The 72,089-nt window shown below is 31.9% G+C and overlaps 6 protein-coding genes across 15 annotated transcripts; 2 read left to right on the top strand and 4 right to left on the bottom strand.

Moving 5' to 3' along the window:
• Window positions 1-8,176: 8,176 nt before the first annotated feature.
• On the bottom strand, window positions 8,177-11,811 carry LOC133682308 (uncharacterized). Of its 2 annotated transcripts, none has more exons than XM_062105593.1 (2): window positions 11,456-11,811; window positions 8,177-10,771 (listed from the first exon to the last, which is right to left on the bottom strand). In XM_062105593.1, exon 2 carries the CDS (start codon window positions 10,645-10,647, stop codon window positions 8,539-8,541), a length of 2,109 nt encoding a protein of 702 aa, XP_061961577.1. In that variant the 5' UTR covers window positions 10,648-10,771; window positions 11,456-11,811; the 3' UTR covers window positions 8,177-8,538. The 2 variants fall into 2 exon arrangements, with proteins under 2 accessions (XP_061961577.1, XP_061961576.1); XM_062105592.1 differs by having other exon boundaries at window positions 8,177-10,759.
• An 8,129-nt stretch (window positions 11,812-19,940) lies between these two features.
• On the bottom strand, window positions 19,941-20,929 carry LOC133681390 (F-box protein SNE). Its single transcript, XM_062104429.1, has one exon. The coding sequence runs from the start codon at window positions 20,645-20,647 to the stop codon at window positions 20,186-20,188; it is 462 nt and encodes a 153-aa protein (XP_061960413.1). The 5' UTR covers window positions 20,648-20,929; the 3' UTR covers window positions 19,941-20,185.
• A 17,424-nt stretch (window positions 20,930-38,353) lies between these two features.
• Window positions 38,354-42,987, top strand: LOC133681521 (pentatricopeptide repeat-containing protein At4g26680, mitochondrial). 6 transcript variants are annotated; one of them, XM_062104579.1, is made up of 3 exons: window positions 38,354-39,926; window positions 40,027-40,109; window positions 42,569-42,987. In XM_062104579.1, the coding sequence occupies exons 1-2, from the start codon at window positions 38,441-38,443 to the stop codon at window positions 40,029-40,031; spliced, it is 1,491 nt and encodes a 496-aa protein (XP_061960563.1). In that variant the 5' UTR covers window positions 38,354-38,440; the 3' UTR covers window positions 40,032-40,109; window positions 42,569-42,987. The 6 variants fall into 6 exon arrangements, with proteins under 6 accessions (XP_061960563.1, XP_061960565.1, XP_061960560.1 ...); XM_062104581.1 differs by lacking the exon at window positions 42,569-42,987 and adding an exon at window positions 40,739-41,876; XM_062104576.1 differs by having other exon boundaries at window positions 38,354-40,109.
• Window positions 42,988-43,391: 404 nt separating this feature from the next.
• LOC133682684 (uncharacterized) lies at window positions 43,392-46,199 on the bottom strand. Its single transcript, XM_062106156.1, has 8 exons — window positions 45,984-46,199; window positions 45,599-45,726; window positions 45,442-45,498; window positions 45,213-45,305; window positions 44,687-44,765; window positions 44,417-44,541; window positions 43,892-44,035; window positions 43,392-43,805 (listed from the first exon to the last, which is right to left on the bottom strand). Exons 2-8 carry the CDS (start codon window positions 45,722-45,724, stop codon window positions 43,566-43,568), a joined length of 864 nt encoding a protein of 287 aa, XP_061962140.1. The 5' UTR covers window positions 45,725-45,726; window positions 45,984-46,199; the 3' UTR covers window positions 43,392-43,565.
• Window positions 46,200-46,480: 281 nt separating this feature from the next.
• LOC133682682 (transcriptional adapter ADA2a) lies at window positions 46,481-51,760 on the top strand. 4 transcript variants are annotated; one of them, XM_062106154.1, is made up of 13 exons: window positions 46,481-46,634; window positions 46,892-46,956; window positions 47,029-47,210; window positions 47,640-47,705; window positions 47,857-47,982; window positions 48,069-48,144; window positions 48,524-48,584; window positions 48,667-48,722; window positions 48,831-48,932; window positions 49,500-49,722; window positions 50,127-50,337; window positions 50,794-51,099; window positions 51,315-51,760. In XM_062106154.1, exons 1-13 carry the CDS (start codon window positions 46,558-46,560, stop codon window positions 51,504-51,506), a joined length of 1,743 nt encoding a protein of 580 aa, XP_061962138.1. In that variant the 5' UTR covers window positions 46,481-46,557; the 3' UTR covers window positions 51,507-51,760. The 4 variants fall into 4 exon arrangements, with proteins under 4 accessions (XP_061962138.1, XP_061962136.1, XP_061962137.1 ...); XM_062106152.1 differs by having other exon boundaries at window positions 48,664-48,722; XM_062106153.1 differs by having other exon boundaries at window positions 46,486-46,634; window positions 46,895-46,956; window positions 48,664-48,722.
• A 1,172-nt stretch (window positions 51,761-52,932) lies between these two features.
• LOC133681429 (transcriptional regulator STERILE APETALA) lies at window positions 52,933-57,733 on the bottom strand. Its single transcript, XM_062104473.1, has 2 exons — window positions 57,418-57,733; window positions 52,933-54,069 (listed from the first exon to the last, which is right to left on the bottom strand). The coding sequence occupies exons 1-2, from the start codon at window positions 57,655-57,657 to the stop codon at window positions 52,933-52,935; spliced, it is 1,377 nt and encodes a 458-aa protein (XP_061960457.1). The 5' UTR covers window positions 57,658-57,733.
• Window positions 57,734-72,089: the final 14,356 nt, after the last annotated feature.

Raw genomic sequence — 72,089 nt, 5'->3', positions numbered from 1 at the left:
ATATATATATGTATATAATGGTTTTTTTCATATTTTTTCTGTAAGAAAAAAAATTAAAATATGTGTTTTTGGAGTGCAAAGAGATCTTGATTTTACAGTCATCAAGCTAGTTGCACAAGTAAAAAAATATTGTAGAAAGATAACATTATATTTGCTACTTAAAAAAAAAACTCGAGTGCACGAGTCTTTTTTAATTCCAAGCTTGCCTCGGCTTTATAAATTTTGGCTAGGTGCACAAACCATTCTTTTCAACCCAAGAACACCTAGTCTTTTCTTAAATGGCTCTATTTTTTATATATATAAATAATTACAAAACATCTCTTATTGTTTGATCATGTTTTCACTTTCTCGTTGTGCTTTGAGAAATTATGTTTTACATCATGGGGTTTATATGTTAAATAACAATTTATATCCTTAACCCCGTATGCTAAAAAAAAAGTAAAAAGAGTATTTAGATATTTATAGATTTATCATTATATTCAATTTAATTTATAAAGAGCTTCTAGATCCTCGGAATAACATATTGTGGTGCTTAAAATAAGCATTTTAACAATCATGTTGTATGCATGCTTTAAAAGAAGCATTTTGACATTAAATTGATTGGGTTTTCAACCACACCTTTCATACACTTGTTTTATAATAAATTTCATGTTTTAATATCACTTTCAAAAAAAATATTCATGAATAGTTCATAGATTTCTCATCCAAAAACAAAATAGCTTTATCAAATTATTTTTACAAGCATATCATTTATATTGTTAGCATTACTTAACAAACTACACTACTTGTCTAAAAACCATCTTTGGTTGTTGCTAAAAACATAAATGTAACTAAGATTCTGTTGTACGGTTTCCTCTATTTCTCTATCTTTTCAATAGCTCATGGGTGGATTTTAAACTACATGGGTTACATTCAAGGTGACCATCCTATGATACGAACCACACTTTAGTGTTGAACACAACTAACAATACTAATTTCTTTAAGCAAACTTCATCTATCCAATCCAGTTTTTGAACTCAAAAATTGAGTAGAAAGACATTTAATATCCATTCAACAACCATTTGGAAGTTTCTGTATATAATAAATACCTTTGGAATTGTTGCCTAGCATTTCATTCTCACAAAAACCCCGACTGGTAGAGGAAACTTTAGAGATGGTAAAACAGTGGGGTTTGTTTGGAGGCCTTGATCGTTGCCTTTTATCTGGCAACATCACGACCTTAGTGATGATGTCCTAAAATATCCAGGTGGCTCAGAACCAAGGCTTCTGTGCTGAATAATTGGTTAGTTTTTTAGTTCTAGCAATCTAATCCATTCTTTCTAGTTAATAGGGCTAGTAGTTGGTGCCCAATACTTGGTAAGCCAAGATAGTTAGTAGCTGATACATGTAAAAGGTTTTTTTTAGTAGATATTGGGACTTTTAGATACTTAAGTAAGTATATTTGCAAAGAGAAAAAAATGCAATAATATTTGTTGCTACCTGATTTTTTATCTTTTTTTTTAATTCTTCCAAAAAAAACCTAATAAGTAGAAAAAACAACAAAAACCTAAAAAACATGTTTTTGATATATTTTCATCATTTTTAGCGTCTTTTCCAAAGAATATAAAATTAAAAAAACTACTTTCAACGCATTCAGTTGTTAACACACCTTTTGAATTAACGTTGATATTACCCTTTTTTTTAAGAAAACAATTCAAAATACAAAAAAAAAAGAAAAAGAAAAATCAAATTATAATAAATGGACAAAGGGACCATAAGTGAAAAGGAAGAAAATAAGAGGACCGAAGAAAAATTAAATTACTAGGGAACCAAGCAATTGAGGGGAAGAAGACAGGTTATTATATATAAATAGGTGATTATAATACACAAAAAAGAGGGAATGTTTAGGAGAGAGAATAAAAAGACTAACACATTTTTCAAATTCCCCACTCAAAAACCCTAGCCCCCATTATACCTAAACCTAGCCACCAGCCAACATTAGCCAGTTGACCTCCTTCTTCCTAACACCACAGTCCAACCTCCCTACCAACAACCCCTTCTTTGGTTGAACCATTGTTCAACAACTCCTAACAAAACCAAGCTCAATAACCTTTCCTCTTATTTATTCCAACTGTGATAACACCTCTTTCACCGAACTGACACAACTTCTCTCCCTTCACCTACTACCGACAACTCCATCACATCTCAACAACAACATGCCATTTCTTTTCCAACGTACAAGTGCATTTAGTCTTTATTAAAGCCATGAGCAATAGTAGCAACAACAGCAATCCAAGATCCAACAGCTTTGCATCTTGTTATATCTAACTGAGAGCAACAAAGGAGCATAACTTACAACAACATGTTTCCCTTTCAGCACCCAAGAGTCTTTGGACTCCATTGAAGTCATGAACAGTAACAGCAATCCAAGATCTAGCAGCCTTGCATCTCATTTCCTAACCAGGCACAACAAAAAAAAAGTAACACATTCCTTCACCAGCAGGCACCAGCTCCTCAACATCACAACAACCTTTGTCAACAACAGATTTGACAATGCCAGCTCCAGCAACATTACCATTGTAAATACCACCGCCAATGACTTTTTCTCTCTTTCTAGCCGTGAACTGATGACCCATCAACAGCCACCGAACTAGCCCTCCCCACACACAATGCTCCACATATGGTAGTAGTGGTGATGACTATTTAAAGAAAAAATAGTGAGAGATAACCAGATCTATAAAAGGGAAAATAAAGAAAAATAACTGGAGTTTGTTGTGTTTGTTTTGTTCTTTTACAAGTTTCCCCTTGTTACACCATCAATATAAGAGTGAAGAGGAGATGAAGAATTGCCTGATCCACACCGTCACGCACCTCTCAAGACAACAAATCATCACCTGCACGCGCCGCCAGTGGTGGCGGCGCGTGAGACCCACGCGTTGCCACTATTTCAATTATCTTAGAATCTTTTAGTATGCTTATTGAGTTTCCAACAATCTCTCTAATTTTTTTTTCAATTGTTGGGAAGAACATTTTGCCAACTTTTGAATTTTTAGTATGTGTTTTAAATTACTGTTAGAATTTGAATTTTTGGTGGTTTGAAAACATGTGTAGTTTTAGGTGTGTGAGTAATTAGTGAAAAAAGGTGTGTGTGCGTTTGCATTTTATTTTAATTTATGTTAAATAATTGTTAAAAAAAGGGGAAAATAAAAAATTATTTAATCCAATATTTTAATTGCATATGACACAAAAAATGATTTCTGCTTGTTGTATATTGCCTGATCCTTACAAAAAGTGCAATTTATTTATAAAAAAGAGAAAAATGTTTTAGCAATGTTTTAGAATTTGTTTTGTATTTCTTTGTGGAATTTACAACAAGTTTATAAAATTCCTAAAGGATTTGGCCAATATTTTAATAACCCTAAGTTTTCTTCTTTTTTTTCTTTGAAAATTAATGGTCAATATTTTGGTATAAATATTGGACTTACAAGTAAGCTGTTATTTAAATATTAGGGGTTGACTAGAAAATTCTCAGAATTTTTTAATATTCACCAATTTTAATTGGAAGTATTTTTCACCATAATATACGAGTGGGAAACACTTTCGTCTTTCAGGATAGGTGAACCATGTTAGGAAACCTATATGAATTCTTTCTATAAGAATTCATCTGGGCATACAAGCCCATAATAATTCAAGATGTTAGATTTATTCATGAGAGTAAATTTATATTCCCACTCGAAAACCCTGGTCAAAATTACACTAAGTAAGTGAAATGAATATTTAACTCGGGGGGGTGATGATAGATGAGAGAAATTAAAATAAAATTTTTATTTATGGGTTTTTTAAAAAATAAATTACAAAAAATAGGTGAAAAATAAAAAAGTACAGAATGTGAATAAAAACCAAATGAAAGTAATATATCAGGAATATCAGGTTATGGGATAAATTTTAATGAATTTTGATATCGCCCATTCAAAAAATGGCATAAACAGGCTTTTCGAGCAGTTAAAATTTACTTGAGAACATGAAAAGGTATAAAGGTGGGATGTAATAGGAATTAACCAACTTATTATCTACATATGCACGCGCGTGTGTGTGTTGACTGACCATCAAAGGAGGAGGAAGAGAGGGTGATTTTTCTTGAATGTTTTAAAGAAATGGAGAGAAAAACTTAGGAAAAAAAAAAGAACATGAGGTAAGAGTAGATTTGAGAGGAGATATGGAGAGTTTGTAAAGTTCAATCCATCTAAACATCAAAATAAGAAAGAAACAAGTGAGAGGGGGTGAAAATCAAGGGAGGAAATTAGGCCAAGTAAGGAAAAAGAATGGGGAAATCCTTGAAATTTGTTTAGAGGGCATTTAAAGCTTGAACAATAGTTTGGAAAAGTGTTTTATATCGATTTTTGAGATTTATATATATTTTAGTTGAAAATTTTTAATTTCTAGGTAGGGATTGTTGTTGATGAATTAGGGCTCTTAACAGATTTATTATAATTAGATTGTATTTGGTTGACAAACTTGTGAACTTATAAAGAAATTTGAAAGAAATCATTGTGTTACTGTAAGGGTAGTGGCCGACCATGATAGAAGAAAATATTAGGGGTGATTTGATATAGTGTTTACATGTGAGAATATATAGAGGATGTTAAATTAAGAAGAATTGAAGAAAGGATCATGGTGATTTGTAGGGAGGAAAGGCCAACCATGGTAGGTGATAAGTAGAAAAGTTTGATATAATTATATGATGGAGATGTCATATGCAATCGATACTAAGAGATATACTTATAATAGAGAAAGGGAAAAAATAACTTAAATAAGGTGAAAATGAGAAAAGAAACTTGTGTTGTTAATTGAGAAGTGTAGGTTAACAAGGGGAATATAAATAAGGAATTGTGAAATTTCATGAATAAATACAAGTTGTATGTAATTAATGCATATAAAATATTGATGATGATGAGATGAATTTAAATGGGATTTTTGGTATGTTGTGTGAGAATAAAGAAATTGTGTGTGATTAGAATTTAAGCACCCTGGATCTTATGGATATGAATTAATGTGGAAAAATCGTATTACTTCAGGGGAGATCACAAGAGCAGGATCTTAGACAGGTGGAGAAAGATCCTCTCGATTAATAGGTAGTTGTTCTTTACTACACTTAGATTTATTTTAATGATTAATTTCAATATTTTAGTTATTAGTTTTGTTATAATTGATGTGAAAGAAGGAACAAAATAAATGATAATGATGTGTATTATTAGTAATTGGAAAAGTTTATTGGATTTATTAACATCCGTGAGAGGATTGTCAGATTGTTGACAATCAGAAGAGTTATTGAATTTATTAGAATTCGTGAGAGGATAGTCAGATTGTTGGCAATTAGAAGGATTGTTAAATTTATTGGCATTCGTAAGGGGATAGCTGGATTGTTAACAATCAAAAGGATTATCAAGTTTATTGGTTTGCGTAAGGGGATAACCGAATTGATGACGATTAAATGAGTTATTGGAGTTATGATGATCATGAGGGGTTGCCATTGTGATGTGATAATTTAGTGTTGGATTGCTGAAAACATGAATGATATTTTAAAAAATTAAAGGTGTAATGTTGGTGTTAAATTAAATGTAGGAATAAATTATGAACAATAAGATTCATGGTTTAAATAGTATTTAAGTTTTTATAGTTGTTGTGATAAAACAATATAGTATTATCAAATGATAGATTTTTGTTAAATGAGAATGTAAATAGATCGGTAGTTAAAATATGAACAATTATATAACTTTATTTTGGATATTGTAAAAACTAAAAGTATTATCAATAAAACTAATATTGTAGATGTTATGTTAATAGAGATTTTAATAGAAAGTGTTAAATAGATTTTTGTATAAATACTTGTTGGTTACATATTCTTGAATTGATTATAAGTTGGTAGCTATTATATTTTAAGTTCTTTAAATGTTTACATGTATGGTTGTTTAAATGTATGAATGAGTATGATGTGAATTTGAAAAGTATGAATGGTCTTGAATGAGATATGATCCAGGATGGTTGGATCATGATTGAAATTTTTGGAAATTGCATTGTGATTAGAAGTAAAAATATCAATAACTTGGTATGTCAAGATATAGGTGAAACTCTGCCAGATTTTTGGTAGAATCATTAATCATATTTAACAAGATTACAAATAAGTCATTAAGAATTATGGGTCATGGAATCGATTTATAAAAATAAAATTCCTTGTTCTTTCCATGCATTTATGAAGATCATAAAATGATTTGATCCTTAAAGTTGAGGATATTACAAGACAATTTTTTTGATCAATAATCAATAATGACAAACTTATCACAATACTAACATGTATTGTTGATGATTGATTATAAATACAATCATTATTATAAGACAAGATTGAGCCTAATTCATCATAAAAATAGGCTAATCACATTATACAATGATCGATTTGTTAATTGATTTGAGTATAAATAGTAGGTTAACATTCCTTTATTTATAAATAAAAAAATATGAGGAGTATTGTTTATACTAAAAATAAACAAACATGTGTATTTTAATGGAATTAATCATCAACCAGTAAAGATAGCTGATATCGACCATCGACCAAGAAAATTATAATTCATATTAAGCGATTGATTTATAAAATCTATTTAAAATAGGAGCCTTTAGTAGTTAGACAGGTACATACAATAGTATAGCAATAACACATATAATTGCTAGAAGGATATGGATAAATAAGGAGTACAAGTTGTACTACGATATAAATTATAAAGTTCTTATGTTATAGATAGTTTTCACGGCAATAGGATTTCAAATATATGTGAAATTTTATCTCTATAATATTACAAATAAATCATCCAATGGCTAAAAATGATGACTATCCTTATATACACAATTTCTTTATGTAATTTTCCTTTTGCAATTTATCTTTCTTTTCCTCAACAACTTTTATCTCTCTTCTATTTCTTTTATTTTTTTATTTGTATGGATTAGTCTACCCATATTATTTCTAATGTGTTAAAGTCAAGCAGAAATCCTACACTTCATTTGAATTACGAAGCTATAATCCTTCTATGCCAAGGACTTAGTTTTTAATTATAGTTTCTAAAAATAGTTAGCAAAATTAATCTAGAATTATTTGATTGATCAACAATTAAATTTTAAAGATGATTTTTGAATGACTTTTTAAGAAAGCATGTGATATTTAATAGTCAAAATGGACAAAATATGATGGAAGAGGTGTCAATTAAAATACTTTATAGTTTAAGGGTGAAAATCAGGGGGAGGGGGTGTCCTTCAAATTTCAAAATGGTCTCTCTCAAGGATATGTGTATGGTTGCGTCAAAACTCAAAAATTGCAGGTGTTAAAATTTTACGAAGCCCGTCCATGATGACCTGAGACCTGTTCTTTGTATATCTTTGGAATAGCAAAAATTGCATGCTGCGAGAGCCCACGTATTCCTCATAGTTTCAGCCCTTCGTGAAGGGGACATCTTGGGTCCGGGCTGGGCACATTATATTGTTGATGTGCTGAACACGAAGTCTTAGAGGAGGCTTGTTCCTTAATGAGCAGCCTGTCTTAGCCTTCACTATGTCTGGCTCAGTTTATCTGAAGCTACCATACCTGGTTTTTTTCTTTTAACGTTCAGGGCCCCCTTTTGGTGTATCATTGTCGAGGCCCATTATCATAAATCATCCCTTTTTTGTTGACAAATCTGTAATCCATGCATGAAAAATGCACATGTTCAGTTCCATTTATTGTCGCCTGTCGATACCTTGTTTCTTCTCAGTTCAATAATTACTAATTGGCAGTAAAATATTCACTTTTCATTCATCAACCCAGATTAGTTTATGAACATGAGATTCAGACAATTGTGTGTGTACCCACCCTGATGGAAATTTTCAAGGAGACTGTTTACGAGGAACATAATTTACAGTCAAGTCAGCACGGAAGCAGTGATTAATTTTGACTACTCGAAACGGGGCATATGAAGATGAACATGAAGAGACAAGCGAAAAAGAACAGTATAAATCGAAGTTCATTTTTGTGCTCGGCAAAACTATCACGATCATGAACCCAAAAATAAGTAAAAATCACGATCCAGTCAGTTGGCCTACAATCAGCTTGTCCTACTGGGTACTGCCATGAATTTAAAAAGGAGAAACCGTGTAGCAGACTCAAGAGTCTCTCAGATGGCTAAGAAGTTCAAGTATATTGAATCTTTCGATTTCTGGCATCAAATCTTTGCCGAGATACAGATACTACATTTCTTTTGAGTTCTCAATCAGTTCTGACCACTTAATTAATGTTACAACAACCCGCATAGAACACCAGAAGTACAATTCTGTCTACAAGCAGTCATTAGACTCAGAATTCCAGATACAACAGTTCTCCGTAAACATCAAGTTGTCTAAAATCATATGGAGTTAATGTTGCAATGGCTTTGAACCAAGTGTGAAATATGGTACAGTCAACCTAAAATTTTTCTATAAGAATGGTAAATTGAACTCCAAACAAACATTGCTTTCCCGCTTGACTCTGGTACTCTGGCTATGCTAAGCCTTCGCTTCTGTTGCAGCATGAAGTAGCTCGTCTGGGGTAGCGGCGGGGTCCAGATCCCAACACTTTCCTGGCAAATTACTAGCTTCTCCTTCAAGTGACCAAGAAGGCACCTGGTGAGAAAAGCGTACCATCTCTCTTCTTGGAATCCATCTCATGGCATCCTTGCCTGCGTTCCTTTGGTATACTGTTTTGAAACCAGCTAGCTTGTTCAGAGGAGCAACACAAACTCCAAGCTCTTTAGAGTAATTATCAAGGACCTCTACCATCTCATACTGGTGCCTCACATCATCTGGGGTTGATATGTTCCAATCAGGTGACCAGTTTCGATAAACAGCCCAAACATCTCCACTTTTGGGGTATATCCGAACACAGCCACCTCTACCAGCCTTTTCACCTTTCAAAACATGAGAGAAAATGTTCACTTGATCAACAACATCAGAATTCTGAGCTCTGAAGTGTCCACAAGATTTAGTAAACCCAGAATCTATCCAATTCACTGCCCCAAATTCACCATCAGTTTTAGAGTTCAAGTAAGTGATGAGAATCTTAAAGGGTTTAACTGAGACCACCTGGCGAATCAAACAGTATAAGCGAGGCATGCCATCATCTTCATCATACAAAGCCCATATTTGTTTTGGCTTGAAGCATTCCTCAGCTCTATCTTTGTCAAAATCATGGAAATCAGGATCAGGGACTGTTATTGAGATTGGCCCTATTTTGTTTGGCTTTGTTTGATGGCCAGCAACATCTGAATTTGCTTGTTTAGGAGCCTCTCCTGCCTCTGTGGATTGATCTTCCATGTTCTCTTTAACTGCTGCAGCTGCAGCTGAAGCTAATCTCATCTCCTCCAATTTCTTCCTGATGTCAGTCCTCGCCTTGTCAATCAACAACTTTCTAGCATCAAAAGCCGGAGCAATCGAGCTGTGTCTTGTTGGAACTTCAATTGGACTGGAAAGCTTGGCATCATGCTCAACCTTTGTATATCCATTAGCTAATCCAACTTCAGAACCGGACTTAGGTTCTTTTTCTTCACACCCATTTCTAAAACCGGATCCAACAATAACCTTCCTTTTCTTATCAGGTCTACCAGTCTTGGAGCCCGAAGACTCGTTACAGCTTGCAGATACATCAGAGTTTATCTTTGCTGTGGCAGTTTTCATGGATCGCCTTCCATTGGCTGCTGGTTTAACCTTCGCTGCACTGGCACTTCCATTAGCCTGATAAACAGTATCGGCAGATAATGCACATGATCCATTGGGACCAACAACACTCCCTGGAGTTCCAGAAAATGAGCTCCATTGAAATGATAAATTCGAAACATACTCGTACCCATGTCCAGTATGCAATCCTGAGACCCCATTTCCTGAGTACAAGGTAGAGGTGGTTGGGACATATGCAACCCCATCATATCCATGACTTCTATGCCCATTACCAGGGACATATGACCAAGGACAGTACGGGAAAGAACCACTGACTGGAGCTGCCCCAGTTTCCACAGCAATAAAAGTACCCCGGCAGTTCTTACAAGAAAGTCTCTTATTCACATACTTCCGTAGATACTCATACTGAACTTTGCAAGAGGTGCAAACTGTCCAGAAAGTATCAAGTCCATGAGCAGTTGGTGAATTGGAACAATGGCTGTATCCTGTAACCCCAGCAGCATGAACTGAAGATAGGTTTGTCTGAACAACACAAGATGCCATCTTTTTGTTTCTCTTTACATCATAAGAGTTTTTCTTAAGACTATCTGACAACATAGTCCATGCTTCAGATACTAGTTTAAATGCTCCATCAGCTCCCACAGTTTTATTCTTATCAGGATGGAGCAACACAGCCATCTTTCGATACTGCCTTTTCACTGCATCTTTATCTGCAGAAGGCTTCAATCCAAGAACAGAGAAATAGTCAATTTCACCATTGCATTTCGCCTGAGATGCAATATAAACTTCAAAAGTGGCCACCATCTGAGATATACCCTCTAATCCAGGACACAAAGTTTTTGCCTTCAAAGCATAATTCTTTGCACCAGTAAAATCTCTTTCAGCAAATCGCTTCTCAGCAATCTCTTTTGCCATAACAGCCTCCTCTGTGTTTGGTTCCATCTGGAGCTTCCAATCAAACACAAAGCCAAAATCTTGAAGCAAAAGCTATGACCGACCCAATATGCCAAAAAACACAAGACACGCGATTCTCATGCATAACCACATCAGCTATCTGCACAAATTACTGTCAGAAACATTTAGCTCTTTATTATAGGTGTCAAGCTTCAAGGGAATGCCAAGTAATACCTCAAACAGACCACGTAATATATGAATCCAAAGGATTGATTCTCAGGATCATTATAGATGCAGACACGATTTGTTGAAATTTCAATTCTCAGAAGATTCAATTCTCAAGAAATGAAAGGAAAGGAAAGGAAAGGAAAAAAAGATGTAAGTCATAACCTAAAACGTCCAACATTCGAGCTCACTTAAATTAAAAAATTTATAATCTAAATCAAAAGGTTCAAAGAAATGATATTTACTCGTTCTCTTCACTCTTTCCGCAATGAAACAAAAAGAAAGAAAGAAAGAAACTTTGCATTAAATTTCTTCAATTTTCTCACTAACCAAACAGTCCCAGTTCCAAAATCGAAACCCATTTCATTACACAGCTCCCAAACCAAAATCCCAGTTCAAAACCAAAAGCTAGAAGCAGAAACTTTAGCTCAAATTCCCCAAATCAAACCCCAAGTTCCACTACTTAATATCTGAAACAAATGCACATAGATCGAACCTCAATTAACCTCAGAATATCAATAATCAACTCTAAATCCTTAATTAATAACAAAATTAAAAACTCAGTTACACATAATTTAAAGTAAATAAACAAATGAAAAAAATATATATATATAAAAAAAAGAAACTCAACTGAGATTTAAGCAAGGAATGGGAAATGAAGCAAGAGCCAGATCGACACGTGTATTTGAGAGCTCGAGCAAATCAAGATAGTGACCTGATTTTTTTGAGAATTTCAGTGTACTATTAGGATTACCTCTCGCACACAAAAGCACAGAGTTACTGACTAAGGATTATTTATTTATTATTTTTGGAAGCTAACAAGTACAAAATGGTAAGAGATTTAGGGTTTTTAAGGGATTTGTGAAATTGGGTGAACAATTCAGGTCGGATTTGGGTGAGTCGGCGGCGAGGAGAAGGGAGGTTCCCGCTGATCGCCGATCAGAAATGAGAGAAAATTAATAAATAAAAGGAAAATGATAATTTTCAGTGGAAGTAAAAGGTTAATACTATTTAATGGTGGATATTGCTATAGTGCGCATGAATGCGTATTGTACGTATTGCCTTTTTTTTTTTGGAATATACCAAAATGGTGTTTACCACTACAAATTTTTTATCAAAATTTTTTTTAACATGTAAAAATATATTTAGATGACAGTAATGTTTTGAAAGAAATAAGATAAATAAAAAATAGGATAAATCTCTATTAATTTAATGATATGATAAAAAAACAATAATAACTAAAATAAATAAATAAATAATATTAAGTTAGATCAGGTTAAATTAACATACAAAACATGTAACCTAACACATGATATGTAAAAAAACATAGTCTAATCATTCAAACTCGTGACTCGAAAGGTTAATAAAATACTGATAAGTAAAATGACGAGGGATAAACTTGAAGAAAAAAAGTTTCACTAAAAAATAATAATAAATAAAACAAATAATAAAAAAAAAATAACGACTAAATCTAATATAAAATAAAATGAACTAAAATATTGAAGAATGCAATTAAAAAAAATAATTCAATTAAAAAAATGAAATAAAATATTATAGGATGTAATTGAAAATATAATTTAATTAAAAGAATTATTAAAAAAAACATCTTAATAATCAAAACAATTTTTGTTGAAATTTTACCGTGCGGATGAAATGAAAAAAATTGAAAATACCCCTGCCGGCCAACTAACTCATTTTTTTTCTAAGGATATGTAAGTTATTTTATTGCGCACAGAATAACAAAAAGATCATTTTACCTCTACTCTCAAGGCTATTCATGTTTTGTTGTCAAAAATAAAATTATAATTTTATTTTTCAATCCACAATAATTACAAGTCTACTGCAACAATAAAAACAATACCATAAATGTTCTACACTTTTAATTTCTTTTAATTTTTTTTTTGTTAGGGTAGGGTTTGGTGATGGGTATATATTGAATTAGGTAATGGTTTCATTCTACTTTTGCTTTTAAAATATTCCTGTAATTTACTTTATTTGATTGTGGAGTAAAAAGGCAAATTACACTTTTCTTTCTTTTCTTGCTTCACATGAGATAATCAAAATAAAATCATGACTTGGAAATTTTTTTAATCTTTTCAATTTAATCCTTACTCATTTTCTCTAAAAAAGAGGAAAAATAATCAAGGAATGTCCTAATGTGAAATTTGTAGTGATCCATATATTATGTTAGTGGTTATTAAATATAGTATATTATATGGAATTTTAGGTATTAAAAGTATTTTATTAGTAGTTATTAAATATAGTATATTATCTTAAAAAAAAATTTCCAAATTGCAAAAACACCTACATCATACAAGGAAAGGATTGATTTTTGTTTTCTTACGTGACATTTAGCCTCTTGTATAAATAATATTGTACCACTATATTTATTAGGGGTGATAATTTTTTATTTGATTTGGTTTTTATAAAAAAAAAAAAGTAACCAAACCAAATTATTTTTAAAAAAAATTGAAACCGGTTCAAACCGATCGGTTTCAGTTCTGTTCGGTTTTTTGGACAAACACCGGTTCAAACCGTTTTGACTCAGTTTTTTCCTGTTTGGCTTGGTTTTTTCTGTTTCGGCTCGGTTTTTTCGGTTTTGGCTCAGTTTTTTTTTCAATTTGGATTCGGTTCGGTTTGATTTTTTCGATTTTTTTATTTCATGCTCATAAAATCGAAACCGAACCGGTCGGTTTTTTCAAAATTTTAATCAGTTTTTTTCACAATTCAGTTTTTTTGGTTATTTAATTTTTAATTTTCTCGATTTAATTAGTTTTTTCAGTTATTTTGCTCACCTCTATAGTTGAAAAATAACTCTAGTACTTTAAGAGTACTAACCATTTTGTATTCCATTCACTTAAATTAAGCCGTGTATGCTAATTAATAATCACAATAAAATTGACATGATTTTAATTAATTTATGAAAATATAAACAATATACAAATTTTGAAACAAATATTATATCTATTGATATGATTTTAAATATTTTAGGAAAATAAAAAACAATATATAAAAATAAAAATCATATCAATTTTAATTTGATATATTATATATTACTTTAGAAAAATTTCCAGCATGCAAAAAAGATCTACTTCGTAAAGGAAAGGATTTATTTATTTGTATATTTGTATATGACATAGCCTTACTATCTTTTTTATACTAATTATTATAACATAGCATCAAGTAAATTCAACTTTATATCTAAGTTCTAATCAAGAAATAGACTCAAACATTTTGTCTCTCTTATTGCAATATTTCTAAATCATTCCTAACAGTGAGTTATTAACACTTTATTTTGAATATCAAAACTCTATCAATACTTTAAAATAGGCCATTAAAAACCAATAATATTAAAATTAAAAAAATAAATGAAAAATTATCAAATTATTAAATTGAGTCCTTGATTTTATATTTATATAAGAGATCGTTGATTATTTATTGTCTTATTTTATTTTTAACTTCTTTATACAAAAACAATTCATAATTTGTTGTTATTTCTTTTCGCAATGCTACTAATATTTTAAAAGTTGTATTTAATCAAAATAATTTGTAATGATATAGAGAATATAAAATTATTATTAAGATATCATCTAATAGTTTAATTTTTAAAATTAAAATAATTTTTTTGATTAAAATTAAATATAAAATGGTGGTATGATTATTCAAACATTAGCCAAAATAGTTTTTATTTAAAGAAATATGTTATAATGTTGATATAAAAAAAATACTTTTAGTTTCCTTCAATGACTTAACTTTTTGGGTTGAAATTATTATTTAACATTAAAAGATTTTATTCATGACCATATTTTGACTTTTTTTTTAATTCACCTACATATAATTAAAATTCAAAAGTTAATAAAATTATATAAAAATTAAAAAATTGCTAAATTAGATTTTTTGTTTCCTTTTTCAAGGGTCACTTGGTTATTATACTATGTTACCTTTGACTCATTTTGATAAAATAATTTATACCTTTCAATTATTTTTAAAAAAACTCAATGATGTTAAACAATCAAAAGTTAGCATTCATATTTTATACCAATCTCACATATAATTAAATGAGCTTTTCAAAATAAAATAAAAATGTAAAAACTGTATAGATGAGTTAGAGTCACTTTAAACCCGTATTATAGTACGTGGATCTGAAAGATATAAAACTGTTCATCATTTAGATTAAAACAATCGATATGTAACCATCTAATAGGTAGTTTAATGATAAAAATTTAGGATTAAAGAGTTTGCTTCCCCTATAATTTTAGGTTCGAGTCATGTGGCTGCTAATATGATGGTCATTGAAGGTTTACATGGTCGATAATTTTAGGGCCCGTATGATTAATCGAGGTGCACGCAACTTGACCCGAACACTCATGCCAATAAAAAAAAGCAATCAATATTTTTGTTTGCAATGCTATTGTAATTTTTAGTTGGTGTAAATTATTTTTAGTTAAAGTATATTATAGTTTTATGTGACTAAAATATATTGCACCAGTACTTTATACAATTGTCCTTATCAATATTTAATTAGGAATTCTCATAACTAAGTTATTTGGAAAATATTAATTATTAGTGTAAACAATAATATCCTCGTATCGTGAAATTAGAAAATTTAATTAAAAAAAAACAATTGTTGAATTGATTGAAACCCCTTTAGATTTAAGAAAATACTGCAAGAAATCCTTAATACCCAAAATGCCCTTCTACGTATTTTCAATAGTATTATTTCATTTTTGGTTAACTGAAAATTTATTTCTTGAAAAAAAAAATAACCACTTAGGTTATATCCCAATATTTTGTTTGATGTGGTCTAATATTGCCTGATTTTTTACTTATATACACACACACATTTTTCGGTGAAGAGTTATTTATTTTTTCTTAACTGCATTGAATACAATGAGCTTATATTAAATATTTATATAATTTTTTAATAAATTCATTGGATATTTTATCCCAATAATTATTTGATTTTTAAAAAGTATTTTTTTCAAATAATATCAAATATGTTTATTCCCGTGTGTGTGTATATTGACATGACATGTATGTACTTGTGTTCTTAAATATATTAAGATCATGTTTGTTTGATGAAAAATAATTTTTTTAAAAAAATATTTTTCTGTAAAATAAATTCATTGAAAGTAAATTATTTTTCGATACTTGGTAATATCATAGAAAATAAGTTGGAAAATATTTTTCAGTGTTTGGTTATGTCATGAAAAATAAGCTGGAAAATAAATTGTTAATATTTTTTTTCAAGTTTATTAAAATAATAAAGAATAAATTTTACAAATTAAAAAGTTGAATGAGAATAAAATCGAAAAAAAATATATCTAATTTCATAAATTATCTCAAATAAAATAAATAACAATTAAAATAATAGAGATTAAATCTAACAGATAAAAAATAAAAAAGATGATGAAATAAAAAAATATAATTTCATAAATTATTTTAAATAAAATAAATAACAATAAAAAATTAGAACTAAATCTGATAGATAAAAAATTTCAATTAAGAAAATAAAAGAAAAATAAGTAACAATCATAAAAATAAGGATCAAAGTGTATATAAAAATCAAATTAAATCAAATTCTAATGGATGAAATTGAAAAAAAAAATTAAAACAAAATAAATAGCAATCAAAAGTTTGAGAATCAAATTTAATATAATCAACAAATAACATGATATTTTTAAATTTTTCATAACTTTTAGAAAATATTTTCCGCTCAAAATAAAAAAAATACTTTTTTGGAAACTAAACTAAATTTTTCTTTGACCGAAAAGTATTTTTTATTACCCGATTTTTTTAATGACAAACAAATATAAGAAAAAAATCAATTTTGGTGAAACAAACGAATATAAAACCAAGTTCCTTTTTTACTAACACCTAAATGGGTGGTGCGCATAAAACAAGTTTAAATTTCCATAGTTATTAGCTAAAAACATTTTAAAGGTACAAATTTATTTGAGAAAATGGCTGTTTTTTTTGTTTAATTTTAAAGTTTTGAAAGTAGCTTAAAAAATAAAGAACACGGTAGACGAACTAACAATTGGGGAAAAAAATAAAAATAAAAAACCCTACTCCCTAGTATGATGAGTGGAAATTTTGAAGGGAACTTTTTAACAAATAAAAACAACAAGGATCTTTAAAACGCTGACTTTCCTCTCAGAACACGCAACTGTAAGAAAATCTTTTATGTGGGCCTTTTGAGCCTGTTTGGCTCTGTTGTTAAATCTGATCAAATTTTATTTTTATTTTTAAAAAAATTAAATGTAGTTTGTATTTTTTGAATTATTTTGATGTGTTAATGTCAAAAATAATTTTTAAAAAATAAAAAAATATTATTGACATGTATTTCGACATGAAAAGCTATTTGAAAAATAATCACTATCACACTGCCAAACACGCTAAACTAATCTTGGATCCTTAATAGACTAATCTTGGATCCTTAATTTTGTGTCGGTGTAAATTACGATACGAACCCAGATGGATCGCTGTACTCTGTCCCATTTCAAATTTTATGCAATGGTCCCCTTCAATAATAACTTCCCTAGCTTTTCAGTTCAAACTTAAGAGACCTACAGTTGAAAAATGTGGTATTTAATAAAAAAAAAGGTGAATAAAGAAAAGTCATGTTATATAGCATATCAATTTTAATGCATATAAAAAATCAAGCATAATAATCTATTTTAGATTAAAAATAAGAAAGAAAGAAAAATGACTAATAATGAGAATTTTTTTTTTATTCGAGGAAACTCCACCTTCCGGAAAGTGCACTTTGTGGACCGAGATGAGTGAATAAAACTCCGGCTGTCCCAAACTCTTATAAGTAGTGCACGCTCTAACTCGAACTCGAGACTTGCTGTACAGATCTCAAGCCCTTTGCCACCACGTTGCACCCTCTGGGGACAATAATGAGATGTTATCAAGTAACATGTCATGTTCACATAGCATCGAACACCATCTTCTAGGGCAGTGTTCGTTGCTCTCCACCACCCCATCATGATAGTGAGATGCGTGTTCTTTTACAGCACGTGGGGGAGCTCTAGCAAGGAGCTTTTCCCTTCCTTCAATTTTCCCTCTTTCCTATTAAAACATCATGTTGGTAATTACAATAATAATAATAATGAAAATGAAAATTCAGGTATTTATTTGTTAAGTTAAATTAGGTCTTTATTTTTTTTTATTACAATTTATTTGGTCTTGAATCATTTATTGAGTTAATTTGTTTTTTCAATTCTATCCTTGATATTTTATTTTTATACTAGATTTAATATTCATTCTTTTACTTGCAATGTATTTAGTTTTGGATCATTTATTAATTTTAATTTCATCCCTTTATACTTTGTTTTTATATTAGATTTGTTTCTTATTCTTTTAATTATGATGTTTTAAATTCTTTATTGAATTGATTTGTCTTTGGATTTTATCTCTTAATATTTTATTGTTATATTAAATGTGGTTCTCGTTCTGTTGATTGTTATATTTAGTTGTTCTTATCTTTTTCTTAATCGAAATTATTTTACAATTTCATCACTTATGATTTGATTTGATTTTCTTTTTGTGTTAAATTTGGTTATCTTTCTTTTCAAATCTACATCTTTTAAATCATTTTTTTAATTTGTTTTTTTTCAAGTTTATCTTTAATTATTTTGGTTGGTTTAGAATTTTACATTGTTATTTTTTCGTGTTTATCCTTTACTTTATGATCCGGTGTCATGATTTGTGTCACAAATTCTGAAGGTTGGATTGGGTTGACTTCGGTTATTTTTAATTACTTTTAAACATTTATCCATCATCATCGAGTTTGTTGACAATTGGTTTTATTTTTTTTTTAATTCTTTTGTGAATTTGGTTTTTCTTTTTGATTTTGCCATTTAGTTCAATATTTTTTTTAATATATATTTAAGGTTTAGCCATCAAAGTTCTAATTTCTAATTTTAATTCTTAGTCTTTTTATCAAATTTTAATTTGTTTTCAATTTTATTCTTAGATCTACAATCTTGATTTTTTATTTTTTTAAAACTTGGTCCTCATTCTCTTGATTTTTATTTTTTATTTTCAATTAATTTGTTAATTTGAAATGTTTTTTCAATTTTGCCTTTCAATTTAAAATTTTAGTTTATCCTCTTTTTTTTTTTCAAATGAGGTTTTTATTCTCTTAATTGCTATTTTTTTATCTTTTTTTTATCATACGACATTTTATTTATTGGGATTTGGTTTCCTTGCTTTTTCCCATTGTTTTTAGGCCCTATTCAAAAGTCAATCGGGGAACAATTATTGAGTCACAGGTTGAGTGAGTTAGTTTGAGTTAATCTAAGTCATTCTTTGTTTTATATAAAAAAAGTCAAAATGATACTATTTTTTTAAAATAGTAAACGGTTTTTTTTCATGTTTTGACAGTATTTTCCTCAAGTTAACTGAAACATTGGTCAACCCATGTTTTTTTTCGTATTACAATGGATCAATTCTCCCTCCAATTTCTTTTGAAACTCAGGCTGGTCCAAGCCAAAGGTCACCTAAAACACAGGTTAACCCGTTGGGTAAAGCCAAGTTTTTAAATAGTTGCTTTCCAGATGCAGTTCTTCTAGTTTAGTCACTACCTTAGGTTATGAGTTTGAAAAGTTAACGTAAATTGACATCGTTTTCTTTTACAATTACATCTTTCAAAGCTGTTCGTTTTAAAAAATAAACTTTATTATTTTCTTTAGTTTTCTTTTCAATCATGCTATCCTTATATTAATATTCTAGACAAGAGGTTTATCCGCGTGATTAATTCTTTTTAAAATTAAACCTTACTTTTTTATATGTTTTTTCTTCTATTGAATTATCCTGTTCGCATAATACTACTTATGGGTTTTGACAACCTCACTATATTTTGTTGGTATTTTGTTTTTTAATATTATTTTTTCATTGATTTTTTTTCTGATTTTATTCTTTTATGATATAATTCCTAGGGTTTGATATTTTTCTATTAAGTCGAGTGATTTTTTTTTCATTCATTAAAATATAATAACAGTAATTTAGCATCATTTTTTTTTATACGACAAATAAAGTAGCCCAACACGGTTCATTAATATAGTTTAATACTAAATGGAATGCATCAATACTAAGATACTTATCTCTTGACTATACAAACACAACCGTTCCCATGTTATTCCATAAAATCTAGACTACACACAAATTAATTAATTAATTTTTTTTAATGAATATTTTGGTCGAATGCTAATGTGTGGTTTACTAGCATATCCTAAAATCCCACTCTTCATTTTTTTTTATTGTGCGGGACTGACCACCATGAAATCGCTGTTGCTCAAGCACTAACCAATCAATCAAACGAACAAGTCTAAGAAAAAAAAGAGTCAACAAATCAAACATTAACAGGCTTGCAGAGGAACATGAGAGACGATCCGGACGCATCCCCGCCACCACCGAGTCTCCCAAGTCTCTCATAATAATCAACACAGAACAGAGAGAGCGAGAGCTGGACCTCATCCCGAGTCCACACCCTCCTGACCCGGTCCGAGTCACCAGCAAGCCTCAATCGGCCCAGTCGACTCAGCACGGGCCGCACGCACACCATGTACAGCCTCTTGTAGCCACCGAGAGCCACGACGACGGGGCGGACGCCAGAGGAGGGAGGAGGGGAAACGTGGCGGAAGCACAGATGTTCCCAGAGAGAGTCGTTGCGGGCAATGGTGCACCAGAGACGGCAGACGCAGGCAGAAACACAGAGAGAGCGGCCGTCGAGTCGTTTCAGGATTTCCAAAAGAATGTCTACGTGGTCATTGATGCAGAACTTGGGTCTCTTCTCTTTAACACTGTCTTCCATTAATGATGATGAATACGCGTAATTCTTGGGTGGTGTAGGGTTTTAGTTTCAGCGGAGAGAAAGAGAGATGTAGTTTATAAGGAAATAGAAGATGACTGTTATTAATTCAGGGTGAGAGAGAATCAAAGTGGGTTTAAATAGTAGTTGAGGTAAACCTAAACGTTCCCTTGCAATGTGAATTTGTTGAAACAGAGGAAGAAACATGGGAGTAGGATGGTATCGATGGGAGAGGAGAAGGGGCCAAAGGAAAAGGTCCAAGGCAAAGGAACTGGAACCGATGCTTTGCCCCTCTCTCTTTTTTGAATAATATATTGTTTGGGAGTACTTAAAAGAGTATTTCTTGTTTGTTGTTTGCGTTGTTTTTGCTGTTGTTTCCATGTATCGAGACTTTGGCATAGAGCCGTTTGCCCGTTGTGAAATCACCAACTTGTGCGAGAGTACTGTTTACATTTCCCACGCCCACAGTCTGTCTATACGGTGTGGTCTCTAGCTTAGCCTAAAGGCAACTCTATATTGTACGTAGCTTACACCAAGGTAGTGAGCCATTTGAGTAGGGGCTGCAGGAGGCCTCAATCTTGTCATTTTCAGTATAGTTTTAATCTACAGCTGGCTGCGTACGCGATATACTGTGAATTATACTTTTATTACATGTCAAAAAAAAGAAAAAAACTTTCTAGCAATTTAGAACCACCACAATGGTGTTGCAGCCAGGTTAGCTACGAGTAATTACAACCTCTAATAATTCAAATGATTAATTAAGGCATCTCGTGCGGTGGCCAAAGCAAAGTCAGAGCTCAGATGAGGATCTGGTTGTATCTACTTGATTGTCTTTTGTCACAGAAAGGAAACCCCAATTCCTTTGAGACAGAAAGCACATAATATAATATCAAGAAGACAGAGGGTTGAGATTGACATTAGATCTTGTAAAGGCCCTGTGGGGATGAGCAGTAGTTCCAGGCACCAGTAACCCCACATATAATTTAGAGAGAAGATTCATGCTTCATAGGCTGTTTCGTTTTGTTTGTTTCGGATTTGCTAGCCTTGCTGGGCCTTATTAACGCACATCAGCTGATCTTGATCAGAAAGCAGTCCTCTGCCACCATGCCCTCTTTGTTTTTATTTATTTGCCTAAGCAAGGCTTGATAATTGCTAAATAACAAGACGAGACACGTGAAGTCCTCGCAAATTTCGTATTTTCATCGATTCACTCGACGACTATCATTTGTACTTTGTGGTTGTAAAGTATTTGCCACTTACTACTAGGTCAACCTGTACAGAGAAAAAGCTCTCACATTTCTATGAAGGAAAGGAGACTAACCATGCCATACTTTCATTCACATTTCTAAACATCTATGCAGTGTACGATACCCACAACACCACACTCTCCTGCATGCACATCGACCATTCACTGGAGAGACTGTATATGCGCGCCTGGGAATTTGATGCTCAATAAATGTCTGTTGTATCGTAGCATCCTATCCTATAGTGTCGAAGGGTTGTTTTTTTTAACACAGGGCATGATCAGGAGTTCATTTCTCAACCTTTCTAAAAAAAAAAAATTCAGCAAAACTTTCTGCTCAGACTTACATGGATGTCATGTTTCTTTTTATAATGGAGTGGAGCATATGTTCTCACTTGGCGTTAAGCGATCAGATCAAACTTCAAAGTAGCACCTGATCTTCAGGTACGCATAACAATAGTAAATATATATTTTATAGGCAATAAGAACAAGGCAAAGAAACAAGTAGATAAAAGGTAAACAGAACAGGAACTCGAAAAGCAAACAATGAAATTACAGCCAGCCCGCTCTAATGATGTCTCCTTTTCCCTAACTGCTCTCTTAGCTTGAAGTGAGTGATCAGGGAATCTAGAATCCTCATTTTTTCCCCAAAACTTAGCCAGAAATGCTTGTATTTCTCCTTTCTCCTTCATGGGGTTGGAGACTTTTGCGCATTCCTTTGTTTTTTGGGGTGCTTTTGGAAGGAAACTTCTAATTCAAGCTCGCAAATGATCTTAGCACATACTGCCAAATATTATCTGATTAACTCTGACATCAATGTCTTTTTACCCATCTTGGTGTTTTCATGTTGCATCTTGTAATTGGATTTTAAATTAGCACTAACCAGCTATCCACAGGTAGTGTTTGTTCACACACAAAAAAACTAGAACTAAAAATAAATAAATAAATAAATAACCCGTGCATAACAAAAGAAAAAAAAAACCCAAGTTTATATATCTCCAAAATAGACATGGCCCTCTCCCGTCTGTTAATCTTTATGAACACTTGCGTGGAAGTTTCATTGTAAACTTATTTTTAATATTACATATTGTATAGATGATATAAGAATGTTGTGTATTAACATCATCCTTTCCCTTTTCTTTTTAGGAGGTAGAGATTGTGTCCAAATGTTAAATTGGTTCCAATATATATCCCTAGTAAAGAAATAATTAAATAAAATAATAAAAATAAAGTATTATCCTACATGGCATCATCATAATGAAAAAAAAATCTCCAAAATTATATATAAAAAAGATAAACACCTAGAAATTATTCAAATGCATTGAGATTTACTATATATATTGGGATGTGGAGCAACAAATTCAAGAAGAAGTCTAAATATGTTAAATGATGTTTCAAACAAAAATATGCACAACTTATTCAAACATTGAATTAGGTTGAGATTTGACCTAAAGGCCTTATTACATTGTCATTATAGTACAGGAACATTCCTAAAATTCAGCCTAGAAGTTGCTACTTGGATTGTTTTTCCTAATTATTTAGGATTTCTTTCTTGTTAGATTTTAGAATTTTACATGGTTTGGGTTTCATTACTCATGTCAATTCTAGTTCTTATATAAAAAACACTATGTGTTATTTTTTTTTAAAAAAGATTGATTATATATAAACCCTGACAAAAAAAACAATAATATTTTGGTAGAAGATTTAACAAAAATTAGTTATATTTGATAAAAAATTAAAGGGAAAGTGTAAATCTCGTGATAAATAGTATCATTTCCAACCAAAAAAATAATAAATCAAGAGGAGATTTTTTATTATCAGGGGTGAAAATTCCCATTTAATTTGCGTATGACCTCAAAAAATTAAAAAATTACAAGAAAAATACCGATGGTCAGAGATTGGATAGAATAACAAGTATGATATTTAAACTAGTGGCATTGTCATGTCTAGATGAAAAAAATTGTCTTCCCTCCTTTTTATTTAAGGTTGGCGATATCAATGGGAGAGGGAGAGGGTTATGAGAGTTTTTTCTTTCTTTCTTTCTTTCTTTTTCAATTCAAATGAGATTAAATGGTGGTGGTCTTATGTGATTCGCATTTATAAAAATAATTCTAGCTTGAAAATCCTAGAAAAAATTTGGAGGATTTTGTGTTGTTAGAGAGAGAAAGCTTTGAAAGTGAAGGAATGAGGGATTTTTGGTCTCTTTCACCAAGAACTCATTAACTAGAGTTAGATTAGCAAAGGTAATGAGTTTAATTTCAATTCTTTTCTTGATATGAGGGGGGGGGATGAAAAGCCATAAAATTTTAAATTGTAGGGTTTGTGTAATTTTAAGTATGGAATTGGTAGTTTGACTAAACCTTTGGTTGATTGGTGTGGGAAGTTATGTAATAGGAGTAAATTGAAGAAAACTGAAACCAATTATAGAGTTTGAGACATTAAAGTGGTTGTTCATGGTTGAGAATTTTAAGGGAATTGGGAATTTGACTATTATGTTGATTATGATGTTTTAATGATGTTGAGAATGCTTAAGATGGGTTTTGAATACTATAATGTGGATTGCTAAAAGCTTAAGTTATTGTTGTTATTTTTTGAAATGAAAAAAGTACGGAAAACTCATTAGATTTGTATATTTTAGATGTGATGATGTTGATTTATAGATTTAAGGTTATTGTGGTTCTTGTAAATGAGTTAGTATATCATTGAACCATTGTTGATTTGGATTGAGAAGGTTGGGCATGTCCAAATGCCAATTATATGATAGTTTAAATCCAATGCCCACCATGTGTTTCATAAAATGTTAGATATGAATTTTTGTCGATGAAAAGTTTAAACATTTAGACATTGAAATTTATCGACAAAAAATTTAGATATTTAGACATTGAAATTCATCGATGAAAAGTTTAGATATTGAGTTTAGTTGATAAAATAATTAGATATTGAATTGGATTATGTAAATGGTTGACATAATGTGTGGATATTGAGTTGTATTATGGAAAATGGTTACACATAATGTTTAGACATTTAATTGGGATATGAAATTAGTTGATAAAAAACTTAGACATTAAGCTTAATGGATGAAATGTGGGGACATTTAATGAACTACGAAAATAAATGACGAGATGTTTAGACATTTAAAGTAAATGTTAAAATATATGATGATGTGAATAAGTGTGCTAATTGGACCAAAAAGTTTGAGTATTAATTCAAGATGTGTTATTATAAATTTCAGGAGGGATATTGGAAGTGGTACTCGTAGAGGAGCATATTTTGCAGAAACTTTAGGTTTCGTCACCTTTTTTTTATTTTATTTTAAGAACTGTTTTTGTTTAATTATGTAAATATGAATACAATGTGAGTAAGTGAATGAAAAATCGATAAAAGTAAGCGATTACGAAATAGAGGTGAATGTATGAATATGATTCCGATACGAGGAATGAGTGTGAGTAAATGATGAGTAAATGAAGTACGATGTACGAAAGTGAAAATGATGAAGATTCAAAGTACGATATGCAAACATGGAAACAATGAGTAAAATTAAGTATGTTATGTGAATGTGAAAATGATACCTTATAAAATATGCCTTCAAGGCGACTAAATGGTATCAAATGAAATATGCATTCGGGATGGGAAAAATAATACCTTATAAAACATGCATTTAGGGTGGGAGAATGGTATCAAATGAAAGATGTCAATGAAGCAGGAAAATAATTTGTAACTAGTTAGCTATAGTGGTAGAGACTATAATGTTAAAATATGTTAGTCGCAATGACAAGGACTATAATGAGAAAATAAGCCATATAGGCCGCATAATTGAATGTTATATTGAAATCTAAGCTGATCAGATGAGTAAGGGTTATTTTAGAAATCTAAGCCAGTTATAATGATAAGGGTTATTATGAATATTAGGCCAATCGTAATAGTAGGGATTAGAAAATGTCTTGAAGCACAAGATCACGACCATGGAAACGAGTCAATAAATATGGTTAATGTAAAACACATTATAAATTGTCAAAATTGATCAATTAATATAAGGATGATGTAAGCATAGGCCACAAGAATGATAATATATTGATAAATACACAATAGATATAAAGTATAGGTTACGAGTATTGAAATGTAATAATAAATACGATTGAGGGGATACACGGGGTTGATGATTATCTGAATAAAATAGTGAATTCAAACATCTTAAAGCATGAATCGTGATTAAAAAAATAGTATGATGAATCCCATATTAAATTAATGCTTGAGTTAAAGGGTATTAAATTGAGTAAATAAATAGGGTCAGCTTTAAACATAATTCACGATTATGAACCTATAATCGAAGTTAAGTATAAGTTAAATGTATTGATTGGGGGTCAATGAAACCATAATTTAAGTTAAATATGAGTTAATTATAATGATCAGGGTTAATGAAACCGTAATCCAAGTTAAGTAAGAGTTAAATATATCAATCATGATTTATGACCATATATTGGGGTCAAAGCTTGAATTATAAGTATTGGATAAGATTGATATAAACCACCTATGAAAGATATTGGGATGATTCGACAAATGAGATTAACATAAAGCATGAGCTATGATCATTGTAATGAGTAAATAAATGCATAATTGATATAAACTACAAGCTTGGGGTATTAAAATGATTAGATGAAAACAATTAACTTAAAGTACGAGCTATGATAATTAAAATAAATTGAAACATCTTTAACAACTCTTTTAGTACTTGTTTGCTATCCATTACCACACATTGTTTCCCATCATTCTAACCAAATTCACTATAACTAAGCACGTTTATTGCAATTCGACATTTTTTCTTCAACCTCTTATGATTGTTCTAGTGATGTTTTGCAAAAAGACCACATCCAATAAAATTTTCATTCATCTGAGTTGTAAGTTTTTTAAATATTCTAAGTTAAAATTGACATGTATTAGCTCTGAACCCTCAACTACCACTTCTCCTAGGGAGAGCCCATGGAGTTGAGCTCCTCCCGTGAAGTCAGTGAGCCATAGTACATTGAATGAGGCCTTTTGAGGGTCTTTTTGGGGCCTATTAAATTTGAGTTTATCACTTATAAAGAATTTATTATATATAGATAAAGAGGATTAAGTTTCTTATGGAATTCCATTTTTTATTAAAAAAAATAATATGAAATAAAATAAAATCATTACCTATATCTACATGAGAAAGAATAGGAAAGAGAAACTTTTAGAGGCAAAACTTAAAGGTTGAGGAGTTTAGATTAGAAAACCCATATATAATACAATCCAACTAGTAAGTAACTTACCTTTCTAATTAGCAATAACACTGAAATAAACAACCATGAACATGTTTATTTTTATGGAGGGTAGTTTTCCTACCACATTAATAGTGCCAAGTTCCAATTTTTTATGCAAAGCATTTTTTTATGCTTTTCTCATAAAGTGACACTTTAATTTTCATAGATAAGCTACTTATCCATCTAAAACTCTAGGGTGTGAGCTCTTCACTTATGAGGACAAACTCAAAGAGAGCAAATTTATTGTACCCTAATATCTAGTTTTCATAGCGTTTTATAAAAGCACCTTCAATAACACTCTCATGGAGGGCTATGTAATTTTTTATGATCCAAGATGAATTTTTTTTTTAATTATGTTTATTTTGCTCATAAGCATCACTCCAATTAGCTTTAGCTAATGATTTTTTGTGGTAAATCTTGTTTTAATAATTTTCAGCAAATAAAACATTTTTTTCATGAATATCATTTAACAATAACAACAACAATAATTGTTGTACCTTTCAATAAAAAGGAATTGAGATTAACTTTGTAAAATAGTTATGAATATACATAAAATCAAAGGCCATTATAGGTGGAAAGAAACAAAGATTAATAAAAATTGAGTTATATTAGAGGAATACAAAGAATTTACCATTTATTAAAAAAAACCCTCAATAATAACCATCTATTATTTATAAAATTAGAATAAGAGAAATTTAGAGATTAACCTTCAACCTGTCTTTATTGGTAGATGCAATTAATTTAAGTAGAAAAACTAATTTAAGAAATTAATTAAAAAACAGAATTTTTCGTGGAACTACCGATCAAAACAATAAGCAGGATTGTTGTGGCTATCCAACTTAAAATGAATAATGTTACAGATAATTTTGAAATTAAAATTTTTTTATAGGATGAAAAAAACATTCATCCCATATCTTTCCAATTTCAAAATAATAAATTGTTTTAAAAATAAATTTATTTTTATATATCTTTATATTTATCTTTCTAACTAAACATGTTAATATTGCGTTGTGTTTATGAAATATATAATCATTAATCAAGCTTACGTGTGTTCCGATGGACCTAATTTATAAGGGATACATCAAATATAATTATCAAGCTTACGTGTGTTTATGAAATGTTTAAGTGATGCATTGTTAGTTATAGAAAGAAAACATAGAAAAGGAAAGAAAGAGAAGATGCTTTAACCATTTGTCACTTCTCAACACGTGTGAGTACCGATTCGATACCAACCAAACTACTAGCCAACATATCATAAGGGGCAGCGATTAACGCCTTAGCCCTTATCTACTTATACGGAATTTCAGGCTTGTTGTGTCGTTTACACATCGAGGTAATTAAGGCATTTTTGATTTTTTAATACATGTTGTATTTATAAGGCTGATAATAAAATATTTTTTATTTGATATATCAAAAAGTATAAAAAATTAATTTAAAATAAATAAATAAAATATTTTTTTAATATTTTAAAAAAAAAAACAAATGAGTTATTAAAAGAAAGAGGTTGAAATTGTTCCTGCAGGTGATTACAAAAATGATCTCGCTTAAATTTGTTGATGTTATGATAATAAAATAAAATCATTTCAGTGTAGAATTTCATTTAATAATTTAAAATTTTAAAGTGAAAATATTTTTTATTTAATGATAAAATAGTAAAAAATCAAATTATATTTATAAGAAATACAACAGTTTAAAATATAAAGAAAAAATATATTTTGTTAGGTGAATTTTTCTTTTCTTATTCATTTATTGTTTTTACAAAAATATTTTTTTTATTAGTAGCAAGTTGTTTGAATAAAAACTAACAAAAAAGTTAAAATAAATATTCATAAAAATATTAATAATTTGAATTAAGATAAAAAAAATGTATCTCTTCAATAAAAACCACATTTCCTTATTCAATTTTTTTTTGTTTTGATAAAAAAAATTATAAAAGCATTGTTTTAAATAAAAACTTACCATGATTTGAAAATTAGATTTTAATAAAAAAATATAAACAAATTATGACTTGATCATTCATATATGATAGTAGGGAACAAAAAAAAAAGTTAGTTTGAGATAATTATTTAAGAAAATTATAATAAAAAATCACATTGAATATTCATGACCATATTGTTTTTTTTTTAATGCATATTAGGTTTATATATAATAATTCATAAAATAATTGTTAATATTACTATAAAGATTATAATTTTATTTGAAAACTATGATGAAATTAGACAATATTTTAAATATCATTTTAATTATTATATTTATTATGAATCTTATTCAAAAAACAATTTGAAAGGAAATATAAAAAAAATAAGATGTTCAGGCTTAAAAGGATGGATAACACATGAATATTACTAGCATGTTGGGCTCAAAATAAAAAAGTCCAATAGCATAAAGCCTACAAGGTCACGCTTGCCCGTCTAGTTTTTTTTAACAGATAGATGGCACATTGTTATAATTTTGTTTTAATAAGATAGACGACATGTTGTATATTGGTTTAAATTTTGATCATTTTTTATAGTTGAAAAGTCAAGATGTAAGATCTTGAATTCTAAAACTCAATTTTAACTTGTTCTTACAAACAAATCATAGGGATCTCACTAAACCCTTTTTAACAAAAAAAAACAACATTGTGTAATCAGTCTAAATATCTAAATTAAATCAAATAGAAAAACTTTTCAAACCCCAATATACTTTTTTTTCAGTAAAATTAAAAATTCAAACCACCTTAATGAAACTTCTCTCTACAAGCGGAACTAATTTATATCAAGATTATTTTTTTTATGGCTAAAATGTGTTCGTCCGAACCCTTTCTCTTCTTATTAATTTTTCAATAATTTTCTCTCTTCTCTATCAATACTCAAGAAATGAAATGTGAAAAATATATGAAATTTAGGATTGAAATGTAAAATAAATAATATATAAACTGAAATTTTAGGACCAAACTAGATTTTCAGCTACTTTTGAATAATGGGCTATGTTTATTTATTTATTTATTTTGATTATTGTTCTTTCAATTTTTTTTACTATAATCCTATATACAATTTTGTCAAATTGATCTTTAATGTGTTGGATCCTAAAGGGAAGTTTAGGTGAACCTAAGACGAGGGTGAATTAGGTATACAAGGTAAAAATATAATTTAAAAAACTTTTTACCTAATAACATGCAATTTTAAATAGTCAAATATCTAATATGAAAACAACCAACAATCTAAGTCTTATAGAGATTCAGTAAACCACCTATTCCTCTCCTTGAATTTTCATTTAAGAATTCTATTATCACACACAAGTTATCTTAGCAGGTAAAGCTAAATTGTTACATAATTTTTTTTATGAATGCAAGATAAAACTCAATCTTTAATAGTGCCACAGATAATTCGATTGTGTTTGTTTTAAAGAACATAAAGTATCCAGCAGAATCAAACCATTTTAAGATTAGCCTCGTATGCTTTAACCAATTGCTGCAATACAAAATTATTATATAATATTCTTAAAAATATATATTAATATAATTCATTATTCATATAAACAATTAAATCTTTACTCCTCATCTTTTATAATTATAGTAAATGACCTCATCAGCCTCAAAACTGGAGTGTATTGTTGTACAAAACACACACAAATCAAATACAAAAAAAAAAATCGACCACCAATTGATTGCTTTCGCAATATACAACTATTATTAAAATTATCTCAAGGAATTGCTTCACTCTCACTAACTCAAAAACCAAGTACATAAAAGATTGATCCTCACGAGAAAACTACTAGAATCACTACAAATGACACCTCTGCAAACACTCATGGTGTTTGAGTGTTAATAACACCTTTGCCTTGACCGGTGTTTCATATCCATTAATCTCACATCTTTCTCTTGCTTCTGTCGGAAGTAATGGAATCGTAGAGTGTAGACGCAGGGTTCCTTGATAATTGCTTTCAAGTAATCAAGATTTTCAATATCTACCTCCTTTATTTTACTCTTTCCCTAATTAAAAGCTTGCCGCAACTCAACTTGTGCCTTCTCCATAACTCTTGGGCTCTTCAGTAACTCCGACCTTGCCCACTCTATAGTTGTCGTTGTTGTCCCAGCCTCGCCAGAAAAGATGTCCTGAAATTAAAGCATTGAAAAGAGAACGAGTCACCTTAATTTATCAAATGTAAGCAAGTAAACATTATATGTGTGTGTGTGTGTGTGTGTTTTGTTGATCATTCATCCCAAGAGAACGTACCATGGACACAACTTTGATTTGGTTGGTTTTGAGATGCGTGTGAAGCTGATCGAACTCTTGAAGCTTTAGAAGCATATCTAGAAGATCATCGTGATCAGATTTTTCGCTATTGGGTTTCCTTTTTATCTTGTGTTTGTTGATGATTTGACCAAGAAGCTTGTTTTGCTTCTTGTGTAAGCTCTCCAGTGATGTGACAAAGAAAGCCAAGTGATGGGAACAAATCAGGCAAGGTAAAGAATTTCTTTTGATTTCTGTAAGCAATGACAAGCATGAATTGAATTCATCTTGATCATTGCATTTGAAACCACATGTTGCACCCGAAACTACATTGTTTATCATGGACAATAACTTGGTACTTAGATTTATAGTAACTTCTTCATTTGAAGAAATGAACTCCATGAGCTTCCATGCTGCTTCTTCTCTTATTGACCTAAACAATTGGACCGTCTTTGTGCTGAGCAGCTCTAAGATACAAATTTTTTTAGTTGCCTTCAGTAATTTCTAGATAGGGCAAACCCTATGTTAGAATAACCATATGTCATAATTTCAGCAGAAAAAATCCAGATCTTTAAGCCAACTTGAACTCATTTGTCTTCAAAACCTCTCTGACAGCCTCTGGTGATGATATAAACTGCTCACCAATAATTTACCTCTGGATCTTTTTTATTTGGGCTTTGAGAACGATGGAACCCTTTTTTATTATTTTTTGAATGAGTAAAATTACTACAATTTGATTTTTTGAATTAATTTAGAAGTCTAAATCATGGGTAGAATTAGGGCTTTCAAACTAGTTTAATTCATCTTTATAATCTATGTTCAATTTGACCATGAAGAGGTCTACTAACTGAGAAGCTTCGATCATGGAGCATGATAATAAATTATTATTCTATTATTTTGTTTAAGTAATCTATAAAAAAAAAATTTATATAAAATCCTCATTAAATTATGTGTAATTATTGTTTTGTATTGCATATTATTTTCATTTTATCTTAGATTGTTTTTATTTTTGTGGTAGAAAGTATGGTTGTGGTTTGACCATAGTGAATGAGTGTTTGGCTTTTGTTAAATCGCAAGTTTTAAAAAGTAGGATCCACGTCAAAACTGTGTTACAATCGGAGGTTATCAAAAGCATGTTTTATTTGCTTTTGCCATTCCTGTGCATAAAAGTGATTAGCCAGAAGAATGTTCAATTATTTGTTTACCAAAATATCCAATCCTATCTTCTCCTCCATGCTCTCCCGATAACTAGTGAAACGATTATTTTCAGTATCCACATCTTTCAATCTCTTTATCAACCTCTTCCCTTCTTGAAGAAGAACCTCTGATTATAGACGTTGTTCTTCTTTCTTTTTTATAGCCACAAATGATTACAAAATCTACAAACCAACTCTAGATCTACATAAACCAACATCCACGACCAAGATCTACAAAAACCACCACCAGATCTGTTTTTTTTAAGTCCTATAAGCCCTTTTTTGTATACAAGGAAGTTTATTTTTTGTAGAAAAATCTCGGTAAATTTTGGTTTCAATATGCCTTCAATCTCTCATCTGTGCATGTTCTTAAAAATGTCAAATCTAACCAGATCTTGTTTATTATCAAAATTGTATCTCTATTTATTGTTGCAGGAACCGTTGATCTCCTCTTCATAATTCTAATAAGCACTTGTGGTTCTAATTTTCTTCTTTCTCAGTTGCATTATTTAGGAGATTCCTAACTTTGCTGTTTTTGATTTTTCATAGAGTTAGTAAACAAAGTTTTAAAGTGTGGCTGCGATTATTTTGAGTTTTAAAAAATAAATGAGTGGATAAAATGATGTAGAAAGTCGGGATTTGGTAAATGATGTAAAGAGGACAGGCCAAAAACAAAAAAAAATACTCAAAAAAATTACATTAGTCAGGCTCTTGATACTAAAACATAGGAACCAAATTGAATTGGACAGAAAACCAGTACTTTAGCCAAGTTCTAGATAATATAACATAGAAACCAAACTGGATACATAGTTTAAACATTACAGTTTTTAATTGATGTTCTAATTATGATGCATTCGTGTCTTTGTATTTATGATATATAGTTTAAATATGTTAATGTAGTCTTTCTATGATGTAGAGATTTTATTAACTTAAAAATAGATGATGAAGTTGCAGACATAACACGCTAAACAATCATTTGACCCATTAAGATAATTAATTGAGGTCTGTATGAAGTATAAGAATGATGTATTTTACTATTTAATTGCAAATTCATTAAACATAGCCATGCAATACTGTCCTAAACCTTTCCCTGCCATCACCTTATTTTCATTAATATACTTTGCTAATGATAATGCATATTACATACTGTAGTACTACTCATAAAACACAAAACTTAACAACAAGTTTCCTATTATTAATGCTCAAAATATAAAGCATTGAAAATTACGTAGAATTTCATAGACAACATTAACTATAATTTGTTAACCCTACAATGTTTGTTATTAATATATAGCATTATAAAAATTACTGTGTAATCCTATATTAAAAAATTTATTTAAGCTTAGAACATGAAAGAGTCTCAATCTCAAGATAAGGTATGTTTTACTAGAGAGATGCCACACGTATTTTGTTACATTTGTATAAAGGCAATTGGAAAGGGAATGAGACCTAACACTCATTTTGACAATGCTGGTTGGAAATTTATCATTACTACCTTTAAAAAGTAAATTGGCCATGTATTCACTAAAGCACAATTGAAAAATAAGAGGGACGGGATGAAACGGGATTGGAGAAAATGAAAAAAAATTAATTTTTGAAATAGGAGTGGGTTGGAGTTTAGAATTGGGAACTATTTCTGCCACTGAAAAGTGGTGAAAAACTGAAATTCAGGTATGATGTTATTGAGTTAATGTCCAAATTTTATTACAATTCTCTAATTTTTCCTTTATACTCCATATTCATTTTAAGTAATGTTTTCTTTTCATTATAGGAAATACATGGAGCTAAGAAATTCATGCATTTCGGTATCAAGCCAGATTTTTATGGTAAATATGATATCAAATTTACAAATATTGTGGCTTCCGAGAAGTTTGTTTGGGCACCTTCTCAAGGAATGATTTCGAGTGATTTTGAGGTGGGTGATAAGACCAAAAATACATCTAATAAAGATGTTAACCTAGAAGAAGGTAATGGAGATTCCAAGAAAGATAATATTGCAAACTTTGTTGACATGTCAACAACATGGTTGTTGGTGTCAATGTTAGTGTTAGTACTAATAACCCTAGTAGTAGTGGAAAGAGAAAAGTCATTCAAAATTGTTTTGGTAAGAGTGTTAAAACTAAAAGAGGTTAACTAAGGATGGGAGCATAACTTTTTTATGCTTAGATAAATTGATAGACAGTTTCTCTCCAAGAAGTGATTGCACATCTAGTTTTATGGATAAGAAATTGTGCAACATTGAAGAAGTGATAACGGTGTTTCACTTCATAGATAAAGTTGTTTTCTGGAGTGAATTTTATTGTTTTGCTACTAAATATTCATGGTTAGAAGTAGGAGAGAAATATGGGCAACGTTAAGAACCATAGAAAGAAAACTTTAATGGCTAAAACTAATGTTTCAGAAGAGATCAAACCTCAAACCATGAGGTATATCTTAATCTTTAAACGACACTTCAATTATAGATAACTTTGTATTAATTTCAGATGTATTGTATATCCAAATCTAACATTCTGTTCATTTTGAGAAAAATCTATGAAACTGATGTCTAGTGCGTGAACCTTTGTTTTTGCAATATAGTTGCTTTATGTCTTTATTGAATGTATGTGAGAAACAGATTAACACATAACTTTTATTGTAGATATTGGATGGTTTATACTGATGTCTTTTATGTTGTTGCTTTCTTTAGATTGTTAAGGTGTTGATGATATGCAGCTTTATTTGTGCTGCTTGCTGCCAGTTTTTTATTGTTGTCTTCGAAAGGATATACCATGTTTTTTTTCATGTGTTTTATGTGTTTGTTATGTTGCTGATAAAGATTTGTAATTGTGTACTCTATAACCAACATTTTCTGTATTTTTTCAACAACTCTTGAGTATGCCTTTATGTTGTTATTCATTATAGCATGTTAACCATAAAAATTTTAGAAGAAAAATATAGGTTTGAATGTTTGGTAAAGTGTGCTTGTATTGTGTAGTTCATGGGCCACTTTTTTCCATCTTATATAATTCACCATTTTAATAAAGTTGAACACGTCACTTTTAAAAACATTTATGGAATGACTAATCTGTTTTGACTCTCTTAATATATTTTTATTAAAGTATATTAGCCTGCATCTCATAAAGTAGTAAGTTATCTTTCTTTCATTGTATATTCATGTTTTATACTAGACCTAATTTGTTAATGACATTGTTGTTACTTTCAACATAAATAATATATGTATTAATATAATCAATTACAAATTACTTGTTAGATATATATTAATTTTTTAATATATTTTAGGATGAGATGGTTTTTATTGTAAACAAAAGAGTATGATAAATTAATGAAATTGAATGGAATAATGTATGAAGTGTTTAATTTTTTTTTTAAATAAATGGATTAATAGGATAATAAAAATTATATTTTCTATAAAAGTAATGTGATTTGTTGAGGTTTGCACATAAGCTTGCAACATATCTACATTAATAAAACAATTAATATGTTGTCTTTGCTGATAATTATTTAATTAAAATTGTAGATATGGATGCAAATTTGTTTAATAACCTTTTTAAAAGAGAGTATGAAAATGTCATGAACAATGTTGTTCAATATGTTTCACATGGCTACGCTAGTAGGAATAGTAGTAGTCATATCATTTATAGTAATGGTGTTACTGATGATAACAATGCAGATAATGATGATGACAATGACAATAGTAACGTAGATGATGACGATGATGATGCTGACGATTCATTTTGGCATAGAGAATTTGATCTTTGTAAACTAATATTGTGCATAGCAGGCGCACTTATATTGTATTACAATAACTACATCTATAAGCAACCTTATATGATTTTGTACAATATAGGAATACAGTGGTTGAATGAAATTTTAAATGGGCATTGGATACGTTGTGAAAATATGTTTAAGATGGATGCAACAACATCTAGAGTCTTTGTTTTGATTTAGAAACACAGTATAGACTGAAACCATCAAGGAGGATCAATGTTATAGAGAAAGTTGACATGTTTCTTTGTACTTTAGCATTGAGTGCTTCTAATAGGGAGGTCCATAAAAGATTCTTACATTCCAGTGAAACAATGAGTAGGTATTTCAATGAGGTTCTAAAGCTATGTGTTTGCTATTAGTTAACATAATAAAATCAGTTGATCCATATTTTTTGACAACACCACAAGAAATCACTATGAACCCGAGATATATGCCACAGTTTAAGGGAAAATATGTTTAAGATGGATGCAACAACATCTAGAGTCTTTGTTTTGATTTAGAAACACAGTATAGACTGAAACCATCAAGGAGGATCAATGTTATAGAGAAAGTTGACATGTTTCTTTGTACTTTAGCATTGAGTGCTTCTAATAGGGAGGTCCATAAAAGATTCTTACATTCCAGTGAAACAATGAGTAGGTATTTCAATGAGGTTCTAAAGCTATGTGTTTGCTATTAGTTAACATAATAAAATCAGTTGATCCATATTTTTTGACAACACCACAAGAAATCACTATGAACCCGAGATATATGCCACAGTTTAAGGTAACATATAAGATTATTAAAAAATGAATATATTTATCTTTCCACTTTCATTATATAATCCATTTGGTAATTCATTTACAACTAATATTTTTCAAATATTGTTTTTATAATTGTGCAAGAGCAATCGATGAAACATGTGTGTGCTTGTGTCTCATGAAAATCAAATATTATTTTTTAGAAGGAAATGAGTACCAACGCAGAACATTATGGCAACATGTAGTTTTGACATGCAATTTACTTTTGTTTGGGCTGGATAGAAAGATAGCGCGCATGACTCAAGAATTTTTCATGAGGCCATCTATAATCCAAATATCAAAATTTCAAAACCACCAAAAGGTATTTTAGATAGAACAACAAGGCTTCTTTCAGAATTTTCATTTATTTAATTTTTGGTCGCATTGTATAAAATATTTTTTGTTTTAAATGTCTTGGGTGAATGTAGAAAAGTATTATGTTGGTGCCTCCAGTTATCTAAGTGAATATGGATTTTTGATCCATATAAAGGTGAAAGATATCATCTTCCAAAATTTCATTATTAAGGCCAGCCAAGAAGTCGGGAGGAGTTGTTCAATCGGGTTCATTCATCAATTTGATTTGTAATTGAGCGAACTTTTAGGGTGTGGAAAAAATGATGGCGAATTTTGCAAAACATGCTAGTATTTCTGTATAAGACACAAGTGCAGATTGTTGTTGCATCAATGACTCTTCATAACTACATAAGAAGACAGTCCGTACAAGATGATGCTTTTAATGAATTTGAACATCATCCTAATTTATGTTTTAGGATTTTTTACATGATATTCTTCCACAATCATGAATATATGGAGGTAATAAAACTTCGTATATAGATTATGTTCGAGATGGAATTGCTTCAAGTTTGATGGGAGAACTGTAGGATTTTTAACTTTACAAATAGTTAATCATAAATACATATTAATTGTTCAATGCTATGCATTGAAAAAATTAATATCCTATTTGGTCATTTCATGTTCAATTACAATTTTAACCAAATACTAAAAGCATATTTTTGATGAAGAAACAATTTAAACTATAATTTTAACCAAAAACATAATTTAGATAAAATAACCACATAAAAAAATAATTTTTCAAAAATAATTTTTCTAAACCACAATTACAAAATTAATCACAAAAATAAACATATTTTTAATCATTTGGGTGTTTTTTTTTTTTTTTTAAAAAAAAAAAATCTATTTTCCTTCTCGTATCTCGCTCACTCACTATCTTTTACCCTCCTTCACCGAGACCGATTGGCTGAGACTGCCCTCTATCCCTTCTTCCTTCCTTGACAAACCAAAGTCCTTGAAAGCATGACAACTCGTTTACATCTCCGTCGATTTTCAACTTTCAATCGGAACAATCCAATCCCACACAGAACAATCCTGGAACCCAAAGGACAAGACCTTGATTTTGTTAACGTTGTACATAGTCACCTTATTCACTCTGATTGGGATAAGCTCAACAAATTATCCACCCATTTTACTCCCTTTAGAGTTAACCATATTCTTCTAAAGATCCAAAAGGATCATGTTCTTTCCCTTGAGTTCTTCAATTCTCTCAAAACTCTAAACCCCATATCCCTTACTCTTGAAACCCATTCCATTATTCTCCACATTCTTACCAAAAAGAGCAAGTTCAAGTCAGCACAATCCATTCTCAGAACCCTTCTTGCTTCCCGTTCCATTGATTTGCCTGGTAAGTTGTTTGATACCCTTCTTTTTTCGTATCGAATGTGCGATTCTTCGCCGCGGGTTTTTGACTCGTTGTTTAAGACTTATGCTCATGCGAACAAGTTTAGGAATGCTACTGATGTTTTTTCTCGAATGAAAGATTATGGTTTCTTGCCTACTGTTGAGTCTTGCAATGCATATTTGAGTTCCTTGCTTGATTTTCATAGGGTGGATATTGCTTTGACGTTTTATAGAGAAATGCGTCGGTGTAGGATATCGCCGAATTCATACACTTTCAACCTAGTTTTGTCTGCCCTTTGCAAGTCTGGGAAACTTGAAAAGGCCGTTGAAGTGCTTAGGGAGATGGAGAGTGTGGGAATTACTCCTAACGTTGTGTCTTACAATACTCTGATTGCAGGGCATTGCAATAAGGGTCTTTTGAGCATAGCTACCAAGCTTAAGAACTTGCTGGGAAAGAATGGTTTGGAACCGAATGTGGTTACTTTTAACTCTTTGATTCATGGGTTTTGCAAGGAAGGGAAACTGCATGAAGCAAATAGATTTTTTAGCGAGATGAAAGTTATGAATGTCACTCCTAATACTGTGACTTACAATACTTTGATAAATGGATTTGGTCAAGTGGGTAATAGCAATATGGCTGGTAAGGTTTATGAAGAAATGATGAGAAATGGAGTTAAGGCTGACATATTGACATATAATGCTTTGATTTTGGGGCTATGCAAAGAGGGTAAGACTAAGAAAGCTGCATTTCTTGTTAAAGAACTTGATAAAGAGAATTTAGTCCCCAATGCTTCGACCTTTTCTGCTCTCATTAGTGGACAGTGTGCAAGGAAGAACTCTGACCGTGCTTTTCAGCTGTACAAAAGCATGGTAAGGAGTGGCTGTCATCCAAATGAGCAAACTTTCAAGATATTGACATCTGCCTTTGTCAAGAATGAGGATTTTGAAGGAGCATTCAATGTCCTGATGGATATGTTTGCGAGGTCTATGGCTTCTGATTCAAATACCTTACTAGAAATTTATGATGGGCTTTGCCAGTGTGGAAAAGAAAATTTGGCAATGAAGTTATGCCATGAGATGGAAGCAAGACGTCTAATTCCAGAAGGTTTTGACAGAGCTGAACCTTTAAATTCTATGACAGAGAAAGAGAACAGAACCTTTGGATAATGCTGTTAACGCTCGTGCTTCGACTGTATATTTTATAGGTTAGGCAAGTTTGACATTTGGAAGTACATCTCTTACTTAGTGAGCGAAAGACTAAAGGAGTTTCCTGTCAAACATCTGTAAGGTACTTTCATATTCATGTTTATTTCTAACCACAACTTGTGCATGGTTTTGCTCTTGGGCATAGTTGATGCCTTCATGTGTTTAAGAAATATTCTTGCTCATGCTTCTGTTTCTTTTATTATATGCTAAAAATATCTTCCATTTTATGGAACCATCTTTCCGGTTTTGGATTATGCCAAATCTTTTCTTCTTAGTTTTGGCTTCGTTGGTCCTCGATATGACAAATTATTTTTTACGTTAATATAGGAGTTCCATCTTTCTTAGCGAAAACTGTTTAGTGTGTGGAACCCAGTTCATAACATCTGCTGCTGTTTCTTTCCACGCCCTTCTAACATCCTTAAAAGTTAAACTCAATATAGTCAAATTGAACTAATTGTTTTCATTCTAGTGAAGGAAAGAAAATCTCCGTCATTTTCCAGTCAGGCAGGGTGAAAATTTATTAAAGATAAAATCGTAAATAGAAATTAGAGTAGCTTAATCCAAAGATAGATCACTTTATGAGATGTTGACTAGAGCCTCAAGGAAACTGAAATACAAAAGGAAACCAGAGAAGTAACTTCTTATTTTAGAAACAACCCTGAGCCTGAATTGTAGCCATAATTTTCTAATGGTTGAAATTAACTTTGACAGTGTTGGATAGTAACTTAGAAGTCCTTACAACCAGATTTGATCCTATTTACAATTAATCAGTGAGGTAAGGAATGCAAGGGGTGGAAATGAAGCAGAATTTAGTGCTGCTCCAAATAACAGTCTAAGGATCCATGTCACATCAAACTGTTCTACTCTTTCCCCATTTGCCAGTTTCCAGCCGAACTGATATAGAGCTAACCAAGTGGAAGTTCAATATTTGGAATGGAAAATATTCCTGGACATATCTTCTTTCCTGCTTCGATAGAAGATATTTAAAGTTGGTCCCTTCAAACTGATGGAACAACTGAGGAGCCTCTGGTTGAAAGGAATTTGCATCAATGCCTTGTTGTGGATCTCTACTTATTGCCCACACATTATAATCGTTCTGTTTCTCCCTGGTATCATATGCCCATTGGTTTTCTGTTACCTCTTGTGGAAGTAAGGGGACTGGAGGGTGTAACCTAAAGAGGTTTCTTGACAACTGATCTCTGATAATTTGGTTTCCAAGTGTTCGACTCTTCTAGTTTTCTCCTTCGAAGACTTGTCACACCTCAGTTTGTGCCCTATCCAATCCTCCAGGGCCACTCAGAACCTCTGATGTTGCCCATTCTATGGTTGTTACTGTGGTATCACTCCCTGCAGCAAACATACCCTAGAATGGGCTGAACTGAATTTTAGTTCCATGGACTAAATTGCTAACATGCTCAGAATCTTTTTGCATGTGTATTTTATGGAGTCAGCAACACATTGAGTGCTATCACCTTAATTTATGGTCCAATCTTTCCTTGAGCTTCATTTTATATATTTAAGGTTGGATCTATATCAGAAGATGCTGTAATCTGAATTTTTCAGAAGTCACTGTACTCTTTGGCCTTTCCTCGAGCTTCATTTTATATATTTAAGGTTGGATCTATATCAGAAGATGCTGTAATCTGAATTTTTCAGAAGTCACTGTACTCTTTGGCCTGCCAACCATACGAGTCTTTTGGTGCCTTGTATTCCCTCCTCGAAATGCTCTGTATTTCTTACAATTTGGGTGCTTGAATTTGTTACAGATTATTGAGAATTTGTGATGTACAACAGTACACATTGTTTCTGAAGAGTGAAGTTTTCAATGTACTGTGTTTTATAGTGTTTATTCATGTTTATCAATAATATTTAGGAAGAGTTTAGCATTATTTCCAAGGGAATATGATGTGGCAACTACATCTGTATATGCTATTGATGGTCAGTGATGATTTCTACCATGGCCAGGTGCTAGATGTATGTTCATGCCACTGGTTTTAGGGAATATAGGTCTAATCTTATCTATAAAAAGAAACTAAATTTAAGCAAGAATACTGCAAGAGTAAAAAACCATTCTGTTAGGACACTTTTAATGTTGGCTGCGATTTGGAAGTCAAGGTTACCAGACTCTTCTAGGTTTAAAAGCACTTCCACTAGATCTTCCTTGCTTGATGAAGGACCTCCCTACCTGTTTCTTTTCTTATAAATTAAGAAAAATAATTAAAAAATAGCACTTAAAATAATAAGAATCAAAATTAGATAAAAAAAAATTAAATAAATTCAAACGCATTCGAATATATATATATATAGAAGCACACACATTGACTGATCTGTACCCATCATCCCTTAAATTGGAATTTAAGGGATGATGGGTACAGATCAGACAAGTTAAAGCCCCCAGAAACCCGTATAGCTTCATTAATCAATGACAGAGAATTTAAGGCTAGTAGCATCATCGTATGAAACTAGTTCAACTGCCAGAACTGCATGTCTTTGAGCAAAATTGAGTTCTTTTGTCTTTAAAAACCTCTTTTGCCGCTTCAGGTGATGATACAACGACCGCAAACTTTTCATCAGCTTGGAGTTGCATAGCAGGTCCATATTTCTTCGATAATTCTGTAGTGCCATGATGAGGTAACGGACCACCATTCAACTGGTGCAAGTTCCCTATAAAAGAGGGAGCTTTGAGGTTTTGCATTTCTTCCAGTACTTTACAAGCATGAATAGGAAGATCTGGATAGCAGAAGTAGAGAGTGCAGGGAAGGAACAGTGGAGTTGTAGGAGCGTATGAGAAATTGAAGTTCCTCTCCTTATGGCCATGGATATGCAAATTAGGAAATTTACTTTACATAAAAATTCTTCGAAGTAGCCAAGTTTATATAGCTTTTTTCTAGGATAAAAACCCATCTTGTACATGTATTCATTTTTTTGTTTCGAGTTACATTTTTCTTTCTTTCCTTTAATTGGACTCTGTCTTGTGAGATAGAAGGACAGAGAATTCTGGAAGAGAGGACAAGGAGGGGTAAGGACGAGATTCTTCGTATATAAAAAAACGCAAATAGTCAAGCCAATACAACAACGAGTTTCTTCAATTTTACTGTTATAAAATAAATCACAATTTCATAGAAAATTAGGGTTTTCCTTAAATCAACTAATTGGGTCTCCAACGTGGAGAATGGTAATCATATGCGACCATTTCTATGGTTAGGCCTCATCACGAAATAGTACTATGATCATGTCAGATGGTAAATTTCATTCCCAAGAGTAAATTACTTATCATAACCCCCAAAGAGTTGTATCGCCTTTCCCTTGAGAAATGAGGTTGCGGGTATTGAGTGATAAAAAATAAATTAAAAAATTCCAATACTTGACAAATTAATCACGTTGCTGCTTTCAAAAATGTCATTGACATGTTCAGATAAGTGTACAACAATTTTTCGATTACATTTATCTCTAAAGTGAAGCTAAGAGATTCCAGAGTATTCAATCAACAGTCCTATTAGAGCTTACTTGAGTCAATGATACCAGGGTTGTGTAGAGGTCACATTTCATCTTCATCAGCTTCAGCAGCAGATATTTCAGAGTCCAATTTATTAATTAGCTGCTCACTTATGTGACGAGCCACGGAAATCATGTCAGAAATAACACTCGGATCAAGACCTGCACTTCCTCGTTTGGAAAGCCCACAAATTTGCCCTTTCCTACTGATAGAAACAGAGACAGCAGAGCTCATCTGGGACTCTTCTTCTGAAGTGGCGTCTACAATGTAGTGCCTCCCCACCTAAGATAGAGGATTAGAAATTCATGGTTACATTGAACTCTTTAAGGTTGTCAAAATTGTGAAGAGAAAAAGTTTAATTGGATCACCTTTGTTAGAGTAACTATAACAGGGACCCCAGAAGTGTCAAATTGCAAAAATTCTTCATCACTTATGTCAACCTCTGGTTGCTCATCTCCTGATGCACCGGCTGCAACTTGGACTCTTGGGATGCCTGTATTGCTTAAGGCAGCCTTTGGAGATAGCAGCATGTATATTAGTAATCAGTTTCAACTACAAAAATCAACTACTCTGGAAACAAAGGCAACTTTAGAATAGCAAGTGGTTGTGAGTTGTGGCAGAGACAATAGCAAGGTGCAAAGAATGTTATAAAACTAATGTTTTTATCAGACAAGCCCAAACTTGGTGAGTTTTGACATTCTATCAACTTCGAAGGAGACAATACTAGAACTGAGAGAAGTCTGGGAGAAAAGTGTGATTCCATGTTCAACCAATCCAGTCACCATGTTTTTACCATATGTTACCAACAGCCATAACATCGATCCATATGGTTTGATTGGATATGGAAAAATGAATGAGATCACTATCAAACATATAAATAACTAGTAGAGTACCTTGATGGCAGCACCTAGAGCATCAAGAAGATTTCCATCTGAACTGATGACAAGCCCATCAATGTAAAGATCCCAACAAATTTTTCCTTCTGCGACTATTAAAGATGATAGATCAATTCCAGCCCCTGAGACAAATTCAACCACTTCATAATCGCAAGAACCCATAAAAATAATGCATTATTAGAGGATGCAGGGTGAAATGCCAAATGAGAGAGCACACATGACACAACAGATTTGTGCAACTTCTCATGCACTACTGAGAATACAAACCTGCTCCACTTTTACCACCCAAGAGACAACGCTGAAGAGCAACTGAGAGTTCTGTGGACAGTTCCTCACCCCCTCTGCCCTGAGTAAGATATGATGACAGGTTTAACTTAAGAAGAAAGAAAATTATACTGGTGAAAACAGCTTGGAAAATTTCAAATGAGCTCTTCATTATGTAATGGAAAACATTCAGTTAAAGAACGAGGGAATACAGCAACAAGCAAAACACTGATTTAAAGTTCATAAAGATTCAAACAATGGATAAATGAGACCTGCAAGTTTTAAACTAAGATAAGGATAAACATTTAATGAATGTTAATTGCCAAGAAATTATGTTGCACATTATATTGAGAAGCGTGGCCATATGTGCAAAGAAAATTTATAGACTAGCAACTCCACTCTGGAGCTATGACCATTTTAACTAGATTGGTTGGGACAAATGTCTTATGAATGACTTGCTACAAACAAGGCTCTATTAACAGGGCAGAGACAATAGAAAAGGGAAGGGCAGGATATAAAAGTATACAACCTCGAACATTGGTTCTGCAACTGGACTACAATCAACAAATATAGCAACTTTTCCTTTATCAGGTTGCAATGCATTTGGTCTTCCAAGCTCAGCCTGCATTTAAATAAATAAGCAACGAATCAGAAAAAAGCTACCACAAAAATTTATATTGCAAATCATAAGAACAAGTCCATATCATCAAGAAATCACATAGCAGGAAGAAGTATGGGTCATGCAGGCTATAAAATACCTTCACACTGGCAATAACCTCTGTTGCACCTATCCTGATTCGTGCGGAGCCATTTGCCTGTGCAAAATTCATGAAACATTAAAAAGAAAAACAATACCGTAATTTGATTTGATTTACAATAAAAACAAAGCAGGTTTGATAGGAGAATGAGTTATACCTGAGGGATAACCCCAGTTTCAATAGAAATAGGTCGGTAAGCATCTCTTTTCCTGCCGTCAGAGCGGAGGTTTTGATCAATACCACCCTGTATGAAATGCTTTTCACCAAGAGAAAGGCCTACCATTTCTTCAAATAAAAAACAGAACCCAGAAAAACAGTGGTTACTATCACATATAATTCACCCTATAAGAATCAAAAGAAAACCAAATTGATAGTTTTTTCAAATTTTGAGTCTCGGTATTCTTTGAACGATTGAAGTAACTTTAGTAACAGTTGGGGGGTGAAACACTGACACAGGCAATTTCACAAACAGGTGGCGAACATGGAAAGAATTTAACATGAACAGTGAAAACCAAGGAAAATAGCGAGTGGGAAACAAAAACCTGGGAAACAAAAACAAACAGCCTTTTTGTTTAGAACTGAAAGAAAAGAGTGACTGAGAGGAGGTCTTTAGCCTCCAACTTTTAGGACATGAATGCAACGCAGTCTCTGCTGCTGCGCTTTTTGTTCTGCAAGAGAAGGGGGCGGGCTCCTGTTTTGAGAGTAAAAAAAAAAACAATGATACCTCGATTAACCCTTACCAATTTAGTCCTAAGCTTTTTGATGTTATCAGTTTTATTCCCTATGTAATAAAAGTTAAGCAATGTTACCCCTCCATCTATCTATTGTTAGTGATAAATAAAATTTATAAGACTAAAAGATTACTTTTGGAGCAAATTGCACAAGACTAAAAGATTTAAAACTTAATTAATAATGAAGGGAAGGGAAGGGCGTGTCGCAGTGAGTCAGTGACACAGCGAGATGGCCTTTAGCTCTTAACCCTTAAAAAATGTTTTTAACCGTTGGATCAAATGTCTCTGACGTGGCAACATCATCTTCTTCACTTAAGAATCCTAAAAAATAAAAAACCCTCCCTCTCCAACGCCTGGGTTTCCCAGACTGCAACTAACTGTTACCATGGGTCGTTCGCGCGGTCGCCCTCCTTCTTCCGGAACCTCCACTGCCGCCGCCGCCTCTGATGATCCGAACAATAGGTATACCTTTCACACTTAGCTTGTGCAGAAATTTTTAATATTTATTTATCGTGTATTGTTTGGTTGCTGAGGAAATTTCTTTACCCTAAAATTTCTAATTTCAACTTGAGTCTACAGTCATGTGAAGCTTCTGATTCAAATATATATAAATGACAAGTGAATTGTTTCTTTTATTGAATTGTTTTTTTTTTTTTTTGGAATTTCAATTATTTTAGCTTCTTGCAGGTTTGCACTTATTTTTAATTTATTTTTTTTAGTAGATCTTCAAAAAGAAAAAAGACGACTTCCAATGTAGGGAGTATAGAGACTGCATTTCCAGCAGGTATAATATTTTAATCGTCCTTTGAAATTTGTATGCAAATCAGTACATAATTTGTAACTACCTACAATGCAGTATATCAAGAAAAGGGTCAAGGGAAACTGGCACTATACCACTGCAATTACTGTCATAAAGATATCTCTGGAATGGTTCGCATTAAGTGTGCAGTGTGTCCTGATTTCGACCTTTGCGTTGAGTGTTTTTCTGTTGGAGCCGAAGTGACTCCTCATAAAAGCAATCATCCCTACAGGGTTATGGTAAAGTTTTCTTGTCCAGTTGGTATATGTTTCTCTTCTCAGCTTTTCAACATATTATAATTCAGATGGTTAACTAGTTAATCACTTTTTATGTCTTACCTTGCTCTTTCTTAACCGTGGTCGTATATTAGTCAAGCATTGCTCTTAAGGATTTTTCTCATTGAAATTGATATTGTGATGCACATACAATACAATCCTAACCACTGCATTGTGTGCTGGAATATTTGCCTTCTAGTGTGTAGTTTAAACTTGTGTTTGAATATCATTATATGTTTGTCGTCTTTATTTTTTTCTTTCATCCATGGTGGGCTTCATTCACTATTTCTGTGTTCGCTGGACCACTACAAGATGGTTGGTTTTGAGAATTATTAATGAAGCAATGATTGTACCTAAATCAGTATTTGTATTTCCATTATTTCTCTCTAACAGGACAATCTGTCATTTCCGCTCTTTCATCCAGACTGGAATACAGATGAAGAGATATTACTTCTAGAGGTATTTGCTTTAATAAGTCAAACTATGTGTTCCTCGATATTACTTATAACCCATTTAATATTTCTGTAAAATGCTGGTTTCTCTTGTGAATCTGGCATTTTGAGTGTTATTGTTATGATGGTTAGATGGTGCATTTTGTCCTTACTTTTAGGGCATTGAAATGTATGGATTTGGGAACTGGACTGAAGTTTCAGAACATGTTGGAACCAAGAGCAAATCTCAATGCATTGATCACTATAATGCTGTATACATGGACTCCCCATGCTTTCCTCTCCCAGTAAGACTTATATTTGCTTGTATATGTACATGTATGCATCCAAATAGCTAAAATGGTACTAACACCCTGTGGTTTATTTTACCTAGGACATGTCTCATGTTATGGGAAAAACCAGAGAGGAGCTCCTTGCAATGGCCAGAGGAAATGTTGAAATGAAGAAAGGTTAGCTTGAAATTTATTTGAGTACTTTGCAATTGTGTCACATGTGGATTGGGTGGTTGGTATTTTTATAGTTTAACACCAATTCTCAACTAAATTCATAGGTTGCTGATTTAAGTTTGTTCAATTCATCAGTTACTTATCTTTTGATGAATTCAGTTGAAGCAAAACCCAGAACATGTTAATTGCTTTTGTAGTACATCTTTCGAATAATTTTATTAAATTAATCTAAAATATATATTTCATTCTTCTTCTGCATCGCTAGTCATGTTCATGTGTACACTCCCTTGAGTCCACCTGTTGGCATCCCTATTTACCGGGCTAATATACTGATTTCTATGTAAAATAAGCTAGCTAAACAGATTCTTATGTTTATTCCCAGAGTTGTCTGCTTTTGAGGAGCTTACGCTGAACCAAGAGTCTCCCTTCTCTGTGAAAATTAAGTATGGCTATCTTCACCATTATACATGAATTCGGTTGAACTCTAATCCTGATTGCTAATTCCTCGAACTGCTTGATCAGAAGTGAGGCATCAAAGAAAGAAGATTTAGCCAGCCATTCATCATCTATAGTAAATGCAGGTACAGTATTCGACTGGCAAATGTTTGTTTTTTGTTTATTTCTCTCTTGAAGATTACTTTTTGGAGAACATTTTCTAATTGAAATTCTTACCTTATTGCTTACTTCAGAAGTCAGCTCTCATATGGGTTCAAGCAGTGGCAACACATTCTCAGATGCAGTTAAGAAAGCATCTAATGAGGCCCAGATTAAGGACAAGATTAAAGTGGAAGGTGTGATTTCCGTGTTCATTGTTTGTTTACTGCAAACTTCATGAGAAAAATTTTCATGACATTGGTGCCTTTTATTTTACTGGTATATGTAGAATCATGATGTTTGTAATTGATGTTGGCCATGGGTATCTTCACTCAAATTCCAGAAACACAATAGGTGTAATTACATTTTACACATAATAACAGTACCCCACACAAATGGATGTAATGTGAAGTTCTGGTGAACATTCATGCAATGCTCTTTAAAAGTTAATTCTGGAAACTAGTTTAGTGTACATGAGTCAGAATTTTTAACCCTATAGTTTTGTGATTGATATGCATCAAACTGTTTGTATTGTTATAGGACAATTACGCTAATGTGTGAACATTCATGCAATGCTCTTTAAAAGTTATTTCTGGAAACTAGTTTAGTGTACATGAGTCAGAATTTTTAACCCTATAGTTTTGTGATTGATATGCATCAAACTGTTTGTATTGTTATAGGACAATTACGCTAATGTGTGTAGCTTTATGAGCTGGCTTCTTTTCTTATCTCTGTCATGAGTGCTTAATGATTATTTTGGGCAGAACCTCTGTCTGACAGGAGTATTCGAGAGAAAAAACCTAGAATTTGCGGAGAGGAAGGACCTTCAATGACAGAGTTAAGTGGCTATAATTTCAAGAGGCAGGAATTTGAGATTGAATATGATAATGATGCAGAGCAACTACTGGCAGATATGGAATTCAAAGATACTGACACTGATGCTGAGCTTGACATGAAACTGCAAGTTCTGCGCATTTACTCAAAAAGGTACAGTTGAAGTTGTAGAAATATGCACTTTTGATGTGAGAGATAAAATATTGAAGGCTGCTTCTATAGGCCAATTCCTTTTAGAATTAAAGGACAGTTGGTAAAACAAAAGTTTGCCATTTTGGCTGCCTATCCCACAACTAAATGATGGTTTTGCTCTGTTCCATGATAATCCTTTGGGAGAAGATCAGCCAGCTGACATTATGATTCCACGAACTTTAGGCTTGAGATTTTTTCTGCACTAACCTTGGGTTCTCGCTACTCTAAATTGGGAGCTCCTAAGAAAATGTAGGTGTTAGGACATATTGAGTTTGATCTCCAACCAAAATTTATTTTTTCCCTTTATTTTGGGGATCTTTTTCATTTTTAGCTAGTTTCCAAATTCATTGGGGACTTGTTGGCAGGCTTGATGAGAGGAAACGGAGGAAAGATTTTATTTTGGAAAGAAATTTGTTTTATCCTGATGCATTTGAGAAGAACATTTCACCTGAAGAGAAGGAAATATATCAGCGTTACAAGGTCTTCATGAGGTTCCACACAAAAGAAGAGCATGAAGAATTGATGAAGACTGTTATTGAAGACCATCAGATTATGAAAAGAATACAAGATCTTCAGGTTTGACGCATGCTGCACACTTGCCCTCTGCATCTTTTATTCTGTTAATTGGCTCTTAAAGTTTCTAGTTGTTGTGCTACCACTACAATAGTGACCATCCATGCCGTAATAAAATGATATTGCTGGGGTAGTTTACTGTCAATCACTATTTCTCATGGGACAATTGCAGAATCTACAATTGTTTCTTCATGATCAATTACAAAACTGATTTTCATCAACTCCAGTAATGAACATGTAATGCCAATTTTTTTTAATGGACATTGTGCTGCTTAGAATTTGCGAGCAAGCAGTTCTGTTCCAGCTATCTGTTCCATGAGCTGAAAGATTTGTCAACTTTCAGCTCCTGCTGCTTATTATTTGTAAAACTTGTATGGAAGCATTCTTAGGCACAATTTGTATCAATTCCAAATGCAAGCTGTGATCTCTGCTGCATATGACAAAAAAAAAATTATGCAGGAAGCTCGAGCTGCTGGCTGTCAAACAGCTGGTGAGGCCCAAGGATTTATTGAGCAGAAGAGAAAGAAGGAAGCTGAAGAAAGTGCCCAAAGAGTGAAGGAAAGTATGCAAGCAGGCCCAGCAGGTAAACTGTTGCCAAAGCCAAATCATCTTGACAGCAGCCCTCGTGGAGCTGTCAAGTGTTCCACCGCTTTTCATCCTGGTGGCAACGACTCATCTTCAATGATTGCAAAACAAGCAATTTCAAGCACCCTCGATGAGTGGGATATTGCTGGATTCCTAGGGGCTGATTTGCTCTCTGAATCTGTAAGAATGTTGTTCAACTTATTAACATTTATGTTATTGAATTTGTTCATGCTTTCAATTGGATCTCATGTTTGCTATGTTTGAAATTGATTTTGGGAGATAAATGCAACCTGTGCATCATTGCCTGATGTGATTTTGTGTGTTCATGCATGCTTCTATTTGTTTACCGAGCATCAGATTTGCTTGAGTAAATTGTGATATATTATTACATGCAGGATAAGCGTCTTTGTTGTGAGTTGAGAATACTACCTGCACATTATCTCAACATGCTGCACATAATGTCAATAGAGATAACAAAGGGTACTGTTACCAACAAAACCGATGCTCATAGCCTGTTCAAGGTGGAATCAAGCAAAGTGGATAGAGTATATGATATGTTAGTGAAAAAGGGGATTGCTCAAGCATGACTCTAGGTATGACATCTCCATTTTTGTTGATCTACTTACATTGTTTGGGAAAGAGAAGCAGCGTCATACCAATATATTGTATTACTCTCATGTAAGAACGTATTTTGACAAGGCATTCTATTATAGATAGTGTAGTGATCTTTTGCAGTGTAATTAGTATTGGCTGATCAATGGAAGAAGATACACAATGGTGGTCTTGAGTATTAATCTCAGTCCCCTTGAAAACAGTAGAATACCCGGTGATTTTCAGTTTATTTAGGTTCTTGCATGATTACTCCGAAAAAACCAGCCAGCAGGGTGAAACCAAATGCCTGCCTCTGCATAATATTTTAGCATCACCTTGATATGAATTAACCACGCTCTTTGAGGGTCCGGGTTCCTCATTTTCAGATAAAAGAAACAGAAGAACATTGGAGTTGATTTGATAGTAGTATAGGACTCCACCCATCTAGGGTTTTATGTAAAGAACATCAGTGTTATTTCTTGGATAGTCTCAAAGATTCTTTCAAGCCATTTACAATGGTATGGCATTGTTAAGCAACCCTAGGAAGGTACACAAATGAGGGAGGGAGAGCCCTGAGCAATAACAGGGAAGAAAGGACAGACGGATGCTGTTCTGGGCAAGGGCCTGCATCGCAATGAAAACGTTTTTCAAAGGGCATTTGAAAAACAATGAAATAATAATGTTTTATTTTTTAAATATCAATTTTTGATATTAATCAAAATCCCAAGAAAGAAATCAAAATTTTTGAAATGTGTTTTTTGAAAAAAAACAAGCACTATAATGACACCTACAAAGAGCAGGCAGCTAGCAACGTAGGACGTCAACTACAAGTCTCAATTCCATTCCCTGCGCCATAAAAGCTTTGTGGGGTTCCCATTAATCAGAAGTCGGCCCCACAATTAATTAAAAAGCCAATGAAAGTGCTAAAAAGCCATGAAAGTACGAGGAGGAAAGGAACAACTCGAATAGATTCCGGAACCAGAGCATTAAAAACCAACGGAGAAGAGAAAAGGAGAAAATGTACAGAAACCAGAAAGCCTCCCCCTCTTCCTCCTCCTCCTTTTAGTCGATCCACTAAATAGGCAGGCAGCAGCAGGCACAGGCTCCTCGTCCCCCGGATCTCGACATCATGTTTCATACCCAAAAGGAGTACCCAAAACAGCGGCTGACACGGCCCTCCGCACCTCTCCCTCCCTCTCTCTCTCTCCATATAAAAAATCAGAAGCTACTTTCATACAAGTCAAAGATATCAGGTTCCTCGTGCTAAAACTAAAATCTAAACCCTACCGAGCCTACACCCCCTCTTGTCACCATCCCTCCATCTTAGCTTAGGTCTATTTCCCTTTCTAGGTCAGGTCCCCTAACCCTAACCCTAACCCTAACCCTACCCCCACCCCCACCCCCACCCCCCGTGCCCTCCTCCTACTGTGCCCCAAAATCCCACAGGTGTATATTCGTGTCACTTGATGCTGCTGCCACGTGCCTCTCATCTGCAACGAGAGCGTTTACCTCGCCTATCCTCTCCCTGAAGCTATACAAATACTCTTGGCGACCAGGCTGCTCTATCTGCCATACCCTTACTACACCACCCGCGCACGTTAGCACGTACCCACCATTCAAGCACCCAAGCACTCCCCTTGGAGGCCTGACGGTAAAGCCACACATCTCCTCCGAGGTGTCCGCCCTGCGCACGCTAGCATTCCCCCTGCCATCTACAATCACATACGCCTCATTGCATACGTCGAAGGAACCCACCAAGATGCCTCTCCTGTTAGTGTAGTCCTCGTCCCTTAGTACAGCTCCAAGGTCCCCCAAATCAAAAATAACAAGTCTCGAACTCGTGCATGCCACGACCGATTCCTGACTCGTGACCCTGACTCGGCCCACAAACTCAGTCACTTCTGTCAACGTGTGCCAACCCAACACAGCCTCTGGGTCAGTCAACGCCCCGCCTTCAAAGAGAGGTTCTTCGGTGTTCCCATCCCAGACACGAAAGGCCCGGCCCGGAAGCCCAGCGTATAGGCCCACCCACCATCGCCCACGGCCCGTGAAGTCCACTAACGCCCCGTCGTTCAACACCTCACCTAAGCGGGCCCTCCGTGGATTGGCATTGCTATTTACCGCCGCCACGTGGATATCACCATCTAACGTGGCAAACACCAAGCGTGTGGCCGTGATGACGATGCCCGAGACCGCACGAGAGAACCTGCCCAGGCGGTCATGGTGTTCAGGGCGGAAAGTGCGTGCATGGAGGCGCGTGGTGAGATCAAAGAGGCGGACAGCGCCGTCAGCAAAACCGCATGCAAGGTAGCGATCAGAGAAAGCGAGACACCGGCATATTAGAGCATCAGGGTCGTTGGGGTCATCCACATCAGCTGGATCAAAGTGGAGAGCGAAATGGACAGCTCTTCCGGATCGGAAGTTTTGGGCCGTTTGGTGGCGGTAGATATACTCCTCTCGCCAAGTGTCATGGAGAAGGTTGGTGCGGCCCCAGATACCGCGAGTGAGACGGTGCCAAAGAGGATCCGAACGCGAGACTGCTCGCCAAGTTGAACACACCTGAAAGCAAAGTGGACACCATGTAAAGCACAAAAAGATAAATACAGAGACGACGGCTATGCATGCACACGTAGCAATTGCATCATGCAACAACAGCTAGCAGAAGATACATGTAATGAAACTTTCAGCCATAATTTTTTTTATTCCATCATTTGAACTTATGCGCAGCTAGCTAGAGCAAGTTGCTAGTTACGGGTCAGTGATTCAGCAGAAGCACCATGTTTACGGCTTCGTTAGCTGGTGGGTAGGGTTTATACGGAACCACAGTAGAAGAAAACTAATTAATGCGCATAGATGGAGATCTATGAGACGCCAATTGATTTTTATTTTCAAACTACTCCACATAAAAAGTAAATTTACATAACTATAGGATGCCATTATATAATGGACCAGGCACCAGCGAAGGCAAGAATATGAAGATCACCATGGATGCAACAAAAACAAGAAGGTGATGATGAAAGACTTGACCTCACAAAATTGATTAATAATTAATGTCTTAAAAAACCATAATTTAAATGGGTTTCATAACATATATATATATATATATATATATATATATAACAATGCATGGGTCATCTTAATAATAATACTAATATTGTGAAAAAACAAAGACCACCAACCAAGCTAAAGAGGCCGGCATTTTAAATGATTAAACAACTCCAAGAACCGATCCAGCAAAACGTGTCAGTGTCATCTACAAATGCTGATCACATAGAGTGAGGGAAAGCGTCAGTATGCCGAGGCACTCGAAAGCATGCGCATTAAGCTTTTAATTGTGAGAAGGCTTGAAGCTGGTGCCCAATTCATACATGCCGATGCCAGACAGGAAATAGCAGGCAAGAGAGACTAGGGAGTAGAGATCTGTAGTAGAGGGTGTTAGAGAAAAGAGTAAGACATGTTATTTTAATGGGTTCCATGCGTCAGAACCAGTCAGAGCTCTCATATAAAGTGTTTCTTTTCAAAGCAGAACAGACTTGTCTTCTAGCCCAGACATGCTGTGGTAAACCACATCAACAGTATCCTACTACTATCAGGAGAAAGCGACCCCTCTCTCTCTTTATTGTTATTATAAACTTTAACTTTTTATTATAATTAATCTTATTCATTCATCCTCTATGCCATACAGGATAAGGTACAGCAAAGTACAATGGCGAAATCTAAATGCAATCGGGCAGGGAGAGACATAATCTTCGGGTCAAAGAACCATTAGTTTTGGTTGAGCAGGGAGGGAAATTACTTTGAGAACACTGAAGGACAGACGCTAGCAGAGAGTTTACACCACCACAAACGCTATACAGTAATGAATCAAACATGGGAGGTTTCAAGACATAATTCAAAATAAGAAGAAGAAAGGCCACCGCATGCCATAACACACACACACATGTGGGTGTGTGTGTGTCAGAATTAGATTTTTATTACAAGGATAAAAGATGGAGTTAGATTTACTGTTAAAAAGGATTCTAACTCGAAGCGTGCTTTCCCATCTCTCTCTCTCTCTATCTCTCTCTCTCATTACCAAGAAAGAGTTGGCCAAAGGCCTGTCTCGTTAAAAGAAGCGAATCCATATCTTCTCCGACTACCTTTTTCTTCGATTGTCCCCTAACTTCTACTTCCCACATACCCTACATCATATCGATGTATTCTAACTTCCTCCCTTGTTTTTTTAAGATTTAAATAATTTACTCCTTCCAGTTTTGAAAATAATTAATTAATTCTTTGACCATTCTTGCTGCCAAGTTATTGGCAGTTATGATAGTAGATCTATTAATTAGAATCTTTCCAAGGTACAAGCTTTACAAAAGCCCGTTTGAGTTTGGATCATATACCTTACAAGAGATTTGGTTACTCACTAGAACAATCCCTCGAGGTCTCCAGGACTTGAAAGTTACACAAAGCTAAAGCCATTGAACAAGTGTTTTTCATGAAAGGTTCAGAATCCAACGAAGAGATACGAAATTTGCTGTGCTTAAACTAGAGGAACGAAAGAAGACAGTGATAGAAATGAAAATGGAGGTAGTAAAAACACAGAATATAAGAAGGAATAAAAGTTGAGTCACCGACTGACTGCCTCTGGCTTGAGCGAAGAGAAGACCCTATCTCTGAAGTGACATCAATTTATGAAACCAGGCACCAGCATTGGGCTCCATGTACTTTTGGCGTTGCACATGCTGACTATTGACTGATCCCACAAGACTGGTCAATTTGTGAGATATCCTTCTTAATTGCCAAATCAGAAGCCTAAATTGTTTGATATAAAAATAGTAAAACAATCACTTCATAGCTCCTATCCATCTAAATCATCCCATCCCCGAGCTACATTGGACCATGTAATGATGAGAACTTTCTCAAAGCTCTTTGCTATTAATGGAGACTGCTGCTCCTCGTATAAAATCACCAAGATTTTGGTTTTGTTTGATTGAGAAATTCAGTTTGAACAAAACCCTAGAATGTTCGATTCACTGTCATAAACAAGTCAATCCCCCAAATTTGGCTTTACCTAAAAACCAAGCGGAGATGGTTGTCTCCACAGCAAAAAGAAAATGTTGCTCCCGAAAAATTGAATCTGGGCAGAAGTCTAAAAGTATTAGCCGAGTTAAAAGTAGGTTTCAAACGTCTCTATCCACATTTTAGCATTAGAAAAGTATCTCAATGGATCTTTTAGCAAAGGTAAGAAAGTTGAGTCAAAAAGGCAAGGGATTATAGAGCTAAAATAAAATCATGCCAGGACAGGGAAAGAGAAATTCAAAACCAAAAGAGTCCTTTTCCGCAAGATATGAAACGGGGTCCAAAAATGGATATTTTCTTTAGGAACATTCAAAAGATGAAGCAACTAAAAATTGCCAAAGATGAAACTGCTACATCCAAAAGGGACATAAATTTAGTTAGAAATGGACCCATTAAAAAGCAGTTCCTTCCAAAGGTATGGTTTCTCCTTGGATGCTTGTATACATCCAACCCAAGCTGCTGTTACCCTGTGTCAGCATTTCTTCAGTTTCCATTGAAATAAAAACAGAAGAGTCTCAGAATCTATATTTGTATACAAAAAAACCAATGGAGTTCATAACATCATTTTAGCTCCCTGACAAATTCCAAACAGTGCTTTGACTAGACCAAGTTTTTGTCCATTTTCGGTACCATATCCACCGGATGGTGATAAGTGACTCTATTCTATTGTGCCTACCTCTCAGCCTACCCGGCTGCTAACTGATTAGCATAATTACCTCTCTAAACAGCTACCACATCTCAACAAGACAAACCCATTGATGCCAGAGACAAAATGGCCTCCACTTCTTATGCATACACAGAGTAAGATTAAAACCATCGTGAGTCTCAAGAGAATACATTTACCTGAAATACATTGGCAAGTGCCTGAGCCGCGACCAGCCGGCCGACAAGGCGAGAAGCATCAATGGCGACTTGGGCAGCAAGAGCTTCCAGAAAAGGCTCAGGCCAAACCTCGTTAATGGCTCTTGGACGAGACCTTGATGGCCCTTCGTACTCACCGGCTCTTCTTGCACCGTAATTACCACCACCGCTGCCATTGCCATTGCCACTGCTAGATGATGAGGAGGAGGAGGAGGAAGACATTAATTAATAAACAATATATAAGGAGCGAAGCAATGAAAAAAAGGAAAATATGGGCTCCAAAGAAACAAGGACAAAAAGGTCTAGATAAAGACGCAATGTGAGGGTCCCAAGGGAGACTCCTCCACCTCTCTCTCTCTATATATACTTGCGATTTAGAGTCTTTCCATGTATATACGCGTATATTGATACGCTATACATGTAGTTTATACACGTCTTTACAGTACATGTTGTGGATAGATTTTCCTTTGATATTGGGGTCAATTTGACACGAATTCTGTAGCATTTCTTTCTTTTCTCGAGAGGCTGGGGTGTTCTTGGAGGTTTCCCAGCCCTGCAAAGACGGCGGGGAGATATAGTTAGGTTCAGTTTCAGGTTCATGTGAGAAACTGCTGGTTTTGCTATTTAGCCAAGGTGTGCTCAGGTGCTTTTGTACACGTACCACTCTTTGGACCAACTTTCTTTTGTACTCTCTTGTCCATTTCCAAGTGAAAACTTTATCGATGAGCTTGCTTTAGTTTTTATTCTTTTTATAGTCAAGAATTTTCAAATATAGTACAAGAACACTAACGGGAATTTTCAAATTTAGTAAAATTTTGTTTCTGCGGGGCACCTCCCATCATCTTTAGTTCACTCACCCGAACCTGCTCTCACTACAAGCTCACTGGGAGCTCCCTGCATCTACAGTTTCGCTGAGAAATCTTACCACATTACCATTCTTAATGTTCTTTAGAAAATCAACATTTTTAAAAAAAAAAAGAAATAGACAGCACAGAGAAGAGTGAAAAGGAAACATAGAGAAAACAAAGAAAGAAATTATTGGTAGAAATTCCTCATCATATTTTCTTTCGGTAAATCAATGATAAAATATTTATCCATGCTTTTGGTTAAAAATGTATAAAAATGATGACAGTAAGTCAAAGCAGCGAAGGAGAATGGAGAATAAAAAATGTTTTTTCTTAGCGGGGAAACGGATAACAATGACGAGGCCATCTTTAAATATAGAATTCAAATTAGAAATTCTTAAAGTTTTTCCTGCCCGTGGCTATGCGGACACTAAAGCCAAAGAAATATCATCATCAGTCTTTCCCAACCAATTACCAACTACCAAGCATGCATGACCATTGACTGGGATCGAATGCTATGAGCCTTTTTATTTATTTATTTATTTGGTATTGTTCTTTTCTTAATTAAAGGCTTATTAAAATAATATCTTTATTATTTTTAATATTATCACGTTAAAATTGTAAGAAAAAACAGGTAAAAAACAATATAATAAATGCTCCAGCAAGCACTCATTTCATCTTTTGTGCTGCTTAATTCTCTGGGAACGTATGAGGTTCGGTTCATCATATGAGCATTGATAGTGATAAGTGATAGATTTACATGGATTTGGGGAGTGGTTTTTTATTAAAATATTTTTAAGAAATGAATTACATTGAAAAATAAACTGGGAATTAGATTCTATATTTGGTTTTGTAAGGAGAAATATGTAGGAAATAATATTTTTTATTATTTAAAATACTGGAAATTGAAAGGTTTTTCCCAAGTTTAAAGGAGGAAGACACTACTTTCCCCTCGTAAGATGAGTTTTATGCTTTTCATTGAGTTGAAAACACTTCATGCTACTTCTTTTTCATATGGGTTATCAAAGAAAAAAGATGCACGTAACTGTGAAGGCTACTGTAGAGTATATATAATGTAGAGATTTTTTTTTATTTTATTTTAGTTTTGATGAAAGAAACCATCTTTATTGCGGTGCTCATATATACATGGACATGTAATTCCACTGCCTGTTAAACCAGGCACAAGCTGGGTACTTCGGGTGTGCAGGACACAACAAAAGGCACTTGAGGTGGCATGAAGAAATGACCAAATCCAAAGCATATGATTTGTGATGATAAAAAGGTTGAGTTTTCTCCAAACCGTGATAAAAACTAGAAAATCAAGCGTGAACTTGCTGTCCCTCATGTCTGTGCCCCAGTGGCCACAGCATATGATTTGTGATGATTATTAGCTATGTACAATTTGTTCTATAGAATCTATGAAAAGGCAACTCGGGCAGTGAATTGCAGTAATGATTTGCCTGTGTGGTGGCCAGGCAAGCCGATGGAGCCCTTGGAACGCGAGGCTCGTCACTTCAAGGTACTTGCGAGCACAACCATGGGCTCATCAAACTAAAACAGCACAGTTCAGAGAGAGAGAGAGAGGAGTGCAGAGAGCGAGAGCAGTTCATACTTCATAGCATTAGCAGCGCAATGCAACCAAACTGCCGCTAAAAGGATTATCCAAAATTCGAACAGTGCTTGACCTCGAGGAGCAGCTCCACCCTGCCCTCGGTCTTCAAATTGAAGCTTATTTTGCTGTTCATAAGTAGTTAGATCTTTTTTAAATTTTGTATGATTTGTCAATATGAGACATGCAACATCGACGCACCTGGGAGAATGCTGGGAAAATAATGTGTGTGAATATAGAGCAAAATAGTAGCATAAAATTAATAAGTAAAGTTTTAAAATTCGGTCTAGTAGTCGAAGACAGATCCAGGTTATAGATTTTAATCGAGTTAACTTAAAGTTTTTATAAATTAAAATAATATTATTTTAGTTAAAAAAAATATTCAACAAGTTATAACCGGGTTTTTAACCTGATCTTACCAGACCAACCGGCCAGATCAGCTGGGTCACTTGATTTTTTAAAATTTTTATTTTTTTAAACTCAGTTTAATTTCAACCTCAGATCAATTAAGTCTTAAATTAACACGTCAAACTAGAATGAATTTTACACAACAAGATTGAATATTTTCATGAGACTCTATCTCGAATATAGATTTAATAATCTTTTAGATTTTAAATTTGTTACTTTATTGTTATTTGGATACCGATTCCACCATTAAATTATAAGTTTATAACACATTAACTGGAACAACCCAAGCATATTATATTGCAGCTAAAATAGAAAACCGTTGTGATATATATATATATATATATATATATATATATATATATATTATTTCGTTATATGTGTTTTTTTAAATGCTAATTTGAAATTCTCTGTGCCAATTGAAAATTAAAAACAACTTTAGAATAGTACTGATAATAACTTTATTTGAAAGGAATAAAATGAAAATAAAATTTTAATATGTAAGCAGTCCTTTAAAAAAGAGATGGCAGTAAATATATAGAATAGAAATGAATATTTTTTTCATTTTTTTTTTAATATCAAAAAGATGTTTGTATATTATAGCTACCCTTTTGTGTGACACTTTTCACCACCGCCTCAACTGTGGTCACCTTTGTCAGTGGATGGGGTGGCAGACCAGCATTAATAACAAGAGTTACTTTTATTTATTTTTTTAATTCATTAAATTCTCGGTTTCATAAAAATTTAATAATTAAATAAATTTTTTTAATGATTAACAAACTAAATTAAACAAATAAAATTTATAAAAAAAAACCACAAAAAAAAACTATAAAAGCATAAAATAAATAAATAAATCAAAACGAAAAAAACAAAAAAAATTAAAAACGAAAATATATATATATATATATGTTATAATATATATTATTATTATTATATATTATTATTATTATAATAATAATATATATTATTATAACAAAAAAAAATTATATTATTATTATTATAAAATAAATATATATATATATATATATTACTATAATAATAAATAAATATTATAAAATTATATATATTATTATAAAATAAATAAATCAATCAAAACGAAAAAAACAAAAAAAAATTAAAAACGAAAATATATATATATATGTTATAATATATATTATTATTATTATATATTATTATTATTATTATTATAATATATATTATTATAACAAAAAAAATTATATTATTATTATTATTATTATAAAATAAATAAATATATATATATATATATTACTATAATAATAAATAAATATTATAAAATTATATATATTATTATAAAATAAATAAATCAATCAAAACGAAAAAAACAAAAAAAAATTAAAAACGAAAATATATATATATATATATGTTATAATATATATTATTATAACAAAAAAAAATTAAAACGAAAATATATTATTATTATTATTATTATTATATACTAAAAATTAAATGAAACGGTCAATTATTTTTTTTAATTAATTTTTTTGTTTGATCTCGGATTTGATGGGTTAGTTTGGTTTGACGAGTTAACCTGGATTTTTTTTTTAATTAATTTTTTTATTTAGTTTAGTTTGTTAATGTTAAATTTATTTATATTTAATTATCAGACTTTCATAACACGTATCCCGGACTTGACGGGTTAACTTGGTTTGACAGGTTAACCTAGTTAATTTTAGGTAAACCTGTCAATTATTTTTTTCTATTTAGTTATCAAACGTTCATGACGTGAATCTCAGGTTTGACGGGTTAACTTGGTCTGAAGGGTTAACCCAATTAATTCAGATCTTTTTCTTTTTCTTTATTAGTTTTTTTCTTCCTATTGATTTTTTTTCCTTTGTTTTTTTTTCTTTTTAATTAATTTATTTAATTATCACACTTTTATGACACGACCTTATAACCAGACCCACATCCAATGCTCTAGGGTCCGGTATTGCAGTTAGGCTTACTTAAACTTAAGTCACGTAAGTTTAATGTTATTATTAATATTATAAATAATATTCGTGGGTCAAACGTTGCAGGTAGATCTAAAGCTTCTGGATATATCTTTACAGAAAGACCTAACGCTCTTAAATCTTAGCATTTTTTGATATTTTTTATGCAAGAATAAAAAATTAACCCATGGAATATGTCTTTGTTTTGTTTTCCTTTTTGTTTTTCTTTTTAAGCCTTTTACTTTGAATATCATGGTACAAAAAGCTTATGCATTTAGTTTATTTTTTTGTCTATAGTTTCTTGATATTAAATTTTTTTTATTTAATTATCAGACTTTCATGACACGGATCCCATGTTTGATGGTTTAACCCAGTTGATTCAATTTTTTTTCTTTTTTTTCATTAGTTTTTTCCTTCCTGTAGGTATTTTTCTCTTTGCTTTTTTCTTTTTAATTAATCTTTTTTTTAAAAAAATTAGTTCATTAATATTAAATCTTTTTTCTATTTAATTATCACACTTTCATGACACGAATATCAGATTTAACAGGTTAACCTGATTTGGCGAGTTTACCCAATTGATTCAGATTTTTTTCTTTTTTCTCATTAGTTTTTTTTCTTTTTGTTGGTTTTTTTCTTTGTTTTTTTAATTAATCTATTTAATTACCACACTTTTATGACACGACCTTGCAGCCAGACTTACATCCAATGCTATTGGGTCTGGTATTGCAACCAAACCCACTTAAACTTGGAACATGCAAGTTTAATGTTATTATTAATATTATAAATATTACTCTTATCTTGGGTATAGTTTTACAGAAAGACCTAACACTTTTAAATCTTAATTTTTTTTGATATTTTTTATGCAAAACAAATTGACCCGCAGCATCGCGCAGGTCATGTAACCAGTTACCTTATAAAATGAAAGGTTTTGCTGTTCTCTCTCCTTCCACTTCTCTCTTCAAATTTCCTCTTTTAGTCTCACTCGAGGAGTTAGGGCCTTATTGCAAATTTTGTATTTATTTATTCTAAAGGCAAAACTAATGTAAATAAATTGACGAGTCTGGAACTTGGCATGAAAAAATTCACTAAAATTTATTTTTAAAAACGACGTCCTTTCGTTTTTACTGTTCATTTTGCATAGAAAAAACTAATACATTTCATTTCGACTAATGGGAATTACTACTCATTTCAAACACGAGTCTCAAGGGTGTTTGGAAATGTGATAACGGTTGTTTTTAAAATACTTTTCATTTCAAAACACATTAAAATAATTTTTTTTTTTCAAAATCTTTTTTGACATCAGCATATCAAAATAATATGAAAAAATCAAAAACATATTAATTTAAAGCATAAAAAAAAATAAAAAAATTTTAAATTTTTTCAAAAGCACTTTCCAACCGCAGTGCCAAAGCGAGTTTGGAAATGCAAGTGATGGTCATGGCTCCTCAACCTCCTTATATAGTTCATGCTTTCAATGGCGGAGCTAGGATTTTTGAAATGAGAGGGCAAATTATTAATAAATAATTGGTATTATATATTATATAGGCATGCATTATATAGAGAAATCAATTTGAAATATATGTACTAACTCATATCAAACAAAATTAATTTAAGTATACTTTCAAAATGAAAAAACTTACATTATAATTGTTCTTTTCGAGTTTTATTTTTTAAAATCGCTTCATAATAACTTTATTATCAATCTTTTCAAAGATATTTTTTTCAATATATACAATCAAACTGTCATTCATCTACTTTTAGTTTAGGATGAGTTTAATGTTTGTGTTTTCTAAATCTTCCAAGGACTACTGAAGTTCTTGGCAACAATTCTATTATGACATATGGTAGAGTGTAGTTAAGACCATAACTTAAAAGGATTGTCATGATAAATTGATGTTGTTATTGTTGACTTATTATTTTTTACAGGTGGATTAAACATAAATGTTAATTTTTTTTTCTCTATTGTGTCTTTAATTTTTTTAGTTATCCTATACTTTATTTTTAATCACTAGTAAGTTCATTACCATTCATTTTCAATATGAAATTCATAGCAAAATACTTATCAATTCATCAAAACTCATTTCAATTTATATCCATATGCATATAATATTACTCATACACATATTAATTCAACAAACTCTTAAATTAATATAAATCCTAACATTTTCAATAACTAATTGTAAAGAAATAAAACTAAAATTAAACAATGAAATAAATAGAAAAGATGAAGAAAACTTACCTAAAGCATAAAGCATAAGAGGTTATTTGCTTAACTAATTAATAATTTAGGACTTGAAGAAAAATTTTGCAAAAGGAAGAGAGGCAAGAATAGTAGCTTGAAAGAAAAAAGAAAGGTTCTTGGTTAATTAATGGAAGAAAAAGAAAGAAAAGGGAAAAGATTAGTGAAATGTGCTGGACATATATATATATATATATATATTAAATTATGTTGTAAGTTAACAATAGGTAACTTGGGTTAATTAGTAGCCAGTAAAGAAAATTAAACATGTTAAGATATTATTAATATTCTAATATAAAAAAGTATCTTGAAAAAAAAATTAAGGGGGCAATTGCCCCCTCTTGATCCTATATGGTTCCGCCACTGCGTGCTTTTGTTGTAGGTTAGATAATATTTTTTTCAGCAAAAAGATTAATATATAAGTTTTTTTAACACATTTTTTGACATAAAAAAATTCTCAATTATGAATTGGAATGTTTGCAAATCTAACTAATTAAATGAATATTTCACAAAACTAAGATATATTTGACATCGTAATACAGATCATGCACTCAATAATAACTCTGTTTCTTATAATAAATATTTTATTTAATTAAATGATGATCCATGTCAGTAATAGAAAATGTTGTTAATGAAAGTGAATTGAATAAAATTATTAAATTATTAAATGTTGAATGGCAAAACTGAAAAAAATAAATCAATTTAATGTTGACGGATAAAATAAAAAAATCATTTAAAAAAAAACAAGACAACTTGGGTGAACCTCCTAAACCTTGGTTAATTTCTAAAACTCACAACTCGTGAAATATTAGATTCGGGCTCAATCAAAAAACTTATGTAAACCTTAGTTAAAAATTTTCAAGATTCATAAATATTAAAAATTTTAATTCAAAAATAAAATGGGTAAAATTAAATTAGGGGATTGTCATGTTAATAATAATATTGATAAAAAAATTATGTTAAATTTCAAATTGTCAGGTTGACGAGACAGAATATCCGATTAAACAAAAAACACTAAACTGTTAAAAAGAGGGGCATTGTTGTCTTTAAGGGCTAAAGAATGAGTATATAAGCACTGTTGGCTTTTAAATGAAGCCAATAGTGGCCAGCTTAATAGAGAAGGAGAGAGGAATGGATTTTTTTCATAAGTCCTGAAATAATCTACCTAAATTCATACATTTACACTAGAAATTAAGGGGTAGGAAGAGATTAAGAGGAGATTAGGCTTAGAAAAATGAAAAAAACTTAGGGTAATTCGGTATGGAAGGTGATGAGTTTGGGAGGAGAAATTAAAAGGGAAAGAAACACTTGTTTCTAACACTTTCTTTTCTTTAAATTCTTGTGATCATGAGGTGAGAAGCTTTAAAGTAAGCTTTAATTATATGTAGGTCATGTGAAAAGTACAATTTTTATTAAAGAATACATTATGAAATATGGATTTGAATGAATGATTGAATTAATGCTTAATGTAGTATTTTATTAATGCTTATATCTATGAATATTGAATGGGTTGTGATCTAATTTGGGAAAAAAATGAAAATAAACTTATTCCCATTACTTACTAGGTTTTGGCCTAAGGAAAAGAAATTGGAAAATGAATTTGCTTGATGAAATTATGAAGGGAATTGTATTTAGAAATTATGTGTGCTGTATTAGAAAGTTAAATAATTAGTAAAATCCCTGAAATGAAAATTTAGAGCCATTTTCCTTGATCATAAAGTTTCGATCAAGAGTAGAAATTAAAAGGGAGGGGACTATAATTTGTTAAACTTTGTTCAATTTGACGAGTGTTAACTTTCAAAGGAAACTGACCTTGTAAAATTTGAAGTTATAAAACTCTCATTATGGATAAATAATGGAAGGAAGGTCAAATTGAGTTTTTTTACAAACTGTATGCTATTGTTAAGGGTGATTTTAGGTGGGTATATAGCAAAAATGAGTGTTGCTTTCTTCATAGAAGTTGTAGCCTTACATTTTACCTTTCTGAAAAGACCAAACACGCTTAAAATAAAGTTCTATAACTCTAGATATAATTAAAATACCAAACAATGTTTGGGGGTTGAGTAGAATAATCCAACCAAGATTTTATAAATTTCTAATGTTGTTTGAAATTGTTGTTAAAGAATAATCCTAATATGAAATTCTAAAAAGTTTTTCTTGTTAGTGTTTGAATGAGAATAGAATTTGGATATGGTTAATGATTACATTTCTGATAATAATTGTAACCATAATGGTACAAGAAAAGTTGTCAAGTCAAAGAACTAGTTAGGAGTGATAGCACGAGCACATGCATTAGGTAAGAGTTAATCTCACACTCATATTTTTCTTCATATTGCAGTTTTAAATGTTAGTCAATGTTAAATTCTAGAAGTGTTGTATATGTCTATATTGAGAATGATGGATTGAAATTGACTAATACCTTGAGTGGTACTAGAAGCGCTAGTGAATCTAACGACCAAGACTAATACTAGCTAATATCTTGGATGGTATTAAAGGTATCAAAGAATTCGATGATCGAGATAAAATAAAATTAACTAATACCTAGGTGGTGCTAGAGGCATAAAAAAGTCTTGATTATCAAGATGAAATGTTATTTAAAGTTTAAATGAAAACAATGGTAAATAGAAACTTTATGTAAACAAGATAACCTTAAAGTATCTAAATAGATAGAGAATTTATCTTTCATGATATGTTAGTACTCGAAAGAAAATGAAAAATAATAAGAATAATAATTGAGCAGATATAATTTCTTCTTAATATAATGGTCATTAAATAAAGTTTTCTCATTAAATAATTAAATCTTGATTTCAAGATCTTCTCATGTTTATGATGAGTAGTAGATTACTTTTGTGTTTAATAGCTACTAAGGTTGTAATATGGACTTTTGTAAACTTTCCATGTATTATAATTTTGAAAATGCTCTTTGATGTGCATTTGAATTTTGAATTTGGAAAGTAGGTAACATTTTAGTTTTATAACCAATTAGTAATATTATTTCATAGTTAGTACTTTTATTTAAAAGGAAAGTGTTTGTATTCCTTTTATTACTTCTCTTATATCTTATTTATATTTTATATTGTGGAGGAAAAGAAGTGTTATAATAATTGTTAAATATAAAAAAGTCTAGAATAATTGGATTGAATGTATGAGTTGTGAAAAATAAGGATGTCGACACCTGCGAATACTAAATATTAGAAGAAACTCTACTGAAATTTTTACATGATTAAAATATCATGTTAAGATATATATATATATATATATATATATATATATATATAATCCTTGATTTTACATTCTAATCATAGTGAATAAAATAAATTGATAAAGTGGAATTGAAAAGTTGGAGATGTTACAACTCAATTCTAAACTAATTTAATTAAATGATTATTTGTGACAATAAAAGGTTAAAAAAAAGTCATTAACGAAAGCAAATTGAATAAGACAATGAAGGTCAACTACAAAACAACCCAATGTTGAATGACTAAATTGAAAAAAAAAATTAAAACTAATTGAATGTTGCAGGATAATATGAAAAAATAAAATCAATTTTAAAAAATCAAGACAACCTAGGCGGATCTCCTAAACCTGAGTTAATCTCTAAAACTCACAGCTCATGAAATCTTAGACTTTGGCTCAATCAAGAAACTCAATTCAGAACCAATTTAATTTGAATGAAACTGGAAAAAAAAATAAAAAAAAACTTTCAAACAGAAGAAAATAGCAATAAAAAAAATAAAGATGAAATTGGATAAGAAAAGAAAACTAAGGAAAATGAAAAAATAGCAATAAAAAAATAAGGATCAAATTGTAAAAAAATCAATTTTAAAAATTATCATCAACAAAACAAATATCAATAAAAAAATAAGGACCAAATTTGAAATATGAAAAATTAAATGGGGTTGAATTGAAAAGAAATTCTAATTTTATAAATTATTCTAAATAAAACAAATAGTAATCAAAAGAGCATGAGTCAAATCCAAAAAGGTTAATAACTGAAGGGTTTCTTTGAGATTTTGAAGGTGCATGCATGAAAATCAAGGAGGAGAGAGTTAAAAAAAAAGGTTGTTACTGCCAAACAACACACCTTTTGCCCATACAAGTCGCTTCTCCATAGAGGCTACGTCGTGAAAGACAATGTTTGCCACTAGAAGGCCTCACACATATCGCTTGAAGAGCGCAGGGGCTACCCACACGCTGGTGCATGCATATATGTGTCAATTTCCCTGAACTAACCTTATATATATATATATATATATATATATATATATATATATATTACATAATTTCTCCCGAACTAACCTCATAATAACAAAAACAAATGAGTGCAAATACAAAAATACCCTTGATTGTAAGCTATAGAAAATCCATTTTAAATGGCATGCAAGTCAATTTACTATTCATTAAAAATGAAAAAGATGACAACATAATATAAGCCTTAAATTTTTTTGAATTTAAGTGTATAAGGGTCATTTTTACTATGCATTATAAAAACAAAAGGATATAATTGACCCCTTTAAATGTTTCCTTTTTTTTTTAAGGCAAAATAGGTATTTCACCCTGAAGTTTCTAAAAGCCATTCATTTTCTCTTCTTTTTTTTTTCACTTTAATCCTATGTCTTTTAATCTCATATTCCCTTGAAAAATTAGTAAAAATTGGCTTATAATTTGATCCAATGAGGGCTAGATAAAAAAAAAAGAATGAAAAAAAAACATTGTGAATAGTGAGTGCAAAATATCTTATGAGGGGATCCATAATGCATTTTGCATAATAAATCCTCACCACCATTTAATATTTCTTATAATATAAACTAGCTATTGGGTCAATGCTATGCCGGGAGCTATATTTAATGATTTTTGTGTTTTGTTTTTTGCACTAAAAAAATGTTCAAGTCATGAGAAACTCTTTAGGTGACCAATGGGTTAATACTGAAATCTCCTGATCTGTCTCCTTGCTTATATTTAATTAAACCAAATAAAATATCATGAAATAAACATCTTATGCTTATACTTAATAAACTAATTTAATTTAATTAAAAATAAAATATCCTTTTAAAAATAAATATAACAAAGAATGACAAATAGAAAGACCAGAGATAACTCAGGTCATTTTTAAAATTAATAAAAAATACCATGGGAAGCAAATAAAAAATATTAGCAAGCCCCAATCTCTAATTAAATAAATATCAAATGATAAAATTAAAAAAAAACATGAGATAAGAAAATATCATAAAATGAGCATCTCATTCTTATATTAAATTAATTAAATTAAAAAATATATATCTTTTAAAAAAACTATATTTAACTAAAACGACAAATAAAAAGACGCAAGACAACTCATTCAAAACAACCTAAGTCATTTTCAAAATCAGTAAGAAATCCAATAGGAAGGAAAAAAAATTAACAGAGCCTAATCTCACATTAAATAAAAATTGAAGGATGAAACTGAAAAAATATGAGTTTTTTTTCTTAAATTAATAATCAAGCAAACTCAAGCAAATTTTCTAAACCTGGGTTAATCTTCTAAATTTGCAACGTATAAAATTCTAAATCTGGTTTCAATTAAGAAGCTCAATTCTCAACCAATTTAATGTTGAAAGATGAAACTGGAAAATAAATTATTTAAAAATTTTGCTAGAGTAAAAAAAAAACAATTAAAAGAATGAGGATAAAATCTAATCGAAAAAACGAACTGAATGAGGATAAAATCACAAAAAGAAAAAGAACTAGATCTAAAGGAAAAACAAATTGAAAGGCTAATTTGAAATTTTGCAAGGTTAGTTTCAAAAATTGAGGAGGAAATAGAAGAAAAAAAAACCAACAACTCCAAACCAGAGATTAGTATGCCACATACAATGCCCAAGGATAGAGGGACCTATGAGACGATTCAAACACCAAATTAGAAGCCATTATTTGGCCACATAAAGCTTCCCCACGTGCCACTCAAATAGCATGGGAGCAGCCCATGCACTAACATGTATAGTACACACGTCATCAATTTTTTGAAAATAATAGTATATTTTTAAAATTACTAAATTGTTCCTCGATCAATATGATTGTATCAAAAAAGCCATAGTTAAAATACTAAAACACCTTTGACAACTAGCAATGTGAACCTCGTGATCACGTGTACACGCAAACGATACAACTCCTGAAAAGCAAAGAAATCATGTTTTGAAGTGTGTCGTAGAAGCTACCTTGAACTTAAGTACCAGATCTATTGGAACCTAAAACCCCCACCCAACAAATAACAATTCATGAATAAGAAGTGTAGGATGACACCACAAAAATATTGTTATTCGGTAAGTCGATTCAGTTCATTAAAGAACTAAAGTAGAAGAACACTCTCAACACACTTATATTTCATTCATCAAAGTATGAAACCCTTACACTTCTTTTTAAAAGGGTATTTTTATTAGTTATTTGATTTGTTTTGAAAATGACAAAATGGTTTTTTTTATATGAATTTCTATAATGATTTTTTCATACCTTTCAAATTTTATTGTAATAAGATCTTATCTAAAAATTGATATGGTTTTAAACCTATATCACAAATTTGGGTGGTTAACTTATGGATCGATACATCAACCTAAGTTTTGATTTTTTTTTTCTAGCTATCCAGATTGAAATGAGAAAAATCTAAAAGGAAAGCTCATAAGTATATCTATTTTTACACTTTATACGAACAAAACTAAAAGAATTGGTCATTGTGAAAAGTGGAACCCATTATCCACTCAAGCTCAAAACATTATGGATTGCATTATTCATTTTTAGAGTGTATTTTTTTTATTTTAATCATTTAAATTTGTTTCTTTGCAATTTCATCATTCCAAGTTATATTAACATGATCTTATATGTTAAAATTCTTTCACTTTACATGTTCTTATATAAGAGAAGTATTGATGAATAGTCTAGTGTCAAATTAAATTTTGATGTTATGAAATAGAATTTCAAGCTATAGCTAAAAATCAAATTAAGAAAACTATGATCAAAATAAACAAAATAAATAAATAAACAAAGCTCATTGCTCAGAAGGTGTAAAAAACTTCAATTTAGTTTATAAAGTTTCAATTTACGTCTTATTTTATCCTTATAATTTTGAGATTTTACATTTTAGTTATAGGTTTTTTTTTTATGTTTCAATCCTCAAGTTTTGAGACAGTAGAAAGGATTTCATTGCAAAACAAGAGGGCAGGGAAAAAGGTCTGTTATGAAATTTTTTTATTTAATTTAATTTTGGGGTTTTTAGACTAATTGGAGGACCTTTACAAGTTTTTAAATAAACTTAATAGGATCCATAAGATTTGTTTTAGGTGTTTATAGGTGAAAACAAAGATAAAATGTTTTTATTTGGGGTCAATAAACTTCAATCCTAACTTTTTAGCCACTGAAAAAAACTATAATCCATACCAAAAATTGATGTATTATCTATTCAAGTGGATAATGTGTTCTCTTTGTTAAACACGTGGATCAGTCCTCGTAGGCTCAAGCGTGCCTAGCCTATTTGTCAAACAACCATTTGCCTATATATATATTAAAATTAAATTATCTATGAATAAATTTATTAAAATGATATTCAAATAATTATCTAATTATGCCATAGTTTTCAA

The sequence above is a fragment of the Populus nigra genome, chromosome 2 (assembly GCF_951802175.1).
Source record: "Populus nigra chromosome 2, ddPopNigr1.1, whole genome shotgun sequence".
Taxonomy (NCBI): domain Eukaryota; kingdom Viridiplantae; phylum Streptophyta; class Magnoliopsida; order Malpighiales; family Salicaceae; genus Populus; species Populus nigra.
This window is presented reverse-complemented; position numbering and strand designations above follow the sequence as displayed.

Bases quoted from the DNA above. Each gene is read 5' to 3' on its own strand.
- LOC133681429 (XM_062104473.1), bottom strand. From the start codon at position 57,657: ATGTCTTCCTCCTCCTCCTCCTCATCATCTAGCAGTGGCAATGGCAAT. The intron at 54,070-57,417 runs GTAAATGTATTC...CTTTGCTTTCAG, and splicing joins CACTTGCCAATGTATTTCAG to GTGTGTTCAACTTGGCGAGC.
- LOC133682308 (XM_062105593.1), bottom strand. From the start codon at position 10,647: ATGGAACCAAACACAGAGGAGGCTGTTATGGCAAAAGAGATTGCTGAG.
- LOC133682682 (XM_062106152.1), top strand. From the start codon at position 46,558: ATGGGTCGTTCGCGCGGTCGCCCTCCTTCTTCCGGAACCTCCACTGCC. The intron at 48,585-48,663 runs GTATGGCTATCT...CTGCTTGATCAG, and splicing joins CCCTTCTCTGTGAAAATTAA to AAGTGAGGCATCAAAGAAAG. The intron at 48,723-48,830 runs GTACAGTATTCG...TGCTTACTTCAG, and splicing joins ATCATCTATAGTAAATGCAG to AAGTCAGCTCTCATATGGGT.
- LOC133682684 (XM_062106156.1), bottom strand. From the start codon at position 45,724: ATGGTAGGCCTTTCTCTTGGTGAAAAGCATTTCATACAGGGTGGTATT. The intron at 45,499-45,598 runs GTATAACTCATT...AATTTTGCACAG, and splicing joins AAACTGGGGTTATCCCTCAG to GCAAATGGCTCCGCACGAAT. The intron at 44,766-45,212 runs GTTGTATACTTT...TATCTTACTCAG, and splicing joins TTGCAGAACCAATGTTCGAG to GGCAGAGGGGGTGAGGAACT.
- LOC133681521 (XM_062104576.1), top strand. From the start codon at position 38,441: ATGACAACTCGTTTACATCTCCGTCGATTTTCAACTTTCAATCGGAAC.
- LOC133681390 (XM_062104429.1), bottom strand. From the start codon at position 20,647: ATGGAAGACAGTGTTAAAGAGAAGAGACCCAAGTTCTGCATCAATGAC.